Genomic DNA, 70,187 nt, shown 5'->3' with positions numbered 1-70,187 from the left:
GAACATATATTTAACAGGATACAGTATAACATAAAAGAACATGCATACAATAGAATGGTGCAGTAGATAGAAGAAGGGTCGTAGATGGTCATAGAATAGAAGGTCCAGTAGAATGTCAGAATAGAGAGGTCCAGTGAGTGGTGCTTTAGAATGGAAGAAGGATCCAGTAGAATGTTTATTTTTTTTGTTTATATCCTTGTTCCTTCAGTTGTATCAGCCTACATCTGATTTCAACCTCAGTGACCCAAACTGTCACATTATGAGGCCGACGTACAACAGTTTGCATGACCCAAACCTCAATGAATACTACCATCAGAAGGAAATGCATGAGAAGTTAAAGAAGCGAAACTTCATCACTAAAGAGGACAACGTAAGTTTGAAGTTAATATTATTGTTTCTGAACAGTGTAGTAGAAGACTGTAAGCTTTACCGATAGTTAACTCCAGGAGTATTATAGCAGGAAACATTTTGATTCTCTCTCTTCTCAAGGTTGTATGCTCATTAAAGGAGTATAACACATACAAACATTACCTGGATACGGTCAAGACTGACCATCATAAAACGCACAGCAAAAAGCTGGTATGTGGGCCGTATGACTGCGTTCTTAAATGTGAACTTCTGTGAAGATCACACGTGTTATTTTCACGAGAAAATGTGAAATGATCATTCATCACTCTAAAAACAATGTAACATGTATTTTATTAGGTAGATAAGTGTTTAAAATGTACACATTTTTTATTTATCCTATTTAAGAAGGAACAGATACTGAGAATGGTTCAGTTGCAAGAGGAAGGCCATATACCTAAGGACGTTACCCTGGAAGATATGATAGAGTACTTGCATCTTCAGTCAACCATTGGTTCCAGGTAGGCAAGAAGTGCATGAGGTAATAAAGTAGAGTTATATAGGCCTACTCTGTGTTGGCAATGTCATGACTCATCTGTTTAATGTATTGATAGGGACAGGGGACAGAAATATGGCCTGCAAACTGCGTTGTATGACCAAGAGAGAGAGTTTAAAGAGGATTGGGTTTCTAAGGAGCGATCCAGGCTGAAACTCATTGAAAAGGATGTGAGGCACGATTTGAACAAGGCCAAGTATATGAAAGAGGCCAAAGAAAAGCGCATCAAAAAGGTACAAATGTCACACTTTCATCATACTTCACAAAACTACCCACAATTATTTTCAAGTTTGAATAAATCATGAAAATTAAGAAATAATTTTACCTCAACTTTTGTGGATGCTAAGTTGCTATTTTTGGACTCAATGTTCTTCACAGAAAATGTGCATTATGGAACAAAAACAGGCTATTCAGTTGAGGATAATGGAAGAGGAATTGAAAAACCTCCAGGAGTTTGAGAGGTTGAGAGAGGCCTCTATCAAACCAAATAAGCTGCTGGAAGAAATATTTGAAAAACCAGGTAAGATTTAATTTGAATTCATCACACAGTTAAGCAATGTTTAAATGACTATGCCAAATGCAACCTACAAGGAGCAGTTGAATGTGTTGTGCTGTATATCATATCGTATTTTTTATTTAAAAAAAAAAATAATCTATTATAGCATCTGCTCAGCCTGCTCTCAAACCTGCTCACTCCAAAACTGTAAAGAAAACAGTTTCTCTGTCAGGTAAGAACAATTTCATTATGAAATATCTTTCAGAGTATGTTCATAGCCAGTGAATGCTAAATTAAATCACATTTTTAAAATGTGTGTGTGTTATTAATAGGGAAATCTAAGGAAAAGCCAGCCATGCTACAGAGGAGACCAAGCCTTGCACCACTCCAGAGGAGACCATGCCTGGATGGTCTGGCACCGCTGAAGGGTTTCCAAGAACCTGTTTTTAGGATCTTCAAAGCCATCAAGGGACAAAGCATCCCAGACAGAGCTCAGCTGAAATCTGTCATCCTCGACCACTTAGGCTCCAAGCTTGTCAGGAAGCAGCTGGCGGAGTCAATCAGGGATGAGGTCAAACTGACGATTCCAGGGTCTACACCAGCGGCACACTAAGGGCTCTGGTGCCAGAATCGCTTACGATGTGTTGAAGTGCGTCTCTCGAGCGGCAATCCTAGCAATGAACTGCCTGCAGACTCCGTGGGGGAAACACAATCAAACCCAATGCTCAAGCAGATGATCCAGAACCAGAGGAGCGGATGGCCAACGGAGAAGACATAAACACTATGTGACAACGTTGATCACTGACGTTCTGGAGGAAGTCCAGGAGGGTTTACGTAATGATCCGAGAGATCCCTACCCAATTCAGAGTTGTCTCTGCAAAGGGCACAGCCATTGATGTGGTAAGCAATGTTTTGGAAGACATTAGACATATTAAATGAGGAACATTGAAGAGCTTGCACTAGACTGTGATGCTGAAGAAGGCACCTCAGGTATAACAAACATTCCACCTGCATTGACTGCATTAAAAGGCAGACCCCGAGAACGCCAGAGATCTTGTTCAAAACTAGAAGGTGTCGCCTGTGACTTATTAGCACTGCATATGACAGCATCCTATTCGAGCTGGCTTTTCCTGAGCTTCACGCGGTGAAAGAGATGAAAAAGCTCCTTCCCTGACTCTGGAAATACTTCCCTCGGAGCCAGTGATCTCATCTTTATCCAACTCTCCCAGTTATGGAATGGTGTTTTCATCTGACACTTCAGAGGTTGCAGAAAACAACAGTAAGACAAGCAGCTCAGAGGCCTCCGCAGCTGCATCAACCTCGTCCCAGGAGACGGATACCACAACCACTGTAGAATGCAAAGAAGAAAGAGTAGAGAATGGTAACACCAGTGAAACAGACAACGTCCTTTCTGTCCCCTCAGTCAATACTGAAGAAGTTGTTTCAAAGCCTATTCTCTTGCACAAGGTGAAGAAAGAAAATGGAGCCACCAGAAGCGCTTCTCTTCCCAACCTGTATGGACTTGTTGTGGATGCAGTTATGGACCACTTCAGCACAGAACCCTTCAAAGACAATCTGGCCCAATCAGTGAAGAATGAGGTGAGACGCACCCTTTCTATGCCTGAATGTGGATTGTTGAACCTTCAAATTGATAATTACTTTGAGAGCAAAATGCTAGAGGATATGCTGAAGGAAGTATCCCGACAGTGCGGAGGAACAAGCTCTAGCACCGTGGCTGAAGAGGCTACAGATGACGAAGAGATCTACAGACTAGAATCTGCTGCAGCACAACTGATACAGAAAGTTTTCCAGGAGGTCAAGACAAATTTTGTTGTCAAGATCAAGAAGGGTTCTCCCAAGAGATGTCTATCCCCAGAAGTAAGTCAATATATTAATGTTGTATGTACTGTGTAATGTTGTATGCAACATTTATATGTGCTGTGTGATGCCATGACACTTTTCCTACAAGGGAGAAGTATAAGTATACTAAGCATTAGGAACACCTTCCTAATCTAATATTGAGTGGTGTGGAAAGCATCCCACAGGGATGGTGGCCCATGTTGACTCCAATGCTTCCCACAGTTGTGTCAAGTTGGCTGGATGTCCATTGGGTTGTGGACTATTCTTGGAACTGTTGAGCGTGAAAAACCTAGGAGCGTTGCAGTTCTTGACACAAGCTGGTGTGCCTGGCACCTACTACTATACCCCGTTCAAAGGCAATTCAATGTTTTGTCTTGCCCATTCACCATTTAAATGGCACACACATGGTCCCAGTGCTTAAAAATCCTTCTTTAACCTGTCTCCTCCCCTTCATCTACACTGATTTGAAGTGGAATTAACAGGTGATATCCATAAGGGATCATAGCTTTCACCTGGATTCACCTGGTCAGTCTATGTCATAGAAAGAGCAGGTGTTCTTAATGTATTTGTGTTGATGTTTTATCTGTGTTGATGGTGATCTGATTGATTGTTGATGTGATTGTTGATGGGGATGCTTCTATTTGCAACACCAAGATAAATTCCTAGTATCATTTGTTCAGTGGTGGAAAAAGTACCCAATTGTCATATTTGAGTAAAAGTGAAGATACCTTAATAGAAAATGACTCAAGTAAAAATGAAGTCACCCAGTAAGATACTACTTAAGTAAAAGTCTAAAAGTATTTGGTTTTAAATATATGTAAGAATCAAAAGTAAAAGTATAAATCATTTAAAATTCCTTATATTAAGCAAACCAGACAGCACCATTTTTTTGTAATTTTAAATTACAGATAGGCAGGAGCACACTCCAACACTTACAAATGAAGCATGTGTATTTAGTGAGTCTGCCAGGGATGTTCTCTTGATAAATGTGTGAATTGGACTATTTTCCTGTRCTGCTAAGCATTCAAAATGTAATGAGTACTTTTGGATGACAGGGAAAATGTATGGAGTAAAAAGTACTTTATTTTCATGAGGAATGTAGTGAAGTAGAAGTAAAAGTTGTCAAAAATATATAAATTGTGAAGTACAGATACCCAAATAAACTACTGAGTAGTACTTTAAAGTATTTTTACTTAAGTACTTTACACCCACTGCATTTGTTGCATGGCGATAATATATTCTGATTCTATCTCCAAAGGTAAGCCGGACAGCCATCAATGCTGTGAGCAGTCTTCTGGGTGACATGGAGACAACTGTGATGGCCAGTGTTCCATGTTCTTGTACTACTTCCAGAGCAGATATGGAAGGAATGCTCTCTGAGGCAACAGGCGAGCACCCAGCGAAATCAATGGCCTCTGCAAAAGTTTGAGTTGATTTGCTGATGATTTAGTGGAAGATGCCATCGATATGTGCAGTGAAATTATTGTAGACGACCAGCCACTAGCCCTACTACATGACGATCTCTGACAAGGTACATCAAATGTTGTTGTTCTGGACCAATTCAGAGCAGCCTGTCTGGATTTTGATGAACGCACACAAAATCACAGGTCCTTGCAGTAAAGATTGAAGACCATGAGGTAAAGCCAATTTTGATCCAAGACACAGCGCTCATATCTCCAGGTGAGAAGAATACGGATGAAAAAAGAGTCATTAGAGTAAGTTATGTCTTTAACTCATCCCCTAGAAGGAAAGCTCACCYGGCCACCAGAAGCACCTCTTTCCCTAACCTCTATGTCACCCTTGTGGATGGAGTTCTMGACCAAATTAMCACAGAACCTTTCAAAGAAACCCTGGCCCAATCTGTGAGGAATGAGGTAAGACATTCTGTCTCTTTGCCTCAATTTGGATCGGTGAACCTCAAAAGCGAGGACTGCTCAGAGAAAGAAATTATTGAGGATATGTTGAAAAGTGTATCCAGAAAACGCAGTAAAGACCAGGCCTGTCAGCTGACCGGGAAAGCCAGTGAGACCATGAATGCCAACGTAGATGCCATTTCACTTACCCCCAAACTACAGTGTACTGCCAAAGACCAAATCATCAAAGTTCTGGAGCAGGTCAACACTAAAATAATCAATATGATTAGACAAGATTCTCCCAACAGGACGATTTCCCCCAAGGCAAGCCAGACTGCCATCAATGCTGTCAGCAACATTTTGGGTGCTATGGGAACCTCTCTCAAGGCAAGCAACACACCATTTGTTCCTAATGTGGCTGGACTCCAGCCTGACCTAGATGATGTAGCATCTTACTCAACTGAAGCTTTTGAGGGATATCCAGGGATCTGGATGTCATCCCTGAAGATAAAATATATTGCCTCAGGCCTCATGGACACTGTCTGTGATGACCTACTGGATGAGGATGGTTTCCTCAGACGGAGCGCMGGTGCAATATCCTCACAGGAAGACCTTGATCTTCAGAAGGTAATTACTTCAAAACCAGCATCCCCAGTCAATTGCATGCCCGTCAAAGGATGCCTGTCAATGTCCTACCTTGATGCTTTGAAGAATCCTGAAGACATTGAAAATGCTACTCACCTCAGTAGAAGCATTGACTCTCTCTCCGTAATTGGTGTGCCCACTTCAACCTCAAAGGAAGTTTCATACGGCACAGAATTGAAACTGACACAGTTGCAAAAGGATGTCTCTGCATCATCCTCACTTTATGCCATGAGCAACTGTCGGAGCTCATTGGAGTTTCCCTCCAGTCGATCTGATATCCCTATTGACAAAGAGGCCCAAAGGATTTCCTCCACAGACGAAGAAGACAGTCTGTCCAAATCCCTCCTGACCTCTTCCAAATCAGTCTTCAATGTCTCTGGCCTCGTCCCTACTCCTCCAGAGGGAAAGCCAAAGGTGAGGCTGCCACGGCGCCCAGTGCTTCGCCTTAGGAAGGTTCCAGAGGAGCCCCCCAAAAAGATGCACATTTACACAGTTTGCAGGGATGCTTTTCATTTCCCAACTGAGACAATGCGATTGACCAGTCCATCATCATTCGAGGGAGAATTCTCAACTCCAGWGTCCCAGAGGCCAAGGTAATACTGTCTTTCTCATAGTCCTAATCTGAAAAGCTTTTTAACACCTAGCCCACTGTTGATATTTGAACAGCCTTGATTCTAAATGTTTTTATTTTTGTAGAGCTTTCGTAGAGCTTTGAGAACTCTGTTATGAAAAGCGCTGCACAAATTAAATGTATTTTTTATTCATTAAGAGCGGTGGACAGCTCAGACAAGGAGTCTATCTTTAATATAGACTCATCCAAAAGACTCGTCGCAGAGATAATGCTGTCTGTTCGGGAGGACYTTGTTGAGGCAAAGCAGAGKGAGTTGGCCGCACATCTGGCTGCGCTGTCGTCTGACAATGAGATGCTCAGCACTTTGGCTCAGAGTGGGACACCCCGCGCCGATTCATGAACTGCCTCCAACACCTCTCCTCACAGCGAGAGTGATAACTGACTTAGACATACATGGTAGAAGCATTTGCTTACATTATTTTGAATCACATTGAGCTATTAAAGAATGCATTTATTTTCTAAAAAAGACAAAAGCATTTATTTACAATGTGTAGTTTTTCTTAGATGTAAGTGTTAAGTTAGGAATATTAAATAGAAAATTAGGAGAGAGTAATTATATATCTTTGCTCTGAATGGTGACATTGTTTAAAGAACATGAGAACTTAATTCTCCTAACAAGAACCCTCTGTGGAAAGGGTTCTACATGGAACCCATAAGGGTTATCCTATGGGGACAGCCGCATAACCCCTTTGGAACCCTTTTTTCTAAGAGTGTAGGCCAGTGACACAAAATCTCAATTTAATCCATTTAGAATTCTGTAACACAACAAAATGTGGAAAAAGTCGAGGGGTGTGAATACTTTCTGGAGGCACTGTATGCATGAATTGCCTGGGTAAGGAAGATGCCCAAGAGGCACTCAAGGACCATGAGTCATGTGAGCACTGCAAACTGCTGACGAGGGCAGGTCTGAAGAGGACACTTAAACAAGCTTTGTTCTTGGTAGTCCCTCTCGCCTCCGAGCCAAGAGCAACAGCAGAGGCTCAGCTTCCTGCAACCGAGCCCAGTTGGTGCGATGCCATGGATAGCCTCGACTCAATCCCCTCACTGTCTGATGATGTAGTGTCAGGGGAAGCCGAGTTAGGGGATGAGGAGGATTAATCTCACAGATTTCCTCAAGATAGCTCAGGAGATGGTGGCCGACAACCCTGTTCTCCCGCCCTCTCAGGCCTGCAGGCCTGACGGCGCAGAGAGCAGTCGAGCTGCCCCTGCTTCATTGGCGTTTTGGCTCCTTTATGTCTGCAAGCGGGCCGCGGCACAACTCAGGACCTATTAAGGGGCCTATACAATGGGAAGAGACTCAAGTCCCATACAGCCCGATAAAATAACTGCTCCCCGCAGTACCAGCTTGCCTCAGGGAAGCTAAGAGCTTGTGGGATAAACCCCTCACTAGCAAGATTCTCACTAGCAAGACTCACTCCCTGGGAAGAAGTAGCACTTTACTGCCTCCGTTTTTTAGAAGACATACAAGGCATCAGCCAAAGCAATCAGAGCTCTCAATGTGACGTCTTTATTGTTGGCAAACTCTGGCCCTATACGCTTGGGAGGAGATCTATATGATTAAAGACCTGAACTTCCATGACACCCGTAGTGCCATTCAAGGCTGTGGTCGTACCATGAGAAAGGCGGTGGAAGGAGAAAGGGAGCTTTGGTTGAGCTTATCCAGCTTAACGGACAAAGAAAAATTGGACCTCCTGGATGCCCCAATGACACCCAAGGAGTTGTTCAGGTCCACTGTCGCTGCCATGTGGCAAAGGTGTGACATGCGCCCAGTGGTGGAAAAAGTTCCCAATTGTCATACTTGAGTAACAGTACATATACCTTAATAGAGAGTTACTCAAGTAAAAGTGAAAGTCACCCAGTAAAATACTACTTGAGTAAAAGTCTAAAAGTATTTGGTTGTAAATATACTTAAGTATCAAAACTAAATGGAATTGGTCAAATATATTTAAGAACCAAAAGTAAAAGTAAAAATATAAAATATTTAAAATTCCTTATATTAAGCAAAGCAGATGGCACAATTTTCTTGTTTTTAATATGTACGGATAGCCAGGGGTACACTCCAATGCTCAGACATCATTTACAAATAATGCATTTGTATTTAGTGAGTCTGCCAGACCAGAGGCAGTAGGGATGACCATGTGTTCTCTTGATAACAGAGTGAATTGGAACATTTTCCTGTCCTGTTAATTAAGTACTCAACATGTAATGAGTACTTTTGGGTGTCAGGGAAAATGTACTGAGTAAAAAGTACATTATTATTACTTAAGTACTTTACACCAATTCATGCGCCAGAAAGAAGGTGAAGCCTTCAACTTCTGCCTGCCCCGCAGACCCGTTGGTTCCTGCATCTCTCCCCAGACTCACAGCTGGGAGGGGGCAACAACGCAGCAATCTGCCAAGACTCAGGCTCCTGAACCAGGCCAAACCTGTAGGGAAGCAGTCTCACGCTGCAGCTGAAGCAAGGATCCGACCCTCTAACCCTCTTAAGGGAGGTAAGAAGCAGTGTTGTGTTCGAGACCACCGATTCAAGACCAAGACCGGAGCAAATCGAGTCCAAGTCAAGACCGGGGGACAAGGGTTCCAGAGACTGAGTCAAGACCGAGACCAGAAAAATGCGAGTCCAATTCAAGACCATGATTGTACTTTTTTCAAAACACCACCATAATAACAGTTCAAACTGTCTAATATGTCTGTGTTCATATTTCAGAACAAGAAATGAATTCTTTAGACATTCAGAATAGTGAAAAAATGAATACTGAGGGAAAATAAAGCCAATTTACTAATTATTACTAACCAAAACACAGTGGGGAACAATGGGCCTTCCACACCTTCAGAGAAGTGCTAAGAATTTATTAAATAATTATTTTAACAATATAATCATATTAATCTCATCCGTTTTTTGTTGGAAAGGAAAGGGTTAACACTGAAGAGAGAAAAAAGATCCAATCAGGATTTTTCTTTGCTGGTCTCTGGTGAGATACATCTAGCTAGTTAAGTCAGCCCTTGGCTAGGCCATCAGAAGCTAGATAAAGGCATCTGCCATTCAACTGTACTAGGGCAACATTTTGGAGAGACAGTGGAATCAACCAATCACAGTTTGATTTAATGGATGGGACCGTTTTTACAAAAACTTTTGGAAACTTCTGCCTTCTTGAAGGCCAACAGGTCACTGAGCAATAGCGATCAGTAGTTTTCCCACGGCCTAGCTAGCTAGATTTTGTTGTGGGCTAGTTTGCAGCAGCAGGTGTTATCAAAAAGAATGTTGTTGCTAATTTGTTAGCTTCTCCCTTTTCAAGAATAACTTTCAACAAGAAGTTAAGTTTCAAATGATCATCATCTGGTGAGTGGAACTGTGTTTTTTATTGCAGTGCGCTTGCTGTTGTTAGCCATCTCTTTGAAAATAACTTGTTTGTGAAACATTGTTGCATTTAAATTGGAACTGACAGCATTTTAGCAACATGAAATCATATTAAATTCTTATGTTTATGTAACAGTATAGCTTCCGTCCCTCTCCTCGCCCCTACCTGGGCTCGAACCAGGGACTCTGCACATATCAACAACAGCCACCCTCGAAGCATCGTTACCCATCGCGCCACAAAAGCCGCGGCCTTTGCAGAGCAAGGGGAACAACTACTTCAAGGTCTCAGAGCTAGTGACGTCACCGATTGAAATGCTATTAACGCGCACCACCGTTAACTAGCTAGCCATTTCACAACGGTTACATTTAGGAATTACGTATACTAAGGCATTTGTAAAAATTCTATAGCAATATAGAGTGGGAAAGTGGCCGTGCGTTTGGACAATTATTAGACACTGCAGTAAATAAAATCAAATAAAATGATATGTCTTGTCCAGTAACGGAGTCTACACAGACTGGTGCGCTATAGCCAATCAGTGCTACAGTAGGCCTTTATACAAACAAGCCATTTGTCACACATGCCTGCCATTATTCACTTTGAACTGGACTGTGTGTTTACAGGCAGTTGCAACAACAACTTTAAATCATTAGCACGCATTCACCAAAAGCCACAAAATACACCTGAAAGTATTTCTGCAAATATGTGAAAACCACGAGAGTCCTCTTACATTTGGGAACTTTACAGTCCTATTGATCAAACCATCATGAAAAGGTTGGCTCTTTCTCCCTCAGTTATGCACATCAACAACAACAAGATCAACAATTAATGCTAGCCAGAGCAAGATGAGCTAAATTCTAACGAAGGAACCCTCTCAAACTTTTTCAGTTAGTTGGCCGTCAAAATTGCACTGATAAACGAAACCTCCTCGTCCTTCTGCTGCTTGCCTGCCAATGCATGCTTGTCAAAATCAAGCACCCAAGCTAACTGGCTAAAGTTGGATAGTTTGCTAGCTAGCTACTTCCAGACGCAAATGAGAGAACACCTCACTCTGACCATTTTACTCGCCGTAGCAGAGCTGGTTAGGCTGTTTACATGTTATCTAGAGCATTCTTGACTAACTATTACTTTTTTTGCCTACGTTTCCTAACATCGGTCATATTCAGCGGGTGTTACGTGTTCATAAATTCATCAGCTATTTGCGCTCTGGCACACAGACGAGAGTGCTCTGAAATCGGAGTAGATAGCATATGTCTTGCGTTCGCAAATTTACTCTGGCTAACTGATAACAGCCGTTTAAGTTCTTGCTAGCTAACCAAATAACACCTGCATCTCTAGCTGTGTGTAGCCACCGAAAAACGATATGAGGGGAAAAAGTCCGTCACTCACCCACTCCTCCAATGGCATGACATGACATCCTCCTAGCATTGTATTGACATTCCCAGCTTTAGTTACGTTCATCCGTTTTTGTCAAGAATATTGAGTCATTGAAATCGATTGCTCACAAGAGAAGCATGCTTGAGAATAACCAGGAAGGTGAGGTTCTCACCTCATTCACCACTCTACCTGTCTGGCTCCAAATTATGTTTTTTTTCAGAGAGTAGGTGATCCTAGAAAATCCTCACGTGAGTTATCTCATTCATAACATCAGAGAACCGGGGTTACGCAAATAACCTTGAAGGGGAACTCCACCTGCTGATTTGGCCTAGTTTTTTGGCTTGCTCCTCAAGAAATGCTGGCAGCCATGACAGCAGCCAAACGTGAGTTGGCTTGGGTGTGGTTGGATTTGGGTGTTTCTTGGGTATGTCCTTGCAACACAAAGACACACCCATCTGTCAGAAACTTGCCTGCAGCTGTTTTCCCCCCCTCAATCACAACAAACAAACCCCCTGCAGGTTGAGTTCAATAACTACAGGCAGATGTATGGTGAGATGCCGAAGGAAGCTTTAAATAGGTCAGCAGTCTACAGAGTAATATGAGAGGAATGCTTCAGTCTGGTTTTAGACCCCATCATAGCACTGAGACTGCACTTGTGAAGGTGGTAAATGACCTTTTAATGGCGTCAGACCGAGGCTCTGCATCTGTCCTCGTGCTCCTAGACCTGAGTGCTGCTTTTGATACAATTGTCATGACATTGCCCTCTTTGGGTACAGCGAGCACCATCCCCCTCTCTCTGTCTCCTACACTCAGGCTGATGCGACCTCAGGTCGTAAATTCCTGGAGGATATTATCTCCTCATGGCCACAGTATATAGAGAGAGTGAGTTTTCATAGAGAGAACAAAGGAATTTCTTCCACCTCACAGAACTTGAGGTCCGAACAACATTTATGTTCTGGAGAAGGTATAAAAGATCAGTGAAGAATCCAGTTACGAACTGGTCCGTTTGGTACAATTTTGTGAAACTCATGAGAGACAATACGGCCACATTACCATAACGCTGTTTATACAATAGCCTCAGATATGAGGCTTACATCTAATTGTTGTATAAGATGAATGAGTGAGGATGATACTGTTTGTAAAATTGTGTAATGTGATTTTGGACTGTTTAATGAAGGAAACTCCAATTCCCTTGGGAGTTTAACTAAATCAGAGGACCGCCCATGAGCAGTTATGCTATAACGACATGAATGAATGTTACTCTGAACTATCCATTCTAACCACGACAGAGAGAGAGAGAGGGCGGACAGACTCTCCAACAGAAACAAACTTTTCAACAGAGATCCCGACGACACACTGAGCGTAAATATATTGATTGATTGCAATTGTTCCCGAATGAGTGAGCGTTCATGTGCAAAGGATTAGCATTTAAATTGTTATAATTATCACTCTGTCAAAGAAGCCGCCATACCGGTTTAGCCCACTAGGGCACATCCCCCTATCATTTCTTTGTAAACATATCTATTTTGTTTGTTTGTGTGATGCATTTCTGTGAATTACTTAGTTAGTAAATAAATGATTTTAAGACAATTTATGTATGGATGACTCATAGTGAAGACTGGGTTCGTGCAGATAACCAACAATTTACGACGTTTGGAATGAGACTGACGTGAGGTAAATAATAATTCATTAATTCGAAGACTAATTGATCAGATATTAAACATCTGGAAGTTATATTAGGAAAAATATAACTTTGTAATCTGAATATTTTCCTTGGTGCCCCGACTTCCTACTTAATTACAGTTACATGATTAATCAGTTTATAATAATTACAGAGAATTTAAAAAAAAAGATAAGTCTTCAGTTTTAATGATGCCAAAGATACGACACCATCGATCACCACATTCTTTTGGAGAGATTGGAAACCCAAATTGGTCTACACGGACAAGTTCTGGCCTGGTTTAGATCTTATCTGTCGGAAAGATATCAGTTTGTCTCTGTGAATGGTTTGTCCTCTAACAAATCAACTGTAAATTTCGGTGTTCCTCAAGGTTCCATTTTAGGACCACTATTGTTTTCACTATATATTTTATCTCTTGGGGATGTCATTCGAAAACATAATGTTAACTTTCACTGCTATGCGTATGACACACAGCTGTACATTTCAATGAAACATGGTGAAGCCCCAAAATTGCCCTCGCTGGAAGCCTGTGTTTCAGACATAAGGAAGTGGATGGCTGCAAACTTTCTACTTTTAAACTCGGACAAAACAGAGATGCTTGTTCTAGGTCCCAAGAAACAAATAGATCTTCTGTAGAAACTGACAATTAATCTTGATGGTTGTACAGTCGTCTCAAATAAAACTGTGAAGGACCTCGGCGTTACTCTGGACCCTGATCTCTCTTTTGACGAACATATCAAGACTGTTTCAAGGACAGCTTTTTTCCATTTACGTAACATTGCAAAAATCAGAAATTTTCTGTACAAAGATTATGCAGAAAAATTAATCCATGCTTTTGTTACTTCTATGTTAGACTACTGCAATGCTCTACTTTCCGGCAACCCGGATACAGCACTAAATAAACTTCAGTTAGTGCTAAATATGGCTGCTAGAATCCTGACTAGAACCAAAAAATTTGATCATATTACTCCAGTGCTAGCCTCCCTACACTTGCTTCCTGTTAAGGCAAGGGCTGATTTCAAGGTTTTACTGCTAACCTACAAAGCATTACATGGGCTTGCTCCTACCTATCTTTCCGATTTGGTCCTGCCGTACATACCTACACGTACGCTACGGTCACAAGACGCAGGCCTCCTAATTGTCCCTAGAAGTTTCTAAGCAAAACCAGCTGGAGGCAGGGCTTTCACCTATACTGCTCCATTTTTATTGGAATGGTCTGCCTACCCATGTGAGAGACGCAGACTCGGTCTCAACCTTTAAGTCTTTATTGAAGACTCACTCTTCAGTAGGTCCTATGATTGAGGGTAGTCTGGCCCGGGAGTGTGAAGGTGAATGGAAAGGCACTGGAGCAACGAACCGCCCTTGCTGTCTCTGCCTGGCCGGTTCCCCTCGCTCCACTGGGATTCTCTGCCTCTAACCCTATTACAGGGCTGAGTACTGGCTTACTGGTGCTCTTCCATCCGTCCTAGGAGGGGTGTGTCACTTGATGGGTTGAGTCACTGACGTGGTCTTCCTGTCTGGGTTGCGCCCCCCCTGGGTTGTACCGTGGCGGAGATATTTTGGGGCTATACTCGGCCTTGTCTCGGGATGTAAGGTGGTGGTTGAAAATATCCCTCTAGTGTGTGGGGCTGTGCTTTGGCAAAGTGGGTGGGTTATATCCTGCCTGTTTGCCTGTCCGGGTTATCATCGGATGGGGCCACAGTGTCTCCTGACCCCTCTGTCTCAGCCTCCAGTATTTATGCTGCAGTTGTTTGTTTGGGGCTAGGGTCAGTCTGTTATATCTGGAGTATTTCTCCTGTCTTATCGATGTCTGTGTGAATTTAAGTATGCTCTCTCTAATTCTCTCTTTCTTTCTTTCTCTCTCTCGGAGGACCTGGCCCTTGACCATGCCGCAGGACTACCTGGCATGATGACTCCTTGTTGTCCCAGTCCACTGGCCGTGCTGCTGCTCCAGTTTCAACTGTTCTGCCTGCGGCTATGAAACCCTGACCTGTTCACTGGACGTGCTACGTTCCAGACCTGCTGTTTCAACTCCTAGAGACACAGGAGCGGTAGAGATATCTTAATAATCGGCTAATGAAAGCAACTGACATTTACTACTGAGGCTGATTGTTGCACCCTTGACAACTACTTTGATTATTATTATTTGACCATGCTGGTCATTTATGAACATTTGAACATTGCCCATGTTCTGTTATAATCTCCACCCGGCACAGCCAGAAGAGGACTGGCCACCCCTCATAGCCTGGTTCCACTCTAGGTTTCTTCCTAGGTTTTGGCCTTTCTATGGAGTTTTTCCTAGCCACCGTGCTTCTACACCTGCATTGCTTGCTGTTTGGGGTTTTAGGCTGGGTTTCTGTACAGCACTTTGAGATATCAGCTGATGTAAGAAGGGCTATATAAATACATTTGATTTGACTTTACTGATGTAGACTGACTGGCTCCAGATTCGATTGAGGGTGGTGACGCTGTTATACTATGCAACCAACTGTTTCGCTATGGCCCTGGGTTGGTTTGGTGTTGTTGCTGCTAGTTAGTACAATGTTGTCGTCAGACATGAGTTAGCTAGTATCACCATAGCTGCAGCCAATATGTATTTGTACCCTAGACATGGGTTGCACCTTGGAGGCTAATGTGACTGTTTCATCTATATTACATTAACTTACGGTGGCATGGAAGTACAATGACATTGGTAAAGTCCACAAATAATTAGTAAGAAACAATTTTGCAATATGTCATTAAATTGAACAAAACTGGTACTCAACACATCCACAATATGAAACTGAAGGTGATTGCTAATAATACAGTACAGCAGAAATGGACCGTATTTGCGACATCCTTTCCATAGGCCGTTTTCAAAGGGATTTTTCTTTTTTTTATGGGCAGTCGCTCTTTAAGTTTTCCCAGCCAAGCCGCATTTTGTATAGCAACAATGTGACACCACACAACTCAACCCCATGTATAGACACCTGCATATAGCCATAGCCATCATGTTCATTCTCACTATCAGGAAATGTCATGTTGTTTAACAAGTTTTGTAATGTCACCTTAATCAAAATGATCACAAATTCCAAACACTGCATCTTTTGTCATATTGTAATTCATTTATTGGATATAAAATCTTGAAAACAAAAAACAGATAAGTCTTAGCATCCAATTCCATTAAAGGATTTTAAGCCCGTCTCTTTTTACAGCCAATTTTAAATTAATAGCGGGTGCAACATTAGGTAACAGCTGTGTAGTGCCTCAGTAACCAGGTTTCCATCCACCTTTTTATGAGAGTAAAGTACATGTCAGATAAAAAATGTCACGACAGGCCTGATGGAAACTTTTTGTGTAGGTAAAATTAACTATGTGAGAAATGGCGATGGAAAGGCCTTTATATGCAAATATTTATATAATACCATCACATCAATGTAAACTCGGAGTCACACAATGATATGTTGTGTGATCCTCCCACTACGACTCGGGAAAGCATGCAGTTTATTAGGCTACAGATTTTTTTTGAAATGGATGAACTTCAGGGGGTAATAAAAGTGCAAGGTGATGAGCTTGATGCTCCTTTCCAATAAATATTGAGGTTCTTATTCTGGTGACATGATAATTGATGCTTGGCTGCAACGATATGGAATAATTTACTCGTTATTGTTATTGATATGACATTGACATTCTCTACGGATTCCTTTGTAAGTGATGAAATAAATAGATCTTTGTATTTAAAGGTATTTTCGTGTTATTATTGTAGTATGGAAGCTGGGTTGGGTAGTTTACTTTCTAAAGGTAATCCGGTACAGTTACTAATTACCTGCCCAAAAGGGTAATCAGTAATATAACTTTAGGATTACCCAAACTCAGTAACGTAATCTGATTACTTTCAGTTACTTTTGGATTACTTTCCCTTTAAGAGGCATTAGAATGGTGTTTCATTATAGCGGTCTCTGACTTGTGGTCAGACTCGCTCAGGTGGAACAATCTTAAACTTACAGTGCCTTCGGAAAGTATTCAGACCCCTTGACTTTTTCCCCATTTTGTTAGGTTACAGCCTTATTCCAAAATTGATTCAATAGTTTTTTTCCCTCTTCAATCTACACACAATACCACATAACGCCAAAGCAAAAACATTAAAAAAAAAAAATTGTGCAAATGTATAATATTTGTAACTGAAATATCACATTTACATAAGTATCCAGACCCTTTACTCAGTACTTTGTTGGAGCACCTTTGGCAGTGATTACAGCCTCAAGTCTTCTTGGGTATGACGCTACAAGCTTGGCACACTGGCCCAGCCAGAGTCCGGGCTCTGGCTGGGCCACTCAAGGACATTCAGAGACTTGTCCCAGCTGTTTGCTTAGGGTTGTTGTCCTGTTGGAAGGTGAACCTTCGCCCCAGTCTGAGGTCCTAAGCACTCTGGTGCAGGTTTTCATAAAGGATCTCTCTGTAATTTGCTCCGTTCATCTTTGCCTCGATCCTGACTAGTCCCTTAGTCCCTACCACTGAAAGACATCCCCACAGCATGATGCTGCCACCACCATGCTTCACCGTAGGGATGGTGCCAGCTTTCCTCCAGGCGTGATGCTTGGCATTCAGGCCAAAGAGTTGAATCTTGGTTTCATCAGACCAGAGAATCTTGTTTCTCATGGTCTGAGAGTCTTTAGGTGCATTTTGGCAAACTTCAAGTGGGCTGTCATGTGCCTTTCACTGAGGAGTGGCTTTGTCTGGCCACTCTACCATAAAGGCCTGATTCGTGGAGTGCTGCAGAGATGGTTGTCCTTCTGGAAGGTTCTTCCATCTCCACAGAGGAATACTAGAGCTCTGTCAGAGTGACCATCGGGTTCTTGGTCACCTCCCCGACAGGGCAGAGAGGGGGTGGTACAACCCTGAATCAAATGTATTTATAATGCCCTTTTTACATCAGCAGATGTCACAAAGTGCTTATACAGAAACCCAGCTTAGGTAGAAGTATGATGGCTAGGAAAAACTCCCTAGAAAGGCAGGAACCTAGGAAGAAACCTAGAGGAGAACCAGGCTCTGAGGGGTGGCCAGTCCTCTTCTGGCTGTGCCGGGTGGAGATTATAAGAGTACATGGCCATTACGGTCAGATTGTTCTTCAAGATGTTCAAACATTCATAGATGACCAGCAGGGTCAAATAATAATCACAGTGGTTATGAAGGGTGCAACAGGTCAGCACCTCAGGAGTAAATGTCAGTTGGCTTTTCATAGCCGAGCATTGAGAGGTCGAGACAGCAAGTGCAGTAGATAGAGAGAGAGAGAGAGGGCGAGAAAGGGTCGAACAGCAGGTCCAGGATAAGGTAGCAGGTCCGGTGAACAGGTCAGGGTTCCATAACTGCAAGCAGAAACTGGACATTGTTTGACAAGGTAGCACATCCGGTGATTGATTACCTTTAGGTTTTTATTTTCCACTCCCTATCCCTACATAAATAGGGTAAAGGAAACATTCTCTTTTTTATGTGCATAACTGACTATTTTATCATATATTCAATTAAAACAAATGCTCATATCTTTGAGTTACTGTACTTACTTTCTTTTTGCATATAAGCAATGTAAAGAGGCTGTGCATTCTACGGGGAAACCCCTAAAAAATCTTGTGTTATTGTAATATTGTATATTATATTTATTGTATTTCATATTGCATTGTCGTCTAACTCAAAGTTGCATGAAAAAGAATCAAATCAAATAACTCAGGTGACTGATAGAGGTGACAAAAATCGTATATGATTGTCAGAATCCTATAGGATTCTATTGGAAAAATCACTATTCCTATAGGATTTTTTGACTAGGGTCATATAATTGTATTGTTATATAGAGGCAATTCCATTTCGGATGCTTCCCAATCTACTTAAAAGGCTACTGAGAGATTCTGGCATTTAAGCCCTTGTTCTAATATCCAGAATCAGATGAACTTATGGATACCATTTTTATGTCTCTGCGAGCTCTATGAAGGATTTTGGCGGTAGTTTTCATGTGCTAATGCTAACTAGCATTAGCACAATGACTGGAAGTCTACAGATACGGTAGCAATACTACTGGAATCCACAAGTTCATCTTTCTCTGGGTCAGTAGAACAAGGGCTTGAATGCCAGAATCTCGCAGTATCCCTTTAAATACTATCGGGAATTCATCTTGCCTTGGTCTGCAAATGCGATTAAAGATGTGCATTAGCCTTTTATAAAGGCCATATGAGCAGCTGCCAGGAGTGTTGTTAGTAAAAGCATTCAAGTTTCATTAAAAACTGTATTTTGCTGTGTCGTGTAGGTAGTAAGCCATGCATGATACAAATATACTGAGCTGTCCATGGTGCTGAAGTTAGAGATCAATGTACCGGTAATGCAGAAGCCTACTGATCGCCAGCAGGCCACATCAACTCGTAGCACGTGGCCATGGGTACGTGCAGGGCCTTCAGAAAGTATTCACACCCTATTACTTTTCCCACATTTTGTTGTATTACAGATTCATTTAGAATGGATTAAATTGAGATGTTGTGTCACTGGCCTACATACAATACCCCATAATGTTGAAGTGGAATTATGTTTTTAGACATTTTACAAATGAATAAAACATTTAAAGCTGAAATGTCAATAAGCATTCAACCCCTTTGTCATGGCAACCGTACATAACTTCAGGAGTCAAAATGTGCTTAACAAGTCACATAGTAAGTTGTATGGACTCACTGTGTGCAATAATAGTGTTCAACATGATTTTTGAATGACTACTTAATCGCCAAGAAACAGAAAAGAGCTAAGCACAGGCAAAATCCTAGAGGAAAACATAGTTCAGTCTGCTTTCCAACAGACACTAGGAAACAAATTCACCTTTCAGCAGGACAATAACCTAAAAAAACAAGGACCAATATACACTGGACATTGAATGTTCCTGAGTGGCGTAGTTACAGTTTTGACTTAAATTGGCTTGAAAATCTATGGCAAGACTCGAAAATGGCTGTTTAGCCATGATCAACAATCAACTTGACAGAGCGTGAAGAATTTTTTAAAGAATAATGTAAAACATATTGTACAATCCAGGTGTACTCTAAGAGACTTACCCAGAAAGACTCACAGTTGCCATAGTGAAGACATCAACACTAGGAAATAACACATATGGAATCATGTAGTAACCAAAAAAGTGTTAAACAAATCAAAATATATTTTGAGAGTAAAACATAAAGAAAAACCCTTGAAAGAGTAGGTGTGTCCAAACTTTTGACTGGTACTGTATATGGCTGACTTGCTTAAATAAACATGGTTTCTACTGACTCCTTGTGGATTTGTGTACAGTAACTCGTTAAGAACCGCATTCTCCTTCAATAATTATGAATGCCGACATGAGTTTTGACACATAGCTCTAAATATATGCAAGTGCAAGCCAACAAGCTGCTATGAGGTAGGCCTTCCTTCAGCACTTTCAAAATGGATACCGACAGAAATTCAGGTAGATGTTAGGTCAGATAAATTCAGCAAGATGTTGACGCCTTAACTTTACTCTTCTTTAAGTCACCACACACACAGAGAGAGAGAGAGAGATGCGGTTAGCCTACCATTTGAAGTATTTTATTAGGCCTATTGTGGTCTAAAAAAAAAGGAAAACACAATCATGAGGATCCACTTTTATAGACAATATACCGACGCACAGACAGCGCATTGCGCAAACAAAACAACCCTCCAAATATCAACTGGAATCACATGGGTCTATTACTGAACTTTTTGTTGAAAACAAAATATTTGAATGGGAAGAGACTGTCACTGGCAAACATGGTTACAAACCCAACAACATTATATAGTATCCCCTCCTAGCGGAGAAAAGCACATGAGCTAATTATAATACACAAAGTAAGCAAAACATAATGAATATTCCAACATTGCTTAAAATTATTAGATACTAATGAGATAGACCTATATAAGAAATATAACAATTGAGACGTACAAACTATGGCATAAGGGAACGATGAGCGGATAAGAGGCAAGCCGTAATTTCGATTAAGACATTAATGATGAGCAAGCCAAGACGGATGTAGTTGATATGCCTATTTGTTCACCACTTTTGAAATGGTCAGCGACAGCATTCAGAACATCAGCCATTCTTACAGTATTTTCCCTGTATAGCTAAGTCAGAACTGTAGGATAAATAACGGGGGCATATAAGGAGACAATGAAAGCTCTTACAATATTCGATGATGACATTTCTCTAAAACAGGCTAATCAGTCCACCAAGTCAGAACACTAGGCTAAATTCTGAGAGGGAAAGGGTGTGACTTAGGGTGACACACATGGGCTACTAACAGCTTACTACACAACATACAGGTGGCACGGCAGTCCTTCTTGTGGGCAAACTTTGTCATGAAACTTTGTCATCAAAGTCTGGCATTCTCTGGATTTATGGTGCTTTCAAGACAACTGGGAACGCTGAAAAAAACGAGGTTGAATCACGACGTTAGTGACCTTCAGGTCGGAAAGTCGGAGCTCTAGAAAGAGGCCCGAGTTCCCGACTTGGAATTCCGAGTCGAATGGCTCGTAAAAGCTACTTTCAAAAGCTACGTTCAAAAGCTACTGGCTGAAATTATACTGTAGCATCACTTTTTTTTTTATTACTGAAACAGAATAAAAAATCATATAAAATTCAGTAAGTAGTATAATAGTTCAAATCTGCATACTGTATAAGTTGCAGCACATGATGTACCATAAAAACGTTAACCTGTTATGCATTGAATCATAATCCATCAAACCTTCTGGACAGTTTTCACAGTCAGCTGAAAGTCCAGATCAGGTTGCTGCGCACCAATGATGTCATAGAGCTAAAAGAGAGAATATTTGACGTAATCTTAAACTCATCTGATCCATATCTTATTCCAACAGAAATAATATTATTATAATAAATAACTAATATTCAGTGGAACTATATATAAACTATATACATACTGTACATTGCTACCAGGGAAATACACTGAACAAAAATATAAACGCAACCTGTACAGTGTTGGTCCCATGCTTCATGAGCTGAAATAAAAGATCCCAGAAATTTTCCAAACTCACAAAATGCTTATTTTTCTTACATTTTGTGCACAAATATGTTTACATCCCTYTTAGTGAGCATTTCTCCTTTGCCAAGATAATTCATCCACCTGACTGGTTTGGCATATTACAAAGCTGATTAAACAGCATGATCATTACACAGGTGCACCTTGTGCTGGGGACAATAAAAGGCCACTCTCAAATGGGCAGTTTTGTCACACAACGCCACAGAAGTCTCAAGTTTTGAGGGAGTGTGTAAATGGCGTGCTTATTGCAAGAATGTCCACCAGAGATGTTTCCAGAGAATTTAATGTTAATTTCTCTAGCATAAGCTGCCTCCAATGTCATTTTAGAGAATTTGGCAGTACATCCAACCAACCTCACAACCGCAGACCACGTGTATGGCGTCCTGTTGGCGAGCGGTTTGCTGATATCAACATAGTGAACAGAGTGCCCCATGGGGGCGGTGGGGTTATGGTGAGGGCAGGCATAAGCTACAGACAACGAACACAATTGCATTTTATAGATGGCAATTTGAATGCACAAAAATACCATGATGAGATCCTGTGGCCTATTGTGAGGTCCATTTTTTTTTTTAAAGGTATCTGTGACCAACAGATGCATATCTGTATTCCCAGTCATGTGAAATCCAGAGATTAGGGCCTAATGAATTTATTTCAATTGACAGATTTCCTCATATGAACTGTAACAGTAAAATCAATGACATTTTTGCATGTTGCGTTTATATTTTTGTTCAGCAGATGCATCACTGTTAGGGTTGAGTTTTTTTTATTTAAATCAAGCAGACCACCATGATTGCATAAGGAAACATTACCTGACTCAAGACTGGATCAACTGTAGTCTCATTTATCTCCTGATAAGAAGTGACAGCTGTTCGAAGAATTGCAAATCCTATTCGGGTAAGAGTATTAGATTCATTCAGTATATAAAGACAATTATTAAAGTATCATAATTAAATGTATGTACTTCATGCTTATATACCCACCACTTGTTGCTGCTTCAGTACCAAAAGGTGGGTCCACATATGGAGTTGAAGGAGCTGGAGGTGTTGTTACCTGTATTGTGCTGTTCACTTGTCCCATTGAAGGTGTTGGAGCTGATGGGGAAAATATTGACGTGAAATTGTATCTCATTAGCCTGAATTCCAGACCTGTTTTATGCTAACGTTTCACTCCTTGTACTCAGTGTCATTATGGAAAACATTACAAAAATTACAAGGAGTGGAATGTTAGCCCTAACAGACTGGTACCCAGTCTAGTATCTCATATCTACTGTATGACCACAACCAGCAATAAAAAAAAAAGGTTTTCCACAGTAGTCATCACACTTCTCTACTTTCTTCTATAATTTTAAATACCACACACAAAATGATCCAGATTCAATGATCTGATCTATTTTTTATTTTACCTTTATTTAACTAGGCAAGTTTTTTGGTACCCTTCTCCAGATCTGTGCCTCGGCACAATCCTGTCTTGGAGCTCTAAGGACAAGTCCTTCGACCTCATGGCTTGGTTTTTGCTCTGACATGCACTGTCAATTGTGGGACCTTTTTATAGAGACAGTTGTGTGCCTTGCCAAATTATTATTATATATTTTTTTTAACTAGGCAGGTCAGTTAAGATTTTTACCTTGTCAGCTCGGGGATTCAATCTTGTAACCTTTCGGTTACTAGTCCAACACTCTAACCACTAGGCTACCTGCCGTCCCATTGCATTGTTCTATTATTTTCCACCCATAATAAATAAGTTAGACTTACTCATGATGCTGACTACTCATGACTGGAAGACACACTGACTATTCCATGTCTTCACTGATGTCTGGGTTTGGTCATACTTTAGCAATCATTGTCCTCTGGACTAAAGGTCTCACACACCTTATTTTGATCATAAACACGAAAAAAAATATTAAATGGATAACTTACCAAAGGTTTGCCCTGCAGACAATGCAAAACATCCACCACAAAATAATAGGAACAGCATTATTTTGTTTCAGATGACAGAACACAGACTGTGCTCTGGTGTGACAAGATTCAGTTCAGCGAGTCCGTCTGACAATCTTTGTGAGGCACGAGGAAGTGGTTGCCTCTTTTCTTTGTGGAAGAGGCGTTTTGAAGGCGTTTTGCCAGCCTTTTGAACAATGCCCAGGTTTTCAAAGAAATCATTTGTGGCACAAGTGAATTGAGCCAAAAGGTCAGGCAGCCTCTTCTTGAACCCATTTGAATAGCTATGAGGAAGTTGTTTCATATATTAGACACACCGTTTTATTTTTTGGGCATTTTACCGCCTTTTTCTCCCCAATTTCGATCTCATCGCTGCAACTCCCCAAAAGGGCTCGGGAGGCGAAGGTTGAGTCATGCGTCCTCCGAAACATGACCCGCCAAACCGCGCTTCTTAACACCCGCCCGCTCAAACCGGAAGCCAGCCGCACCAATGTGTCAGAGGAAACACCGTCCAACTGACGACAGAGGTCAGCCTGCAGGCGCCCGGCCCACACAAGGAGTTGCTAGAGACCTTGATGAGACAAGTAAATCCCCCCCAGCCAAACCATTCCCCTAACCCAGATAATGCTGGGCCAATTGCGCGCCGCCCTATGGGACTCCCGATCATGGCTGGTTGTGATACAGCCCGGGATCGAACCCAGGTCTGTAGTGACGCCTCTAGCATTGCGATGCAGTGCCTTACACCACTGCACCATTCGGGAGCCCCTTAACCCATTTTATATCAAGACCTCAAACAGTATGTACAGGGAGACAGGACGGACAGATGATTGTCCTCGCAGTGGCAGACCACGTGTAACAACCCCTGCACAGGATCGGTACATCTGAACATCACACCTGTGGGACAGGTACAGGATTGGCAACAACTGCCCGAGTTACACCAGGAACGCACAATCCCTCCATCAGTGCTCAGACTGTCCGCAATAGGCTGCGATAGGCTGGACTGAGGGCTTGTAAGCCTGTTGTAAGGCAGGTCCTCACCAGACATCACCGGCAACAACATCACCTATGGGCACAAACCCACCGTCGCTGGACCAGACAGGACTGGCAAAAAGTGCTCTTCACTGACGAGTCGCGGTTTTGTCTCACCAGGGGGAATGGTCGGATTCGCGTTTATCATCGCAGGAATGAGCGTTACACCGAGGCCTGTACCCTGGAGCAGGATCGATTTGGAGGTGGAGGGTCCGTCATGGTCTGGGGCGGTGTGTCACAGCATCATCGGACTGAGCTTGTTGTCATTGCAGGCTCATCCTCATGTGGTACCCTTCCTGCAGGCTCATCCTGACATGACTCTCCAGCATGACAATGCCACCAGCCATACTGCTCGTTCTGTGCGTGATTTCCTGCAAGACAGGAATGTCAGTGTTCTGCCATGGCCAGCGAAGAGCCCAAATCTCAATCCCATTGAGCAGGTCTGGGTCCTGTTGGATCGGAGGGTGAGGGCTAGGGCCATTCCCCACCAGAAATGTCCGGGAACTTGAAGGTGCCTTGGTGGAAGAGTGGGGTAACATCTCACAGCAAGAACTGGCAAATCTGGTGCAGTCCATGAGGAGGTGGCCACACCAGATACTGGCTGTTACTTTTGATTTTGACCCCCCTTTGTTCAGGGACACATTATTCAATTTGTGTCACATGTCTGTGGAACATGTTCAGTTTGTCTCAGTTGTTGAATCTTATGTTCATACAAATATTTACACATGTTAAGTTTGCTGAAAATAAACACCGTTGACAGTGAGAGGACGTTCTTTTTTTTGCTGAGTTTACATAGCATAGTCAAAAGTCAAAATTGGCTATATCGTAAAAATGTATGAAAACTAAAAAGTTTTTCTTTGTCTTAATTTAAGGTTAGAGTTAGTAATAAGGTTGTTTAAAATCAGATGTTAATAAAACAAATTGTAGAAATATATTAAATATACACCCAGTTCATGAAAATGGTTCTCTCCTACAGATGTGGCTGTGGCTTGCTATATTAATCAGGCAGACAGGCATTGAGGTTTTCAGTATCTCAGAAACGGACCACCTCCTGGGCTTTTCACCCACAACACAGTCTAGGGTTTACAGAGAATGATGCGACCAAGAAAAAACATCCAGTTAGCGGCAGTCCTGTGGGTGAAAACATCTCGTTGACAGTAGCAGTGCGTGGGTAAAATCACTGTGGAACCATATTACAACCTTTGTTTGGTCTATAACCTGTTAATTCATATGCCTTGCGACTGTGATATATAGGCCTAAAGGCCGAGACAATAAGAAGACACGGTGGCAGAATAAATTCAACCACACCTTTGTTGTTTCACAAAACCGGATAGCAACCTCTTTCCAATGAAGTCCACAAAGCATATTGAATGTACAGTAACAGACGGTTACATGACCTACAGCATGATCAAGCAAATAATGTTTCCAACATTTCCCAACCACTAAACAACTACTGATTTAGAACCACAGAGTTACAGCTAGTCGCAAAGAAAACAGGAGCTGCCTCCACTATTCCAGCATCATCAAATCACCTCTACTTAGTCCAATACAGTGACAATTAAAAGATATAAAAAACAATATAGTCCAATCAACGTAAGCTAAATATGATCTGGCTGTCCATGGTTCTATGTGCGCTCCTGCAAGTAGAAAAACATGTTGACTCATTTTTACTTGTAGAGAAGCGCCAATGCCATCCTCCTCTCTTTCATGTTGATGAAACGGTCTATCACTCTGTCATACAGTACAAGGTTTTATATTTTGTTGTCCTAGGCTAAAATGCTTGCTCGCTAACCTAACTTCCATTCATGGGCAACGTTAGCTAGTTAACATTAGCCTTCTACATCTAGCTACATATTGAACTTCCATCCTCAGGCCAGGGGCACAACAATGTATGAATTAATGGTTGGATCAGAATTGCATTATAATCATTGTCCAGTAGAGAATTAAGTAAAACCACAAGTCCAAATACCTATCTCCATCCATGGCTAATTTAGGGAAGGGACCATTTTAGCTAGCTGGCTAGCTAGCCACCAGAGGACAACATCACAACGAGATGTAACAATTCTGTTTTATGTCATATATGCTCTAAATGGATTTGATAGGAGTGACGCCAAATCCAAGCTGGCTTCCCTTAACACTTTTTTTAGGTGAGCCAGGACCATTCACGGTTGAGCTTGCTCAGTTTAGCTCAAGGCTGATTGGCACATTTGTATACTTTTTTTTATCAAGGGAGGCCAGATGCTCGCTGGCTTCCCTTTCCTTCAATGTTACGGGCGGCAACAATGCCGTACTCGGTTGGACCAGACAGCATCAGATAGATGGCCTACACGTAGAGATAGTGGGGCGCTATTTCGCTCGCTCGGATGCTTTCTCCTGTGAGATACATTCAGCCTCGTTGATGAGAGGTCGAAGGAGAATGGCAAGAATCATGCAAGCTAACAGGTGGACCACAATCAGGTAAATAATTGCACAGTACAAGTGGTGTGCAGAACGGTATCTCAGAACGCACTTGTCGGTCATTGTCATGTATGGGCTATTGCCGCAGACTACCACATCTGGTTCTACTCCTATCAGCTAAGAACAAAAGCGGCTCCTGTGGGCACGCGATCACCAACACTTGAGTGGAAAAACATCACCTAGTCCGACTAATCCCTGACCGTTGCGTCATGCTGATGGCAGAACCAGGATTTGGCGTAAAGAGCAGAGTCCATGGCCGCATCCTACCTGGTGTCAACGGAATATAATCACTCATTTGTAGAACGCAAATTGACAGCAAGAAGCCCAAACAGATGTAATATTTGACTAAAACAATTTCAAACCTTTCTTACATTTCTTTGTATACGATCACATCTCGCTCTACGAGTGGGAATATTTTGGAACAGAAAAATATATATAACCCCGCCCCCCCCCAAATTGGAAGAATGGTTGGAAGAAGTTCATATGAAATGAATATGACACTTTCGGGTATAAACTTTTGCATAGAAAAATGACAGACAAGTGTGCATCATCAACACACAAAGAGCCTTGGACACATTAAAGAGATACCAAATTGAAACATTTTATTACCTTATACATGTGTATTGAAAAGCATTATGCTTAAAACCAAAAAAAATATTACAATCAATGTTTTTGTACTGGTCAGTCACACAAATGTCTCATAAAACAAAATTCATAGCAGGAATGCACACAAAGTATTAAAATTCTATTTCATATTTAAAGAATGACATTCCCTCACGGACCCTTGTATTTAGAATACGATACAATTGTATTTGTCTTTTCGGGGTGTTGGTTTGCTTCACGCGAACCTTGACCGCGTCAACTAAACACTGGGACAGGAACTGTAAGGTCCAGGATGGCGACTCCTCTCCAGGAGGCTAGAGTCGACACAAAAAAGCCCCATACTAAAGATAAAAGCCCAAACCACCACAAGACGACCGACGAGGAGACATGCCTTTTATATAGTCTTTGTGTAAAACATCTCAGTCCTGAGGGTTGGAAAAGGCAACATAGATCTCAGCTCAGTGCAGTCCCCTGTGCTCCGTTTCACCGCCTTGGTTGTGTTTTTTGTATAAACAAACGTATGGACGTTCCGAGTTTGGGAACCTAGACTGCTGTGCTTTTGGTACCGATGTGCGGCCGCGCAAACTCCACAAAATCATCAATGAGGACTGGCCACGCTCCTTGGAGGGAAGAGACATAAATGACAGAAAAACAATGAAATGTCTCTATTAGACCCATGAGGTAGAACATTGACTAGTCAATATTCTCACAAATGTTTCATGCTTAAAATGAAACTTGCTTTATCTTCAAAATGGAAGCACAAAAGATGCTGGGTTAAGAAAGAAAACATAACCTTTAATATCTAGTGGTTATTGGAAGAGGCAACAAGTGGGCCATATTGTTCTATTCACAACTGATTCCATTGTCATGCACCTGACCTGAGGCAATGGATAGCTATAGTTAAGTAAAAAAAACACAAACCTTCCTCGTCATAATTGGACATGTCATCAGTTATCATTGTGCTGAAGTCTAACAAGAGGTTCCAGGTGTCCTTAGGGATTGATCGTTTATGGTGCTCCTGCAGGGGAAGTAGAGGAAAACATCTAAATGAGCATCAAGAGAAACAACTAACCTCCATTTATCGTCCTACATGTTTATTGAAGCCTTCAACTGAAGCAAACCCAACATTCAATTTCCCCTCTGGGGACCAATAAAGTGTATTCAATTAAGTGAAAATAAATAACTTACCACTAAAAATGTATTCCACAGGTCCAGGAATTTGAATCTTCCAGCCAGTACTAAATTCCAATACGCAATTGCCATTTCTAAGTCTAGAAAATGCACAACAATGAGCACATGTCTGAGAGAAATCCAAGTCCAAGGAGCAGAGTAGACTATGAAAATAGATCAGGAAAGTCAAAATTGATTGCTTACCCAAACCTTTCTGGCCAGGATTCTTTGCAAAGTTAAATGTAAATTGGTAAAAGTCCTTAAATTTCCCTTGGTCCTTTAACTCTTGCTCCATTTTTGGTAGTTGGGCTTTTAGTTTCTCTATACTGTCACACCTGAGGAGAATAAAATAAGCTTTAGCACCAATTACAAGTTTAAGTGTTAGCCTACCTGATGTGGAGAAAGAGCTTAGCCTACATTCTGTTACACAACTAAATGGCTGATAGTGATGATGGATTACAATTTCCTCTATAGTTACATGATGAAACCAGGTAACACAAAAACATGTCACTTAGAGTCAGTCAAATTGGACACAGAAATAAAGTGAAACCTATCTCTTGCAAAGCCAGTCCTCACCCTTGTTCTACCATCCCGTCCATGAACTCCTGTCTGGAGAACTCGCACTGTGTTGCTGCCCGGAACTTCCAGGCAATGAGGAGCACACTAATACTGGCCGGGTCCAGGCCCAAGTCGTCACAGAACTGCTGGATGCCATCTATACCGATCTTGTTGTCATCTTGTGGGTCTAAGTAAAGGATAAAGCGGGTGTGTTCAATTAATACTTTTGTCACTGTGACCAACAGCAGTTTTTATTTTTACAGTCAGTAATACTGCTGTTGTTTTTACTGTCTTAAAACCTTGACAACCTTGAGTTATGACACTTACCTCTGTATCTGTTGTAGAGCTGTTCTAACTTTTTCTTGTCTAATGCTCCTTTTAGATTCGAATGGTAGAGGTCTGGATTTTGAAAAAAGTTGTCTGTGGCGACATCTAGTTTCCAGTCATTCTGTGACAGACAGGTCAATGCAGTCTTCTCATTCGATTGTGTGAAGATCATGAACTGTCGAACTTTATCCTTCTGTGAGGACTTCAGCTTGTTCTGTGTAAAGAGACATTTTCAGGACAAAGAATATGGAGTACGCAGGTTAAAAAGGCACAACCTGTAGCTTTCATTCTGACAATGCTTTGTCAAAACTAAAAACCATTCATTTTAACTCCTGTGCATTTTCCAAATGACACCCTGAAGTATAGCTCTACTCAGGCTCAGAATTGTGAGAACTTTCAAAACTGTATAGCCTTAGGTAGCAATGCCATTACTGGCAGCAGTCTGCAAACCTAACAGTACATGCATCCATTGCACACTTCTTCTGATGGTATCTTGTCAATAAGCACAACCTTGAATGCATGTTATAATAGCTTGCTTATAGCCATGGGGGTCCTTTTGAAATGTTATTTAGTTGTGTAATGACTTTCCTCTAGGTATCTACTCAACATAACGTAAAACTGCTTAGTCGACTATACATGCGAGGTTTGGGTGCAGAAAATTGTTACCATGACATACAGAGCACAACAATTAAGTTATTGTACCATTCACACATTCTAATCCAGTATGCACTACTTAGCCAAGGCGTTTATAGGCAAAACAAACAGGCCTACTCAAAGCTATGATACGCGACGGCGCATACATGTTCATTTCAACGACAAGCTAGCGGAGATTGGCCGGGTTCTTTAGCAAAGTTAGATTGCTAAATTGACTGTCTAGTATCTGTTGTTGGCTATAGCGGTCTGACAACCTAGCTATGCTGCATTATTGACACGCTAGCTAGCCTGGTTGTTCAATGACAATGAACCGAAATCCAGCCGAGTTGCTAAAAAACTAGCTAGCTAACAGTAACAGCTAGCTAACGTTAGCAGTGTTTAGGATGAAAAACAAAGGTAACAGATAACCGTTTACGCAAGTTTGTTTAAATTCAGTGTTAATATGATAAACTAAGGAGGGGATAACTACAAATAGACACCAAAACGAAATAAACAGAACATATTCCTCACCATGTTTGTAATTGCCCGACTCCCGTTTTCCCACCGCTGTGAAGCAGGCAAGAATAACTAGCTAAACTCTTCCGGGTCACGGATTTTTGCAATCTTTCAGAATAATGGTGTGTTCGTAAATTCACTTTGGAATGCCTGAGTGAGATCTGGGCGTTCATATATTCAGAGGTTTCGCTCTCGGAGCGTACACTGGACCCTCTGGCCGAGGAGTAGGGGTGATCCGAGCGTTCTGACCTCACAACGGCAGTCAAGCACCCAAGCTAAAGTTGGCTAGCTAGCTAGAAACTTACAGACACAAATGAGAGAACTCACTCTGACCATTTTACTCGATTTAGCATAATTAACGCGCATGTAACTGTGCTGCTGGCAACAGTTTAATGACGGTTTTTTCCCGCGACGTTTTGTTACACCGGTCATATTGAGCGTTCGTAACATCAGTTTTTCTGCGCTCTGGCACACTCAGACGAGAGCGCTCTGAAATCGGAGTAGATAGCCAGAGGGAATTTACGAACGCACCCTAAGAAATATATATATTTTTTAGAAAGAGTCCCGTCCTGTTAACTTTGTAAATTAATTATTATGGAAAATGGGGACCTTTGTCGATATATTTTACAATAGTTATCATACAAATAATGATTTTTTTAAATTCTATAAAATGTTTGTTTTTTTCAAGACTAAATTATCAACACATGTTTTGTGTGTGCAATCTTATAATTTATTGGACTGTACACAATTTTCTGTACGTTGTGTCGCAGTGAAATGGTGGACCATTCTACTCGGGAGTGTTTCTACACTCCTAATCATTGTGGACAGTGGAAACCCGTCATTCAAGTCAGCTTTTGCAGTAACGATTTTTTCGCGGCACAAATCATTCTTCATTGACAGCATGGCCAATGTTGAATGTTTATCATTTAAACTAGGAAAAGAGAACCTTAATCTTAGACCTGGGACAACACAGCCACTCCAGTGAATAGCAGGCTAATGATTGGAGAGCCCCACCTGTTTTGAGCTCCACATTTTTAGCAATTTTTTTGGGGGGGGGGCTTGCCTGTTTTGCATGCTATTTTGGCATTAATACGTGTCACATATCAGTTTGCAACAATGTAAAAAAAAAATATATATATATCACTGAGTTAATAAAGCCGCATACAAACATGGTCTCTTTTTTGTTTTATTGAGTAAGGCAGCTCCAAAATGCAGGTGTTTCAGCCTAGCTCAGTGCTTTCTGTGGTGGTGGGGCAAGCCAGCAGAAAATACGAAGCGTTGCGCTGTGATTGGCTCAGTGTTTTGTCACTCATGGGAACACTACGTCACCGCCAAGTCTAAGGGTAGAGCTCGAAAATTCAAGCCCCTTGGGTGCTGCCATAGAGTTACATTAGAAGCCCTCAAGACCAGGTACTACAGACAGATCTACCTATCAATTTAGCATTTTGTTGGTATTTTGGTCCATTAACATTCGTATTTTCAAAAGGTAAAATGAACAATTTCCAAAACTTTAGGAAAATTGATATGTCTTTAGTTTGTCATACTACCATCATATACATTTTAATGACTTTTAACCACTTTAAAATGGAAATGCAGTACCTTCAGAAAGTATTCATCTTTTCCACATATTATTGTGTTACAGCCTGAATTTTAAAATGTATTAAATTTAGATTTTTTGTCACTGGCCTACACACAATACCCCATAATATCAAAGTGGAATTATATTTACAAATGAATAAAAAATGAAAAGCTGTAATGTCTTGAGTCAATAAGTATTCAAACCCCTTGTTATGGCAAGCCTAAATCAGTTCAGGAATAACAATTTGCTTAACAATTCACACTCTGTGTGCAATAATAGTGTTTATCATGATTTTTGAATGACTACCTCATCTCTGTACCCCACACATACGATTATCTGAAAGGTCCCTGAGTCGAGCAGTACATTTCAAACACAGATTCAACCACAAAGACCAGGGAGTTTTTCCAATGCCTTGCAAAGAAGGGCACCTATTGGTAGATGGGTAAAAAAAGCTGACATTGAATATCCCTTTGAGCATGGTGAAGTTATTAATTACACTTTGGATGATGTATCAATACACCTAGTCATTACAAAGATACAGGCGTCCTTCCTAACTCATTTGCCAAAGAGGAAGGAAACCACTCAGGGATTTCACCATGAGCCCAATGGTGACTTTAAAACAGATACAGAGTTTAATGGCTGTGATAGGAGAAAACTGAGGCTGGATCAACAAAATCATAGTTACTCCACAATACTAACCTAATTGACAGAGTGAGAAGGAAGTCTGTACAGAATAAAAATATTTCAAAACATACATTATGTTTGCACCAAGGCAATAAAGTAATACTGGGGAAAAAATGTGGCAGAGCAATTCGTTTTTTGTCCTGAATACAAAGTGTTATATTTCAGGCATATCCAATACAACACATTACTGAGTATCACTCTGTCACGACTTCCACCGAAGGTGGCTCCTCTCCCTGTTCGGGAGGTGCTCAGCGGTTGTCGTCGCCGGCATACTAGCTACCACCGATCCATTTTCCTTTTTCATTTGTGTCTGTCTGTTTCTTATACCTGTTTTCTATTGAGTTAATTTCTGTGGGTTTATTAACCTCGTTGCCTGCTGTTATTTTGTGCGGGATTATTTCTGTGTTTGTTTGGTGCGTGTGCTAGATTGCGCCACAGGCTATTCTAACGGTCGTCTGTGCCATTGTGATTTATTTAGGAGTAGATCGTTTTTTTTCCTCCTGTTGTCACTTCGAATTCCTGTTTTGTTGGGCGCCTTCGTTGGGTTTGTTTCCTGACCAGTTTTGTTTTGGACTTTTGGACTACTATTTGGACCTCAGTGCTCTCCTGTTCCTGACTCTTGCACCTACCTCGTCCTAGTGAGGCACCTTACACAATCTCCATATTTTCAAGCATAGTGGTGGCTGCATCATGTTATGGGTGTGCTTGTAATCACTAAGGACTGGGGAGTGTTTTAGAATATAAAGGAAACAGTATGAAGCTAAGAACAGGAAAAATCTTAGAGGAAAACCTGGTGCAGTCTGCTTTCCACCAGACACTGGGAGATGAATTTGCCTTTCAGCAGGACAATAACCTATAACACAAGGCCAAATCTACACTGGAGTTGCTTACCAAGAAGACAGTGAATGTTCCTGAGTGGCCGAGTTACAGTTAAATCTACAGTCGTGGCCAAAAGTTTTGAGAATGACACAAATATTAATTTTCACAAAGTCTGCTGCCTCAGTTTGTATGATGGCAATTTGCATATACTCCAGAATGTTATGAAGAGTGATCAGATGAATTTGCCATGCAAATGAACTGAATCCCCCAAAAAACATTTCCACTGCATTTCAGCCCTGCCACAAAAGGACCAGCTGACATCATGTCAGTGATTCTCTCATTAACACAGGTGTGAGTGTTGATAAGGACAAGCCTGGAGATCACTCTGTCATGCTGATTGAGTTCGAATAACAGACTGGAAGCCTCAAAAGGAGGGTGGTGCTTGGAATCATTGTACTTCCTCTGTCATCCATGGTTACCCGCAAGGAAACATGTGCCGTCATCATTGCTTTGCACAAAAAGGGCTTCACAGGCAAGGATATTGCTGCCAGTAAGATTGCACCTAAATCAACCATTTATCGGATCATCAAGAACTTCAAGGAGAGCGGTTAAATTGTTGTGAAGAAGGCTTTAGGGCGCCCAAGAAAGTCCAGCAAGCGCCAGGACCGTCTCCTTAAGGTGATTCAGCTGCGGGATCGGGGCACCACCAGTACAGAGCTTTCTCAGGAATGGCAGCAGGCAGGTGTGAGTGCATCTGCACGCACAGTGAGGCGAAGACTTTTGGAGGATGGCCTGGTGTCAAGAAGGGCAGCAAAGAAGCCACTTCTCTCCAGGAAAAACATCAGGGACAGACTGATATTCTGCAAAAGGTACAGGGATGGGACTGCTGAGGACTGGGGTAAAGTCATTTTCTCTGATGAATCCCCTTTCCGATTGTTTGGGGCATCCGGAAAAAAGCTTCCTGTGTCATGCCAACAGTAAAGCATCCTGAGACCATTCATGTGTGGGGTTGCTTCTCAGCCAAGGGAGTGGGCTCACTCACAATTTTGCCTAAGAACACAGCCATGAATAAAGAATGGTACCAACACATCCTCCGAGAGCAACTTCTCCCAACCATCCAGGAACCGTTTGGTGACGAACAATGCCTTTTCCAGCATGATGGAGCACCTTGCCATAAGGCAAAAGTGATAACTAAGTGGCTCGGGGAACAAAACATTGATATTTTGGGTCCATGGCCAGGAAACTCCCCAGACCTTAATCCCACTGAGAACTTGTGGTCAATCCTCAAGAGGCAGGTGGACAAACAAAAAGCCACAAATTCTGACAAACTCCAAGTATTAATTATGCAAGAATGGACTGCCATCAGTCAGGATGTGGCCCAGAAGTTAATTGACTGCATGCCAGGGAGGATTGCAGAGGTCTTGAAAAAGAAGTGTCAACACTGCAAATATTGACTCTTTTCATCAACTTCATGTAATTGTCAATAAAAGCCTTTGACACTTATGAAATGCTTGTAATTATACTTCAGTATTCCATAGTAACATCTGACAAAAATATCTAAAGACTTTGTGGAAATTAATATCATTAATTAGTGTCATTCTCAAAACGTTTGGCCACGACCGTACTTGAAAATCTATGGCAATACCTTAAAATGGTTGTCTAGCAATGATCAACAACCAATTTGACAGAGCTTGAAGAATTCTGAAAATAATAAATGGGCAAATGTTGCACAATCCAGGTGTGGAAAGCTCTTAGAGACTTTACCCAGAAAGACTCACAGCTATAATCACTGCCAAAGGTGCTTCTACAAAGTTTTGACTCATGGGTGTGAAAACATATGTTAAATTAGATATTTCTGTATTTCATTTTACAATACATTTCTAACATTTCAAAAATTGTGTATGTTTAGAATCAATTTAATCCATTTTTAATTCAGTCTGTAACACAACAAAATGTGGAATAAGTCAAGGGGGATGAATACTAGGCACTGCACATCAATCACTTCAAAGCTCACTACATTAAATTAAACATAATTTAAAAGGCCATTTCATAGAGTGTTACAAACTGCACTAGGCCTATATTTAATAAATTACTTTGAAGAGATGGTGATTGGGTCTAAATAGGCGTTTGTTGTTTGGTAGTCTAAATTTAGTGTCTTTGTCTTTAACTGCCATTTCCCCGAAAGTCAGACTCTTCCCACACGCCAAATCCTTTTTCTCAGCTCCAGAAGCACCTGCATTCACCAAATTTTGTGTGGTTATCCTTAGCGGGAATTGTTGATATGTTGTCCATTTTTTATTCTAGATAACATTTTCTTTGGAAAAAATCTTTAGTGTTTTACAGATAGAAAGATTAAAAAAGTATTTATCCACAATCTGCTCCGGACAAGTCTGGTCCTGGAGTGTCTTAACAGAATTAAACCAAAAATGTATGTGTGCAATATGTAAATAGGCACATATTTAATGACATATTGCCTAATTTGCATATTTTTATACAATATTTCAGAAATATTTGAGTACAATAAAGTGTTATATTTGTGTCTACATTCAACGGGTAAAATATTAAGGAGGGTGAGGGATTACGAGGGTGTGTTGCCTGGCCTTAAATCAAATCAATCAAAATGTATTTGTCCCATGCTCCGAATACAATACCGTCCTCTGTTCTCTCTCCTCCGTCCTTTCTCCTCCATGACCCAGAAACCGATAAGTGGTCGAGGAGTGTGTCAATTCGTTAGTAGGCAAACAGACGTGTCTTCCCCTCCTCGATAACCACCTTTCATGTTTATCCACTACCGCCTAGAGTTTTGAAATCTGCCACACCCCCTTTGAATCAGCTTTTGTTTTGTCATAAGAAAAAAATATATAAAATGTTTCTACTAACCTACACACAACAGAAATATAAACTAAACATGTTAAATGTTTGTCCCATGTTTCATCAGCTGAGATCCCAGAAATGTTCCATATGCACAAAAAACATATTTATCTTACATTTTATATCTCTGTTAGTGAGCATTTCTCCTTTGCCAAGATAATCGATCCACCTGACAGGTGTATCAAGAAGCTGATTAAACAGCATGGTCATTACACAGGTGCACTTTGTGCTGGCGACAATAAAAGGCCACTCTAAAATGGGCTCCCGAGTGGCGCAGCGGTCTAAGGCACTGCATCTCAGTGCAAGAGGTGTCACTACAGTCCTTGGTTTGAATCCAGGCTGTATCACATCTGGCTGTGATTGGGAGTCCCATAGGGCGGCGCACAATTGGCCCAGCGTCGCCCGGGTTTGGCCGGGGTAGGCCGTGATTGTAAATAAGAATTTGTTCTTAACTGACTTGCCTAGTTAAATGAAGGTTAAATAAAAAATAATAATAATAAATTCAAAAAAGTGCAGTTTTGTCACACAACACAATGTCACAGATGTCTCAAGTTTTGAGGGAGCGTGCAATTGTCATGCTGACTCCTCGAATGTCCACCAGAGCTGTTGCCAGAGAATTTAATGTTTTGTTTTTTTACCATAAGCTGCCTTCAGAGGTGTTTTAGAGGATTTGGCAGTATGTCCAGCCGGCCTCACAACCACAGACCACGTGTATGGCGTTGTGTGGGCAAACGGTTTGCTGATGTCAACATTGTGAACAGACTGCCCCATGGTGGCAGTGGGGTAATGGTATGGTCAGGCATAATCTACGGACAACAAACATAATTTGAATGCACAGAGATACCATGACGAGATCCTGAGGCCCATTGTCTTGCCATTCATCCGCCGCCATCACCTTATGTTTCAGCATGATAATGCACAGCCCCATGTCGCAAGGATCTGTACACAATTCCTGGAAGCTGAAAATGTCCCAGTTCTTCCATGGCCTGCATACTCACCAGACATATCACCCATCGAGCATCCATAGATTAGGTCCTAATTTATTTAAATTAACTGATTTCCTTATATAAACTATAACTCAGTAGAATCTTTGAAATTGTTGCATTTTGCGTTCATATTTTTGTTCAGTGTATATTCTAAGAACATGGCAAACATGTTCTGTGTATGTTTGATGGAACGTTGATGGAATATTCTCCTAACCCTCAGAAAATGGTACACATGAATGTTCTTAAAACACCCATAAAACCCATCTAGAACGTTTGTTGTATATTCGGAGAACATTGCAACCATGTTCTGCAAGACATTAAGGGAATGTTCTCCTAACATTAACACCAAAACATATATATATTTTTAAAGTAGGATAGGATAAAGTAATCCTTCTCACCCCCCCCCCCCCCCCTTAAAAGATTTAGATGCACTATTGTAAAGTGGCTGTTCCACTGGATGTCATAAGGTGAATGCACCAATTTGTAAGTCGCTCTGGATAAGAGCGTCTGCTAAATGACTTAAATGTAAATGTAAAGTTCTCAGGATTTTGCTAACATAGATAGAATGTTCCCCTAACTAATGGAAAAAATTTACACTCAAACAGATGAACATTACAAAAACGTTCTATCTCCCTAGAATTGTGAGCTGGGTTTGCACCTGCAGGTTTTACACAAGTGAAATACTGTATTTAGCTATCAAAGGCAAGACTTTGTAGTTGGGGTTTTAGTTGTGAGATTGATAATGACATACATTTCTGGGAGGCAATTCATTGAATTGAATGCTTTACTTTACACAACAACAAAAACATGTATACATTTTTTTTCATGGGCCTGGGCTGGGAAGGTTATAAATCTAGTTAGAAAATAATCCAAAACATTCCAAATGTATGAGTGGTAAAACAGGACGTTACTATACATGAGAAATGAGGAACAGAGGAGACTGTGTGAGGTTAGAAATTATTTCATAAAGTTGATATGTTGTCTTCGCAAAGGTGCATGCACCATTTTGAGTAAATTTTCCATAGAATTTAGCATGCCATAAATTTTGACATGATGAGAACGCCGTAGTAATCCAAACACATGCAATTTATGCTGCAATATCCTTCCGCTATAAAATATAGTCTACATATTTTGTTGTTTTCGCTTTGTAGAACGCTGCTTCACAGTATTAACACATAAAACATAAATATTAGTCTATTAAAAATATTGTCTTTGTGTGGAGAATGTCTTGTCTGTCCCGAAAAATGACCAGATTGACACTTTACATAGCAGTGAAAATAGTCCGGCCATATAAAATCGCTTGTCCTCCTCGCTGTAGATCTTTTCCAGTCGCATGTTGAAGTTTGAACTGATCATGTCTAGCGATTCTCCTGATTACAACAGGTAAAGCCTTTGTTTCCTGGCGTCACATTAAAATGACATGCATTTTCCATTCATCTTGTAGCTATTCGTTAGAAACTAGCTAGCTAGGTGGTTTACAACGCCGGACACCATTGGCATTAGCTTGTTAGCTAAATGTTAGTTAACGTTAGCTAGCCACGTTAGTGCTCTGTCAAGATGGTAGTTCACGTCCGCCTCATGTTTAGCTGATGCAAAGAATATGCAGAAAAATATAGAATGTTATTATCTAGACACAATTTTGACATGCCTACAGTCAGTAAATGTGATGTTTACCACTAAAACCAGCTAGATAACGTCAGATGGTGTCATCCACGGCCTAGTTCCAGCCTCGGTTGACCTAAGTTTCAGCCAGACTAGAGTAATCAATGTATGGCTTTGATTCCAGCTAGTTTGGCTAAATTATCTATGTAGTTGACTGACGTTAGCTAGTCAGCTTGCAAACATTGCCACGCACTGAGTTGGCCGCAGGAATAGAAGGGGGGGGGGGGGGGGGACTGTTTGTTAAGCCTACGAAATTCAATAAGATCATCAGCCCCAACGAATATTAGTTAGCTAACGTTACATAACTTTTGCCCCATCGGGATGTTGACACGTGCGAGACAAACCAACCAAGTCGGTGACGTTGGGACACCACAGGTTTTACTCAATAAGCAACACTAGCTAAATGTAATTTAGATTTTTATGACTTGGTGTGGGATGATGGCATACCATCTTTCGAAACTGACCCTGGCATTTCAACTTTGTATTTTACTCATCACACTTTCATGTTAAACTTGGCTGATGTGGATTTTCCTGTAATTTATTCACCAACCCTCTCCCAATAACCATATTCAGGTTAATCTGAATGTTTTGGTTGCTCCGTTTGTCTGACTCTGCCCCTTATTTTCACCTATAGCTCAAGAGATCGTGAGCATGACGCAGGGCCAGAGGGGATGGAGCCTGATGGTGTCATCGAGGTACGCTTTCAACTCACTCCTTGCTAAATCCAAATGAGTTTGGTTAAAATAAATGCTGGATCTCAGATTATTGGTGTCATCTGTCCATGACTGCATTGGTCTGAAAGTTGACCTGACTCCTTGCACGTCACTTGTTATAAAGGGGATTTCAGTTCCCTTCTGTAACAAGGGTTGAGTGAAATGATGGCATTTCATCTTTCGGGACAGACCTGATAATGGTGACTACTTTTTATACTGATCACTCAACCTCAAGCATAGGTCTGCAGTTGACTCACTGTAATCAACTACTTTTGTCGTCTTTATAATTTGTACACTGTAAGCTAAATACTAATGTCATTGTGCAGAGCAACTGGAATGAGATTACAGACAACTTTGATGACATGGCCCTGAAGGAGACACTCCTTAGGGGTATTTATGCGTATGGTTTTGAGAAGCCATCGGCCATTCAACAGAGGGCAATCATTCCTTGTATCAAAGGTATGTAAATCAAGGGTTTGTTTATACCAATTAATGAAAGTTAAACCACTTATTTGTTGAAATGATGGCATACCATCTTCTGGGACTGCAGTGGGAAACTACTTTTTAGTCATACTGATCACTCAAGTGAATGAGGGCTTAATTTGCATTCTGATCATGAAACCCCTTTGCTCTCACCCCCACCCAGGCTACGATGTCATTGCCCAAGCCCAGTCAGGCACTGGCAAGACTGCCACGTTTGCCATCTCTATTTTGCAGCAGCTGGACATGGAGCAGAAAGAGACACAGGCTTTGGTACTAGCCCCCACCAGGGAGCTGGCTCAGCAGGTATGCTGTACCTGAGGTCAGGATAAACTTAAGTGTGTATCAGACCAAGGCGGCATATTAAGTCTCAAACAAAGGTATTTATATTTTCCCCACTTCCTTCCTTCATGCAAAATCAACAAATTGGACTAAAGGAGGTGACGGATCTCTTAGGATCGGTGTAGTCTCTGTCCATGGCTGCATTGCTCTGAAAGTTGACCTGACTCCTTGCACACCACTTGTTATGGGGGGTTTCAGTTCCCTTCTGTAACGAGGGTTGAGTGAAATGATGGCATTTCATCTTTCGGGACAGACCTGATAATGGTGACAAATTTTTATACTGATCACTCAAGAAACCCTCAAGTCAATATAATGCATTGACGCCAAGAGTAAATCACCATTAAACATTTTGACTCGTTTCAGATCCAGAAGGTGATTCTGGCTCTGGGAGACTACATGGGGGCGGCCTGCCACGCCTGCATTGGGGGCACCAACGTCCGCAACGAGATGCAGAAGCTGACGGCCGAGGCCCCCCACATAGTGGTTGGGACTCCAGGCCGGGTGTTTGACATGCTTAACAGGAGATACCTGTGTAAGTACTCATCAGTGTAAGTATCTGCCATCTGACCACCTCATTTCTCTCGTCCATTGATATTCTTTAGAGGCCTTCCTAGCTTGTTGATCACAATACATGTGCTAAATTGCAGTCTTGTCTACTATATTATAGCACCAAAATGCATCAAGATGTTTGTCCTGGACGAAGCTGATGAGATGCTGAGTCGCGGTTTTAAGGATCAGATCTATGAGATCTTTCAGAAACTGAGCACAAACATTCAAGTAGGTCTCTTCATATACACACACGGAACACATATATATTTATATACATACACACACGTGTAAAGTGTTGGTTTCATGAGCTGAAATGAAATATCCCAGAAAATGACCATACTAAAAGCTTATGTCTCAAATTTGGTGCACAAATTTGTTTACGTCCCTGTTAGTGAGCATTTCTCCTTGGCCAAGATGATCCATCCATCTGACAGGTGCGGCATATCAAGAAGCTGATTAACAGGGATGCAAACTAGTCAACTTTAAGCGAAATTTACCGTTTTGAATCCAAAATAGGTAACCTACGTGATCTGTGTAGATCAGATGAAAAAAGGCTCAGCCAATTGTTCACGTAACCGAATCCAACACATGACTGAAGAGACAACCAACTTGCTATGTTACAGCATCAGCGTGCGCTCTGGAAAGACGGCGGCGAGTGGAAAGGCAGTTTGCCAGTTAGAGCAGCGCGTCCCCTGAATGATAACGTAGAGGTAGGTGAGAAGCCTGACCACGGGGGTGGGAAGGTGGTGAAGTGTACTGCATGAGCTGTAACTGGAAAACACTGGCATTTGGAAAGTTTGAGGTGAGGGAACAAGTGTGGAACAAGAATTGTTAGCTTTGTTAAGTAGCTTGCTAGCTGGATTGAATTCTCCATTAGCTAGCCAGAGAAATGTTGAGCAACTTAGCTGATCAAATAATTGAGTTTATGATGTGAAAATTAGCTGGCTAATAGTCAGACCGTTAGCTAATGTCAGTAATCTAACCAATTCGCTATAGTATTAAGTGGTATATGACTCCTTGCCGTTCCTCAAGTTGTTAGTTGCTTACTGGGCCCTGGAAATCTGTGAAATGTTAGTTTATCTATGAACTAATGTTTCCTTCTACGTTATGTGGTTAATTTTCAGAATGAAGAATTAGGTCAGAAATGAGGCGTTAGTTGCTAAACAAGTCGATTCAGGAATCAAGTGTAGCTGGAGCCGGGCTTAAGCTGGATGCCACTAAAGGTGAAAGGAACACCACACACTTTCCCTTTTGTTCACTTTTTCAATACAGTGGATAAAAAGGGGTATGCCAACAAAGGGTCTCATGTTCTGCTGGAACATTGTAGAACCGATTTCCACAGGCAAAGTGTACAATGTAATAATGTGCAGTGTAGCCCAAAGAGCTTGCTTTTGTTGTTGAACTTGACAGTAACACGTGTGAGTAAGGGGGATTATTAAATTTTTATTCGGTGAACGTTATGCATACATGTAGCCTTGTGCACTTGATTGACATTTCCTGTAGTTGCCACTATATAATAGAGCAAAAATAGAATGCCTATTTCTGACTGTCTCGGGTGATACCGCAGGAAGAATTTCTACTCCGTCTCAGGGAAGCTCATCTGCATGGTCGTCCTCACTAGGGTCTTGCAGTTTGGCGTCGTAACCGACTTCAGTGGGGAAATGCTCACCTGCGATGGCCACTGGCACGCTGGAGAAGTGTGCTCTTCACAGATGATTGTTTCAACAGTACAGAGCACACTGTATGCTGTCGTGTGGGCAAGTTGTTTGCTGAAGTTAACATTGTGACGCGTGGCCCATGGGTGGGGTTATATTATGGGCAGGAATAAGCTGTGAGTACATTGGCATTTTATCAATGGAAATTTGAAAGCAGAGACAGTGACGTGATCCTGAGGCCCATTGTCGTGCCATTTAATCCGCTGCCATAACCTCATGTTTCAGCACGATAATGCACGGCCCCATGCCGGAAGGATCTGTACAGAATTCCTGGAAGCTGAACATTTCCCAGTTCCATGGTCTGCATACTCACCAGACATGTCACCCATCGATAATATTAGGGATGCTCTGGATTGACGTTATTCAGCAACTTCCCACAGCCATTTAAGAGGAGTGGTAAACATTCCACAGGCAACAATCAACAGCCTGATCAACTCTATGCGAAGATGTGTTGCGCTGTATGAGGCAAATGGCAGTAATCTATGAATTTCGCAACTGGGCAGGGGCGGAGCCATAGGCCCACCCGCTTATTAGCCTTGCCCAGCCTCTTAGACGCCAAGCCCAGTCAATCAGAATTGGTTTTTCCCCACAAGGGCGTTTAGTACAGACAGATACTCCTCAGTTTCATCAGCTGTCCGGGTGGCTGGTCTCAGACGATCCCACAGGTGACTAAGCTGGATGTGGAGTACCTGGGCTGGCGCGGTTACACGTGGCCTGCGGTTGTGAGGCCGTTTGGCTGTACTGCCAAATTCTCAAACTGTTCGAGGTGCCTTAAATTAACATTATCTACCATAATCTCAGACAACAGCTCTGGTGAACATTCCTGCAGTTTGCATGCCAATTGCACACTCCCTCAACTTGAGACATCTGTGGCATTGTCAACTGCACCTTTTATTGTACCCAGCACAAGGTGCATCTGTGTAATGAGTATGCTGTTTAATCAGCTTCTTGAAATGCTACACGTGGATGGGTTATCTTGGCAAAGAAATGCCCACTAAAAGGGATGTAAACAAATATATACACAATTTTTGGTTTGGATTATTTCTGGTGTCTTACTCAGCTCATGAAACATGGGACCAACACTTTACATTTGCATTTTAAAAATATTTTTGTATAGTAACTCAGTAAAATGTTGTGCAAGTATACACAACTATTTTGCATTCTTTGCTGAAGAGCATAGGAGCTGAACCTGTGACTTTATATTCACAAGGCAATCATATGAGGTTGTTTTCCCCTAGTCACCCCACTTCCACATAAAGAAACTGGTTAGCTTGGTTTCTGCAATAATGCGTGGAAGGACAGCACTTTGTGCTGTACTGGAAATGCGTCGTGGTCTAGCCTCGTTCTTAATATTCGTTAAGGTCCATCTCGAGGCCCAGTGCAACAATGAATCAGCAACTTCGGATGACATGTGCATTTCTCTAGTTCACAGGGCAACAAGTGTTTCTCCGGTATCTCCACAGGTGGTCCTCCTCTCTGCTACCATGCCTGCGGATGTCCTGGAGGTGACCAAGAAGTTCATGCGAGAGCCAATTCGCATCCTGGTGAAGAAGGAGGAGCTTACCCTGGAGGGTATCAAGCAGTTCTACATCAATGTAGAGCGCGAGGTGGGTTGTGTTCACCAACGCCATGGCTCCACATTTATTCAGTTGCAAATATTGAGTTCCTGTAGTCCAACCAAGTATATAGAATTTCCCTTTTTTAAAGCACCCTGCTAAAATTGTGGGGGTGAAGCCTCTGGGCTTGACCCTTGCGGGCATGTGAGCGTGGGTACACCAAGGAAGAAAAGTGAAGGCGGTGTCGTAAATGAGACTCGGGTGGACAGCTTACTGTCTGGTGTCTTATGTCTCAAGATTCTGTGCTACAATCTAATGTTCCATTTAGAAATAATTTGTCATAAGGCTAGCCAGGCCTGCTCAGTAAAATGACTTGTACCCTTCCTGTTTCTTCCAGGAGTGGAAGTTGGACACGCTGTGTGACCTGTACGAGACTCTGACAATCACTCAGGCAGTCATCTTCCTCAACACCAGGAGGAAGGTTGACTGGCTGACAGAAAAGATGCACGCAAGGGACTTCACCGTCTCTGCTCTTGTAAGACCACTAGAAGCATTGCTACGAGAATTATAATGGAGCTCAAATGCTGTCGTATTGAGCAGTTGTATTATAAAGTTCAGGTTGAATGAACATGTTTTAAACTCTTTTATTTATTTTTTTAGCATGGAGACATGGATCAGAAGGAAAGGGATGTGATCATGAGGGAGTTCAGGTCTGGCTCCAGCAGAGTGCTCATCACTACTGACTTACTGGTGAGGCTAGAATATCACTGATCTGTCATTAGTGATGATTTAACATGGGTACATGTTGCGTTATCCCAAAAATGCAACCCTAATGGTTTTTCTCTGCGATGGCCCTTTTATGGCTTAGCACTAACACCTTTTGGGAGATGAAAGGTCTGTTCTCCACCACGGGTTTCTCTCGCTGTAGGAATCTGTTACTTAATGTCAGACTACATTTAAAATCTAATGTGCTTTTGATTTTCATGTCGGCGCCTCAACTTTGCTTCCTTTTAACTCGTTTTTGTGTTATTCCAGGCTCGAGGAATTGATGTGCAGCAGGTTTCCCTTGTCATAAACTATGACCTTCCTACAAACCGAGAGAATTATATTCACCGGTATGTAGTCTGAAATAGATGACTTGTGGTATGACTGAGTCTTTAATGTAATTGCAAAGTTTGCTCCTGGACCTGACATTTGTTCCCCCTCATTTCTACAGAATTGGTCGCGGTGGCCGTTTTGGCCGAAAAGGCGTGGCTATTAACTTTGTGACCGAAGAGGACAAGCGTATCCTTCGGGATATCGAGACGTTTTACAATACGACAGTTGATGAGATGCCTTTGAACGTGGCTGACCTGATTTGAACCAGTGGTTTGAGAATTTAATTTTTAGCGTGGTGCTAGCGGTCGTACACTTGCATTGTGCTTACATTATTGTTCGAGGTAAACTTCTCTCAATGCTATGCCTGACTCAGACTTTGGATATTTGTAGGATAAGGCGACATCGATGGTCTCTCGTGGACAGTTGTAGATTCTAACCTTTTTAGAGTTTGTTGGTCAGAGCTACAAAAGCCTTGGCGGCAGGTAACATGGTTCTCATCAGTTTATTTCAGTGTTCAACTAAGGTTTGTGTAGTAGATGTGCTTCACCGTTTAGTGATCTTCTTGTGGACAAAACGGTATAAGTGCTGTATTAAGTCTGCCAATTATGTTACGCTAACATATGTTCTGTGTAATTGCAATTCTGCACTATTTGTTATAGATTTGACCCTCTATATTTTATGCAATGTGTTAATTTAAGTGTACTCTATTTTATCACTTTGTCCAAGTCCTTGGTTTTCCCATATTTTGCTCACATGCAGTATACCTCTTAGTTTCCCAGAACTCAAAGTTTTGAGTGTGTAGCTATTTTCCCTGAAACTATGAATGTATTAATAAAACCAAACTTGCTGTACTAAATTGTATAATGTGTTGTAATTGATTAATGTTTAAATAGTTGGTGAATTACCTACTTCTCAAACCTCTCCCTGGGGACCTGGGCATTTATCTATACCAGCGCTACCGCACCGGATTTTTAGCTTGTCAACTGATATCCAGCCTTTAGATATAATCAGGTGCGCTATTTCAGGGCTACAATCAGGGAGGCTTGAGTGTTGTCAGTTTCCCCTAGCAAACAGCTGATTTTAAAAGTGGAGCAGACAGCTTTTGGCAAATTTCCTGTTCCAATAAATCCTGGAAGGATGAGATTCGGTTGACTGTTTTATGTGTGGAGTAGAGGACCTTGTGCATTTCAGTAAACAAAAACAACTCAATGTTTATATCCTTGGCGACGCTCGTTGACGTCCGCAAGCAGTGTGGGTGCAATAATTGAATAACTGATTTCTACATTTATTTTGCAGCGCACGCGAGTGGTGTAGTCAGGGTATTATAGGAATGCACTCACCGGACAAGCACACACACTGTCGTGAATGCAAGCTCCGATCACTTCTGACACCAATGTAATGAAACAAGCAGGGAGCAGGTCTCGAACCCTCGACCTTCTAGCCCGAAGTCCAGTGCGCTATCGACTGCGCCCCAAAAGCATGCTCGTGCGGCAGTCGCTATCCGTGCTTATAAACCCAGGGTCGTTACAATAGGATGCTTTATATAGCATTAACATAATATACATATTTGTCCAGCCGTTGATGCTTGCAGATGTGCATAATATACCGCGACCCTAAACAAAAAAGTACAGTATTCACTCCAAATAATAACAAAAACGGTACACACGAAAGCAGCGCAGTTGAAGTTGAATTCACCAATGCGAGTGCATCAGGCTGTAATTTCACAAAGTAAAAGACTAAACTTTTGACTAATTTAGACTCGCGTGTGTGTTCAGGGTGAACAGGGCTCCGGGCAGCAGAGCGGAAATGGAGGAAAACTCGCCTCCCTGCGGACCTGGCATCCTTTCACTCCCTCTACATTCTCCTCTTCTGTCTCTGCTGCTAAAGCCACTTTCTACCACTCTAAATTCCAAGCATCTGCCTCTAACCCTAGGAAGCTCTTTGCCACCTTCTCCTCCCTCCTGAATCCTCCTCCCCCCCCTCTCCCTCTGCGGATGACTTCGTCAACCATTTTGAAAAGAGGTCGACGACATCCGATCCTCGTTTGCTAAGTCAAACGACACCGCTGGTTCTGCTCACACTGCCCTACCTGTGCTTTGACCTCTTTCTCCCCTCTCTCTCCAGATGAAATCTCGCGTCTTGTACGGCCGGCCGCCCAACAACCTGCCCGCTTGACCCTATCCCTCTTCTCCAGACCATTCCGGAGACCTTCTCCCTACTCACCTCGCTCATCAACTCATCCTTGACCGCTGGCTACGTCCCTTCCGCCTTCAAGAGACGAGAGTTGCCCCCCTTCTGAAAAAACCTACACTCGATCCCTCTGATGTCAACAACTACAGACCAGTATCCCTTTCTTTTCTCTCCAAAACTCTTGAACGTGCCGTCCTTGGCCAGCTCTCCTGCTATCTCTCTCAGAATGACCTTCTTGATCCAAATCAGTCAGGTTTCAAGACTAGTCATTCAACTGAGACTGCTCTTCTCTGTGTCACGGAGGCGCTCCGCACTGCTAAAGTAACTCTCCTTCCTCTGCCTCATCCTTCTAGACCTATCGGCTGCCTTTGATACTGTGAACCACAGATCCTCCTCTCCACCCTCTCCGAGTTGGGCATCTCCGGCGCGGCCCACGCTTGGATTGCGTCCTACTGACAGGTCGCTCCTACCAGGTGGTGGCGAGAACTGTCTCCGCACCACGTGCTCTCACCACTGGTGTCCCCCAGGCTCTGTTCTAGCCCTCTCCTATTCTCGCTAATACCAAGTCACTGGCTCTGTCATATCCTCACATGGTCTCTCCTATCATTGCTATGCAGACGACACACAATTAATCTTCTCCTTTCCCCTTCTGATAACCAGGTGGCGAATCGCATCTCTGCATGTCTGGCAGACATACAGTGTGGATGACGGATCACCCCTCAAGCGAACCTCGGCAAGACGGAGCTGCTCTTCCTCCCGGGGAAGGACTGCCCGTTCCATGATCTGCCATCACGCTTGACAACTCCGTTGTGTCCTCCTCCCAGAGCGCTAAGAACCTTGGCGTGATCCTGGACAACACCCTGTCGTTCTCAACCAACATCAAGGCGGTGACCCGTTCCTGTAGGTTCATGCTCTACAACATTCGCAGTACGACCCTGCTCACACAGGAAGCGGCGCAGGTCCTAATCCAGGCACTTGTCATCTCCCGTCTGGATTACTAGCACTCGCTGTTGGCTGGGCTCCCTGCCTGTGCGATTAAACCCCTACAACTCATCCAGAACGCCGCAGCCCGTCTGGTGTTCAACCTTCCCAAGTTCTCTCACGCTCACCGCTCCTCCGCTCTCTCCACTGGTTCCAGTTGAAGCTCGCATCCGCTACAAGACCATGGTGCTTGCCTACGGAGCTGTGAGGGGAACGGCACCTCCGTACCTTCAGGCTCTATCAGCCCTACACCAACAAGGGCACTGCGTTCATCCCACCTCTGGCCTACTCGCCTCCCTACCTCTGAGGAAGTCAGCTCCCGCTCAGCCCAGTCAAAACTGTCGCTGCTCTGGCACCCCAATGGTGGAACAAACTCCCCCACGACGCCAGGTCAGCGGAATCAATCACACCTTCCGGAGACACCTGAAACCCCACCTCTTTAAGGAATACCTAGGATAGGATAAAGTAATCCTTCTAACCCCCCCCCCCTTAGAGTTAGTGCACTATTGTAAAGTGGTTGTTCCACTGGACATCATAAGGTGAATGACCAACTTGTAAGTCGCTCTGGATAAGAGCTCTGCTAAATGACTTAAATGTAAATGTTCTAATTTGACCGCGGGCCTTGTTTGACACGTGCGCTGCCTATAGACACGTTAGGACTGACTTGTGACCATTGCCCTTGCTAGTTTGATTGTACTCCACTAGCAGCCAATAAATGTCAATAATTGTATTGACATTCCCAACCTTAGTTAAAATGTTTTTCATGTTCACGTCAGATCAGCATCTTCTGCTGTGCCATACAGGACTGAGGCCTTTCTCCGTAGCTCAATATTGCCACCTAGCGGATCAAAGCCAGCATATATTGTGGAGACAATTTGTGTGTCCTATTACACCATGGGTGTCAAACTCTGGCCCGCTCGCCAAATTTGGCCCGTGGGGTAATTATATTGGCCCGCGAGACAATACCAAATTACTACTAGAGTGGCCCGCCGGTATTATACAGCGCATTCACCGCTAATACTACGAATCCCATAATGCTCTGCTGTTGTTTTCGCGCGCCAATCAGGACAGGACCCAGAAACGCCTCTCCTCTGTGACTAGTCATAGCAAAAGACGCTACAACTGTCACGCGCTATCCCTTCCCAAAAAGGCGAAAAGAAAGGCAGAAAACAGGAGCTTTCTGGACAAGTGGGAGGCAGAATATCTGTTTACATATGTAAAAGACAAACTGTTTGTCTTGTTTGTGGAGTCAACGTGGCTGTAAGTAAGGAGTACAACATTAGACGACACTATGAACACCATGACAAATACAAGGACATGGACATGCATCAAAGAGCCAGAAAGTAGAGAGATGAAAAGAATTTGGTTTCACAACAGAATATGTTCAAAAAAGCCACATCACAAAGTGAGGCTGCTGTAAAGGCTAGTTATATAGTGGCAGCAGAGATCGCAAAATCAGCCCCGGCCTTTAATGAGGGAGAGTTCGTGAAAAAGTGCATGATGAAAGTTTGTGACCTCGTATGCCCAGAGAAAAAGCAAGCATTTTCAAACGTGAGCCTGAGCAGGAACACAGTAGCTGATCGCACATGTGATCTTGCCACCAATCTGTATGACCAGCTGATGGAAAAGGAAAAGATTCGTTGCGTTCTCCCTCGCTGTGGATGAGAGCTGCGACGCATCTGAAAATGTTTATTTTGGTATTTAAATCAGAAGGCTGCAAATAGAAAAGAGGCATACGATTTTTATTAAATTTTATTTATTTAATAAATGAATGCCATTGATGTGTTTTTCATTTGAAATTCGATTTTGCATGTCTCCACTATTAAATTATATATTGTATGGTAATAAGCGATGCTTGTTCCATATCAATGTTAAAGCAAAACTTGTTTGGGTCCATATTAAAAGGTTCATTTTTCAATGTGCCCGTCGACTTTGTTCAGGTTTTACATTTTGGCCCACTGGGTATTTGACACCCCTGTATTACACCAATCAAGGACAACCAGTGAGTATTAGGATATTGTTGCAGAAGGATGCTAGTGGAGTTGCCAGCTAATGATTTCCAAAATTGTCGCTTGGTGAACAAATGGGTTCTCTTATGATTTGACTAAGTGACTAGTAGTCAATGGATAACTATTGAGTATTTGCAGATTTACAGGTGCCATACTTTAGTAGCATTACAAATGGGAGCATAGACACATCTGTATGTCACAACACAGAAACGGCCTACATGGACTGTTTACTCAGAGATTATGGATATACTCGGACTGGTCTCAAATCTGGGACATACTCGAATTCAGGACACTCAAGTTAGTATGATGTTACTTTAGGTATGGTTATATAAGACAGAAGGTTCATTAAGGCAAAAACAAAAGAAGGGTGGTTGATCGGGCGTATAACGTGAACATCTAGCAATCCAAAAGTTGCATGTTCGAATGTCGTCACTGACAATTTGAGCTATTTAGCAACTTTGAAACTACTTGGCATGTTAGCTAACCCTCACCCTAATCATTTTAGCTAATCTTTAACCTAAATCCTAACCTTAACCCCTAGCCTAGCTGACGTTAGCCACAACAAATTGGCATTCGTAGCATACACCTCTTGCAAATTAGTAACATATTGTACGAATTGCAATTCGTAACATATCACACGAAATAGATGATGGTATAGGTCTGAGGCAGGCAGGCAGGTTAGTTATAATTATAGTCTGCCTCAGGGGCACTGAGCAGCTCAGTGAATGCGTAATTGGCTATGATATGTGCATTTAATTTTAGCCCATCAACTCTTTTCTTTGACTCCCACGTTCACAGAAGTCAATGCAATTATACTGTCAGGGTCGCTTCGGGAGGGAGGAGAAAAATCTATTAACTCATATTGGATATTCAGATGACTTCAGAGTGTCTGATCCTGCTTGGCCCGGTTTTCCTGCAGTGAAGCCAGTCTTCCAATGGACTGGAGGACTGGAAAGAAACATGGAAATACAAGTTGATTATTGTAAAGCTACAATCTTAAAGCGATAACCAACTAAAAGGATTATGTTTGGGTAGTTTTGTCATTCTGAACAGGACGTTACAATAGCAACCCAAGGGCAAAATGAAAGTTAAAGCTAAATATGCAGTATAGTGGCTATGAATCGTTGGAGGTAGGTTATTGGACCCTGTTTTGGGCTCCTCTTTTAACCATTTGAGTGAATTATTCTCTGTGGCGTTGCCTTGGAAACAGGCCCGCTGTTTGGAGAGTGGCTAATCTCAAAGATATCCCTACGCACCTCTTTCAGCACGAGTCGTGGGCCATCAGGCATAGAAAACACACAAATTAGGAAAAAGGCCCAAGAGAAAATGGATGCGAGGGATATACACTATATATACAAAAGTATGTGGACACCCCTTCAAATTAGTGGATTTGGCTATTTCAGCCACACTCATTTCTGACAGGTGTATAAAATCAAGCACACGGCCATGCAATCTTTTTAGACAAACATTGGCAGGAGAATAGCCCGTACTGAAGAGCTCAGTGACTTTCAACGTGCCACCTTTCCAACAAGTCAGTTTCTAGCCCTGCTAGAACGGCCCTGTCAACTGTAAGTGCTGTTATTGTGAAGTGAAAACATCTAGGAGCAACAACGACTCAGCCCCGAAGTGGTAGGTCACACAAGCTCACAGAACTGGACCGCCAAGTGCTGAAGCGAGCAGTGCGTAAAAATCGTCTGTCCTCGGTTGCAACACTCACTACTGAGTTCCAAACGGCCTCTGGAAGCAATGTCGGCACATGTACAATTTTTACGCACTCGGCGGTCCCGTTCTGTGAGCTTGTGTGGCATAACACACGATGACCGGGGCAGCTCTAGCAGGGCAGAAAGGATGAACTGACTTGTTGGAAAGATGGCATCCTATGACTGTGCCACTTTGGAAGTCACTGAGCTCTTCAGTAAGGCCATTCTCCTGCCAATGTTTGTTCCTGGAGATTGCATGGCTGTGTGATCGATTTTTATACACCTGTCAGCAACGGGTGTGGCTGAAATAGCCGAATCCACTAATTTGAAGGGGTGTGCAAATACTTTTGTAAATATAGTGTATATAAGGGTTACATTTTTATTTATTTATTATTTTTGTACAACTCAACCACTTATCTTACTCAAGCCACATATCAGAAATGCACTCACTCAAAACGATTGTCAATTGTTATTGTGGAGACCGAAAAAGCCCAGTTTTAATGAATTACATCAACAGCAATAGAGCTCCAGTTTTTAGGCTACTGTCACTGAGGACCTGAAATTGTCCCTTCACACAACAGCGCCTCTTCAACCTCAGCAGGCTGAAGAAATTTGGCTTGGCCCCTAAGACTCTCACGAACTTCTACATATGCACCATTGAGAGTATTCTGTCGGGGTGTACCACTGCCTGGTATGGCAACTGCATCGCCCGCAACCGCAGGGCTCCCCAGAGGGTGGTTAGCCAAACGCACCATCGGGGGCACACTGCCTGCCCTCCAGGACATCGACAGCACCCGGTGTCAAAGGAAGGCCAAAGGAAGACCAAGAGGATCATCAAGGACCTCAACCACCCGAGCCACCCCGTTTCCATCTAGAAGGCGGAGACAGTACAGATGCATCAAAGCTGGGACCGAGAGACTGATAAACAGCTTGTGTCTCCAGGCCCTCTGACTGTTAAACAGTCATCACTAGCCGGCCTATGCCCGGTACCTTGCCCTGAGCCTTAGACACTGTCACTAGCCGGCTGCCACCCGGTACTCTACCCTGCACCTTAGAGACTGCTGCCCTATGTACATAAAGTCATTGAACATTGCTCACTTTAGTAATGTTTACATACTGTGTTACCCACTTTATGTGTATATACTATATTCTAGTCATGGCTCATCCTATATAACTACTGATGTACACAAGTTTTCTATACACACACCATTCACATACAGTACATATACATTGAGTGTACAAAACATTAAGAACGCCTGCTCTTTCCATGACATAGACTGACCAGGTGAGTCCAGGTGAAAGCTATGATCCCTGATTGATGTCAATCAGTGTAGATGAAGGGCAGGAGACAGGTTAACAGAGGATTTTTAAGCCTTGTGACAATTTAAACATGTAATGTGTGCCATCGAGAGGCTGAATGGCCAAGACAAAATATTTAAGTGCATTTGAACAGGGTATGGTAGTAAGTGCCAGGCGCATCGGTTTGTGTCAAGAACTGCAATGCTGCTGGGTTTTTCACGCTCATCAGTTTCCCGTGTGTATCAAGAATGGTCCACCACCCAAAGGACATCCAGCCAACTTGACACAGCTGTGGGAAGCATTGGAATCAACATGGGCCAGCATCCCTGTGGAACACTTTCAACACTTTGTAGAGCCCAAGCCCCGACAAATTGAGGCTATTCTGCTATTCCTAATGCTTGGTATACTCAGTGTATATTTATTTATATTCTGGACTCTGATATTGCTCGTTCTGATATGTCTTAATTTGGTGTTATTTTTTAAACTTTTGGATTGTATGTGTATTGTTATTGTATTGCTAGATATTGCTGCACTGTTGGAGCTAAAAACATAAGCATTTCGCTGCACCTGCGATAAGATCTGCCAAACTGTGTACGCGACCAATAAACATTGATTTGATTTGACATCCTCGAAAAACTCCCACTGCCTGAAACAAAAGTGAAATTATGTCAGACAGAATGTCCACAGGAACACAACCCAGAGCTGTGTGATGAGGCTTGTGTGTCACTCTCATCTCACCCACTCCCCCACCCACTCTCCTCTGCTCAACATGCGGTGCTATGGAGAACTGAAAACCCATGAAAGGGGTTGGAGCTGTTCTGTTTTTCCCAAGGTGAATTAGTTACGAAATTAGTCTATACAGGGCCGTCTCTAGCCTAAGCAAGATTTGGTTGTGGCCCCACCATGCGGGTCATTTTCTTTAGTGGCCCCCCTCTTGACGGCGGAGATACGTTTTCTGCAGTTCTATACATTTTCCATGGGGTGGAGAAAAATGTTAGCTATTTTATTACAAATGTCATGCAATTCTACTAACTTTGCTATGGGGCAGAGAGACATTTTGCAGTTTTAAAGCAAATTTCCTGCAATTCTACCCATTTTGCCATGACATGCCATGTTAATGATATCTGAATGAGAGTGACTAATGGTACAGACACACTGAAAAATCGGACTGCCGATAGGTACTTATGAGGCCGTTACTTCTCTTGATAGAACAAAAGACGTCCCTGCTGTGTACCGACCTGTTACCGACGAACCTGCTGTTTCTACCGTAGAAAAACAATGCTTGTTAGTGGCTGAGAATTTGACTTTGAACCAATTAGAAAGCACGAACCTCCACGCGGGGAGCCGACAGATGGTTAGTGTCAACAATAGCTTACTACAAATTCTAGCTAGCTAGCAACAACATTAGCCACAGAAGGGACAAGCAAAACAAACTGCTCCCACCTTGTGGCGTGGAGTATTTAAACGAAGCAAATCAGAGGTAAAACTTTTCTGTATGAGGAACAATAAGTTAACTGCCGACACTCTGGGCAGAAGTGCTAAGTACCCATCAGCAGTCAGATTTCTCAGTGTGTCTGACCCTTAACAAAATCAATGGGGGCCCCCTGGAGGTCATGGCCCCTGGGCACGTGCCCTGTGTGCACGGTCGGTATTCGGCCATGATTACTGCAGGTTTAGATAACTGGCAAGACTAATTTACCAATCAAAAAATTGGTAGCTGACATGGCTAATTGAGTGACTGTCAGTGACTGACAAAATAAGAGAAAAACTGCTGATGAACAACCAAATTTCAATTTCAACAGTAAGTTGAGACCCAGTCTGAGTCCCCCCCCCCAAAAAAAGAACTACAAATAGTTTATGCCTGGAGCTGGCCCTGAGTCTGTATCACATTTCAGTCTACCTGGAAGCCCATTGTTTGTTTCCTGTTGACTTTGCGACAGGTTGAACAGGCTGCCTATATGCTTTGGGTCGGGTTTCCAAATGAAATACAAAGAAATTGCTTGAAAGCAGCTGTATATTTCACCTGCATCCTCATGTAATTTACAGAACAATTCATTAATAATAAGCGATCAGCTGACATGCATAATACTTTTAATCTGCAGGTGGAATTTTGCACCTCGTAACATAAACACTTTTGGCACTCGCACATGATAGCCTATACAGTGTGTGTCAGTGTCACTATTCACCATTAATAACTCACACATAGGCTACACATTAATGTACTGCTACACCCCAGACAGCTTACACCTTACGACTGCAGAGTTTGTAAGACTTCATTAACCTCAGTTTCAAATGATTGCTTGCAGTTTCATACTGCCGGCCAACCATACGGACTGTTAAGTTATAATAAAGTTATAAACAGTCTCTTCTCGTTAACCTTAGCTAACCTTACCGGGAAACGACAGACAATGAGCCAATTGTGTTCATGCGCAGTTAGTTTTAAACCGCATAATCAACAGAATTCAAGGCCAGGGAAAAATTCTCTCAATCAGTTTAATGGAAGGAGATGGGGGAGTGGGAGAAGAAATTCACTTAGAATCCCATGTTTCAACATTATGTCTGAACAGTATCTCCTTGGGAAGCATCTGTTGTTCATCACATTTAGTCTCTGCCCTCCCAGAGAGGTGGGACTATTCAATACATCGTAAAGCTAGCAAGAACTGGACCACTGCCGGCCATATAGATAGACGGTCACTGTAAAACCATATAGATAGACGGTTAATGTAAAACCCACATTTACAGCAATAGATATGACTCATGCGTTTCTCCCTCCATCAACACCCTCCTTCCCTCCTCCACCCCTCTTCCCTCCTCAGTCTTTTCAAATAATGGGAGTGATGAAAGCAAAATGATCCCGCACTCCGTTTTGGACCCAACACAGTAAGTATGTTTACAGTACTACAACAAGGCTGCCTTGCAGGGGTAGGTGTTGAAGTAGGGTCTGCACAGAAGGGTGAGTTTCACTGCCGTGCAGTACAACCTCCCAAAAAGTCCCGATGTGACCCTTTTGACCTCCGGGTTTGTGGCGGCTTTCCATAGTTCATAAATGTCGGCCACATGGCCGTGCGATGTCATCATCTTGTCGTAGATGCACAAGTGGTAGGGCGCCTTGCCTTCGCCTGAGAAGTACACATGTTCCTGTGGCGACACGCCCATGGCATTGGCACAGATGCCCATGAAGACATCGTCAATGTACAGCGAGGCATTGAGCGTCAATGAGGCCTCGTAGATTTTGTCCGCCACGTCTCTTGAGACGACGTAACCAGCCCCCGCCGTGTAGTCCGGGTATGACGCCCAAGGGTACATCTCTTGCGGGACGTAGTACTTGCTTTCCTTCTGGCGGATCGGTGGCGCGCCTCTGTGCACGTGACCGATCCAGAAGTCCGTCACGCCCTTCCTGTCCATGTCCTGCAGGTAGAGCACCAGGTTGGGCATGTGCACGAAGATGTCGTTGTCAGCCGTCATGAGGAAGCGGGCATGTGGGCAGTAGAAATGAGCCCAGCGGAACTGTAGCAGAAGCTTGAGGGTGAGGTTGTGGAACGTGTCCACAAAGTCCTGCTGGACCAAGTCGCCATGCCTGCGGTCCTCATCGACAAGGTTGTCCTGGATGCCTCCGCTCCTCCTCCTCCACGTCTGGGCAGTCTCATGCTGCTTGGGAAGGCCCAGCACAAACATCACCTTCACCGTCACCCCCAGGTCTTGGCGAATGTAGGTCTCGTTGCCCCACGTCGACCGTATGGCTCGCCGTCTCTCGAAGTTCTCCGGGGAGGACTTGATGAGCAGAAGCAGTAAAATGTCCTTCTCTCCTGAGCACTTGTACGGGTGGTTGAGTAGGTAGCGGTGGTTACTGAACATGTGGGCCTCCTGTCGTGGGATGGTGAAGCTCTTGTTAATGAAAGTGTAGCTGTTGACCAGGTAGCGGTAAGAGTAGGAGTTGATGTGGCTCACTACACCACTGTCCAGCTGCTCCCAGCATACCATCACCACCGACAGCACCAGACACGTGGTCATCAACTGCACGCACTGGCACTTGCGGATCCGCCGGAAATTCACAAACATCCTGGAAAAAGGATTCTGGAACCTTCCGGTGTTCTTCCTCTGTCAGGTCAGAGTGGTGATGGCAACAGTGGTATGCGTGTCTTTGTGTGTGAAAGAGCAGCTGCAAAGGTGGTTGTTCCTGTGACTCTTCGCAGAGCAGTGTGTGTGTTCCATCCTAGTTTTCCCACCTGGAGCAGGAGGCATGGGTGTTTCGGGGAGATTCGCAGGAGGACCTCCCGGAAAGCATCTCCTCTGTCTGGCGAGTCACTCACACTCCTGTTGTTATTGATGCCCACACAGCCGTCCTCATAGTGGCTCAGACTCATCCAGCATCCCCAGGTTGCCGACAATCGCTCTGAAATGGAACAGAGAATGCACGTTTTACTCTGTGTTGACAATTAAGTGCAGTAAAATTTTCCTTAGAGTAAGCCAGACAAACAGATCAATCAACGAGTCTGAAACGGAATATTACAGTTATGACGGGGTCTGGTTGTTCTTAAACATTTGGTAACATTTTCCATTAGGCTGTTCTGCTGTGTATTTACTCTGTAATTAATCTAGAAACTACACTGTTTCAACTTCTCAATACAATGTTAGTTAATGCAACGTTATCACTAGAGTAATAACAAAATTACTACACAGGTACAAGAGCAACTTAATCTAAAGACTTAACATTTTTTATGTAAAGTGTTAGCTATCAAACAGTTGCTATATTTACTCATAGTTAGCATAGCTTTTGCTTCTATAACATAAGGTTACTTGCATAACCCCGGTTCGCTGATATTATGAGTGAGACATCTCAGTAGAGAGATTCCCCAGAATCTTATAAGAGTCTTGAAGAACCAATCATACACGTCTGTCGGAGACCGTCAGGTCGAGTGGCAAATGAGGGAGCCCCTCCCCTCACACTAAAGAGCCACTCGCCTGGTTTGTGATCATTCTCGAGCATGCCGAACTTCCTCACACTCTTGCAAGTAGGGGGATGTGGTGAGATGTCTCACTCATAATATCAGAGAACCGGGATTACGCAAGTAACCTTAAGTTCTCTTTCAATTATTTGTTTTGACATCTCACTAGAGGGATATGGCCCACTCCCGTATCGCACATGCTCTCCGAAGCCAGGTAGTTCCAACGTATCAACACTCAGAGGTCCCGACACTGAGGACAGTATGCGCCAATGAAGGTGCAGTGACATCTAGTCGGTAGAACCTCATAAAAGTATGAGGGAATGCCCAACAAGCCGCTTGGCAAATCTTCTGTAAGGAGATGCCCTTGATCAGTGCCCAAGAGGTAGTTATACCTCTGGTGGAGTGAGCCCTTGGGCCCTCCAGAGGCTGTAACCCCTTGCTAGTATAGGCCAATATAATAGCTTCCACAATACAATGTGACAATCGTTGATGAGAAAGGGGCCTCCCCTTGCAGAAAGGTGCCCAGGACACAAAGTGTCGGTCGCTCTTGGGCAAAGCTCTTGTCCTATCCAAGTATATGTGCAACTCGCATACTGGACACAAACTGCGTAGCCCGCTCCTCTTCCATAGAAGGGAAAGGCGGGGAGTGGAACGCCACAAGCTCCAAGGCGAGACAATTGAAATTGGCACTAACATAAGGCATGGTTGGGTAACAAGGTAATCTTCGAAAAGCCCCAGGCAAACTGTAGACACTAATGGTGAACTGACAGTGCATGTACTGGTCTTAAAGGAGATATTTAATCTCCACCATTTCCAGTGACTCAGAAGGCTGCTGTGAAATAGCCCCAAGCACAATAGAAAAATCCCATGACGGGACTAAAGGCTTGGGAACTGGACGTAACAGGAAACGACATAACGGGGTCTCTTGTCGAAGCCTATATGACAGGCCAAGACAGCAGCTAGAGAGAGACCTTACAACCCCTGTTGGTCTAAGCCATGGGTGTCAAACTCTGGCCCGCTCGCCAAATTTGGCCCGTGGGGTAATTATATTTGGCCCGCGAGACAATACCAAATTACTACTAGAGCTGGCCCGCCGGTATTATACAGCGCATTCACCGCTAATACTACGAATCCCATAATGCTCTGCTGTTGTTTTCGCGCGCCAATCAGGACAGGACCCAGAAACGCCCTCTCCTCTGTGACAGTAGTCATAGCAACATAGACGCTACAACTGTCAGCGCGCTATCCCTTCCCAAAAATGGCGAAAAGAAAGGCAGAAAACAGGAGCTTTCTGGACAAGTGGGAGGCAGAATATCTGTTTACATATGTAAAAGACAAACCTGTTTGTCTTGTTTGTGGAGTCAACGTGGCTGTAAGTAAGGAGTACAACATTAGACGACACTATGAAACACCATGACAAATACAAGGACATGGACATGACTCAAAGGAGCCAGAAAGTAGAGGAGATGAAAAGAAGTTTGGTTTCACAACAGAATATGTTCAAAAAAGCCACATCACAAAGTGAGGCTGCTGTAAAGGCTAGTTATATAGTGGCAGCAGAGATCGCAAAATCAGCCCGGCCCTTTAATGAGGGAGAGTTCGTGAAAAAGTGCATGATGAAAGTTTGTGACCTCGTATGCCCAGAGAAAAAGCAAGCATTTTCAAACGTGAGCCTGAGCAGGAACACAGTAGCTGATCGCACATGTGATCTTGCCACCAATCTGTATGACCAGCTGATGGAAAAGGGAAAAGATTTCGTTGCGTTCTCCCTCGCTGTGGATGAGAGCTGCGACGCATCTGGAAAATGTTTATTTTGGTATTTAAATCAGAAGGCTGCAAATAGAAAAGAGGCATACYATTTTTATTTAAATTTTATTTATTTAATAAATGAATGCCATTGATGTGTTTTTTCATTTGAAATTCGATTTTGCATGTCTCCACTATTAAATMATATATTGTATGGTAATAAGCGATGCTTGTTCCATATTCAATGTTAAAGCAAAACTTGTTTGGGTCCATATTAAAAGGTTCATTTGTTCAATGTTGGCCCGCGACTTTGTTCAGGTTTTACATTTTGGCCCACTGGGTATTTGANCAAAACTTGTTTGGGTCCATATTAAAAGGTTCATTTGTTCAATGTTGGCCCGCGACTTTGTTCAGGTTTTACATTTTGGCCCACTGGGTATTTGAGTTTGACACCCCTGGTCTAAGCCCTTACATCGCAATATCTAAAATGCATAATTTAGCCATTTGATTTCGAATTTTAGGACCCCTGTAGGTATAATATATATATATATATTGAATTTGGCCTTTACTGCTATAGCCCATAGAAATGCATTGAATAACACATTTGTAAATAGCAAAACAGACAGTCAAAAAATAAATCATTAGGAACAAGGTTTTGAAGCGTTTGAAATTTAGAACCATGTTTGATCACATTATTCAGGGCACATTTTAACCCCTACGCACTTTTTGTCATTTTTACAGCCCGGTACTGGGTTACCTTCAGAAGACCCCTGGAGCATGTGCAAAACAGCCGACACCTTCGTGTTCGTGAGATATTGCTGAGATATTAGTTTGTAGCTCCAACGGTTCGTTCTGGACAGTTGGTTTTGCGAGAAGACCTCTTAAAAATGAGGACGTCCGCGACAGAGTTTAGACGACTGCCGCAAAGCTTGTGGATGTCGTAGAGCCAAACAATCGACACTGTTGCGTTCGTGAGAGTCACATTTTTTTAAAGTGGTGACTTATTCGTTTTACGTACAATTTCATGATGATTTTCCTTGTCCAGATCTTCTCGTGTAGAAAAAGGCAGCTTTCACAAGACCGATCTTATGGAATAGACACAAACTTTATATCTACGAATGCTTGGCCGTATCTTTCCCAGATCTGTTTCACCACTTGGGGGAGAAGTCTCCAGTCCCCTAGATTGGGATTCCCTCTGGAAAATAAGTCCGCACCTATGTTCGGTACGACATGAGCCGCTCGTAGGGACGGTAAGTGTGCGCTGCTTCACAGGATAATCCTGACGGATAGTCTGTTTAAACACAGGGAGCGAGTGCCACTCTGGCGGTTGATGTAAGCCACTACAGTCGCATTGGCCGTTCTGATCAAGACGTGACAATTCCAAAGGGAGGGTTGAAAGTGTTGTGGAGTCTAAACAATTTTTATTGCATTTCCCTCGTGAACTGTGCCCCAGCCCTTGAGTGATGCATCTGTCTTCACCGCTATCTTCCCCAGGGGAGTGCCAGGAACAAAGATCAAGTTTTTTTTCCAGTGACAGAGAGCCGAGAGACATGTGGAAGTTACCTTTATCTGGCAATTGAGCTGAAGCCTTGTACACAGATTTGGGAAGTCTCTCATCCTCAGTAGATCCAAGAGGTACTACTGAGATGGTGGATGCCATCAACCCCAGCACTTGGAGGCAAATCTTGAAAACACGTTGTGGAACAGGGAGAGGCACTGTCAAAGGGACATGATGCGGTCTTCCAAGAGAGAATCCAGCATTAAGCCTAGTTATTCTATTCTCTGTGATAGCACCAAACAGCTATTTTTCTGAATGATCTGGAACCCTAGCTCGGAGAGGTGGGTTACAAGGGAAGTTGTGTCTTGTTCCGCTTGTCCCCGTGTTGGGTAGCAAGGCAGGTAATTGTCTATGTAGGTGGAGACTCAGACCCTTGTTTCTCCTCTACACACTTTCTGAACGTTCAGGAAGTTAGTGCTAGCCTCAGAAACCTGTAGGTTCACCGAGGTAAACCAGTCGCCTGGACGAATAGAGACAGCACGTTGAACGCACACATGTAGAATCTTAATTTGATCACTCTTTTTTTAATGTATTATAATTTATTTTTGTACCCCTTTTTCATCCCAATTTTTGTGGTATCCAATTGGTAGTTACAGTCCTGTCCCAACCCACAACGCCCGCTTAATCTGGAAGCCAGCTGCACCAATGTGTCAGAGGAAACACTGTACACCTGGCGACCATGTTGCTGAGAATTTTCCTGTACATCAGGAAATTCAAACTTTAGAAGCCTTTTTAAACTCAGGCTTTAAAAAGGCTCCTAAAGTTTGTAATTTCCACTAACTAAAAATGTATCAACTCCTACAAAAAACATTTCCATTAATTTTAATCCACAGAATATTTTCCTGCTGAGCAAACTGGCTCAAATTAAGATCGTACCTCTGTAAGCAGGCGGAATGTGAATTTCGTCAAATAGCTGTCGAGGACACATAGGTCCAGAATGGAGCAAAACCCTCCCCATTTCTTGGGAAGCAGGAAGTACCGGGAAGTAGAAGCCGAGGTGGCTCTCTGCTACTGCTATCGCCCTGATAGGCCCTTTGCTTAATGTTGAGGACAGAGGGCGCTGTTTTCACTTTGGGGGAAAATCGTGCCCAATTTAAACGGCCTCGTACTCAATTCTTGCTCGTACAATATGCATATTATTATTACTATTGGATAGAAAACACTCTCTAGTTTCTAAAACCGTTTGAATTATATCTGTGAGTAAAACAGAACTCGTTTGGCAGCAAACATCCTGACCAGGAAGTGGAAAGTCTGAAAACGATGCTCTGTTCTAGGGCCCGCCTATAAATGGGCATGATACGTATTAGTATACATGCACGTCATACACCTTCCACTAGATGTCAAGAGGCAGTGAGAGAAGAAATGGGGTGTTTATCTTGGTCTGAGGTGGAATAAATCCTCTTGGAATGACGTGTCACCCATTTCCTGTTTTCTGGAAAGCGCGATGATGGACCTGGAATTGCCTTCTGGAAAGCTGTCGTTATAGGCGACTACTATCTCCGGCTTTGATCTTATTTGATACATGTCACAATATCATCGTCAAGTATGTTTTTTCAATATAGTTTTATTAGATTATTGAAATTTATTCGGGACGTTAGGCGTGTTGCGTTGGGTGCTTTTGTTCAGGAAGGAGAGCTTCGCGCCACTTGGCGAGTGTGCTTGCTAATTCAAGAGGGACAAAGGACGTTCTAAAACCAAACAACGATTGTTCCCGACAAAGGACCTCTTGTACAACATTCTGATGGAAGCTCATCAAAAGTAGGACCCATTTTATGATGCTATTTCATATATCTGTCGAACTGTGTACTATAAGTTTTGCGCCCAGGTTTTGGGCACTATCTCGCCATAACGTAAGCCTTATGTCGTAATGAAGTTATTTTTAGAATTCTAACACTGCGATTGCATTAAGAACTAGTGTATCTATCATTTCCTATACAACATGTATTTTCTTGTAATGTTTATGAATAGTTATTTGGTCAGAATAGGTGAGAGTCTAATAGAAATATCCGCACATTCTGGGGAAAAGATGCTACGTTAGCACAATGTATAACCACTGATTTCAGCTCTAAATATGCTCATTTTCGAGCAAAACATAAGTGTATGTATAACCTGATGTTATAGGACTGTCATCTGATGAAGGTTTATGAAGGTTAGTGAAAATTAATATCTTTTGCTGGTTTATTCGCTGACGCTAACGTGCCTATTGCTATCGCTAACGTGCCTTGATGAATGAATGCGGTTGTGTGGTAGGCTATTGTAGTAAGCTAATATAATGCTATATTGTGTTTTCGCTGTAAAACACTTAAAAAATCGGAAATATTGGCTGGATTCACAAGATGTTTGTCTTTAATTTGCTGTACACCATGTATTTTTCAGAAATGTTTTATGATGAGTATTTAGGTATTTCACGTTGGTCTCTATAATTACTCTGGCTGCTTCGGTGCTATTTCTGATGGTAGCTGTGATTGTAGCTACAATGTAAAACTGATTTATACCTCAAATATGCACATTTTTCGAAAAAAACATAGATTTATTGTGTAACATGTTATAGGACTGTCATCTGATGAAGTTGTTTCTTGGTTAGTTTGGTTGGTTCTTGGTTAGTTTGGTTGGTTTCGTGCATGCTACCTGTGCTGTGAAAAATGTTGTCCTTTTTTGTATTTGGTGGTGAGCTAACATAAATATATGTGGTGTTTTCGCTGTAAAACATTTTAAAAATCGGACATGTTGACTGGATTCACAAGATGTGTATCTTTCATTTGCTGTATTGGACTTGTTAATGTGTGAAAGTTAAATATTTCTCAAAAATATTTTTTGAATTTCGCGCTCTGCCTTTTCAGTGGAATGTGGGAGGAGTTCCGCTAGCGGAACGCTGGGGCTAGACAGGTTAATAAAGAGAAGATGTCCTGCTTTATTATGTGTGCCGAGTCGCCAGTCGATACTGATTCCAAAATTCAGTTGAAAACTAGTGGTCTCAGAGAGAATTGCAGTCTGCACCCCTTCGTAACTGTGGATCAGACTCAGACGCAGGGCTGGACTTCACATGCACACCAGTTCCCTGCCAGAGCGCCGATGGAGCGAGTCCTTTTCATTGTATTTTTGCTTTGTGTGCTTAGCATCTCGCCTGGATACAGCAGAGTTTTTTGTTTAAAAGAGCAGTGTTGACACACTGGAACAAGGGAAAGTGCTTGGTGGCAACTGACAATTAGTCTTCCTGCCCAGCTGTAGAACTAGAGCCGGGGGAGCGCCATGGCACGGAGGGCACTCGGGGGTATAGTGAATTCCCTCCGTCTTTCTTGAGAGCTAACGCATGAGTATGTGTCTCTGCACAAAGGGAAGGATTTTAGGAGCAGAGATGTCTCTCCCTCTTAGGGGAGATGCCCCTTCGCAGCAGGGGAATCAAATGGGAGGGACCTCGATGCGGCTGCAGCGAAATGCCGTTTTCCCCACTGTCGGCCCTTATCTGGAGATCCCGCTGTGTCGCGGTGAGCTTCCCGCGGAACGCCCTGGTTTCAGTGAATTTGCCCTCTCCCTGAAGTGAAGCCTTGGCTTGTGGCTACCCGGCATACCCCTTCACGATTCGGCAGATGTTTAAGGCTTCTGCCGCATGGCAGCGACAGCCGGACCATGCGGCAGAAGCGTCAAGGAAATCTGCTTTCTGCTTCTCCAACAGGCTGGACAGATTGAGCCACAAGGCTTTCTCCCATGGTACGCTGCCTGTTTACAGACATCAATGAGAGAATACAGTGTATATGTCATCCGCCATCGATGCCCCTCTAAGGGCGGAAGAGGGCCTAGCGGCTTTTGCCTCCTCGTCCTCTTCCTCCTCCGCTGCCTGGAAGAGGTTGGTCATACCCTCGCCAAGCCCTGGAAAAGTGAGTGAAGGTCCTCAGGGTAGCCATACATGATGTCGGCCCATGAGGGCTGGGTCTTCCTGCTCAAGTTAAGAGTGGGAGACGAACCACATTGGGCTGCTATGTGCACTCTATGGCGGTGGGTGTTAGAAAATGGATGCATGGCCGGAGGTCGTGGAACGCTGCTTCCACGTGAGATGTCGAAACTAATAATTGAAAGAGAACCTTTGGCGGATGGCAATGCTTTTTTAGCTAATCAGAGTAATTGAGTGTCATAATGATAAATTGTGGGGCCTTTTGGTCATACAGGCACACAGAGGCATGTTTCACTGGCCAATGTCCAAGCCGCTGTGTATGTTGAGGTAATAAATATTACCTGCCAGGGCTTTGAAGGATTATTAATCACTGGAGTGGTTAATATGCAGAGTGATAGTTCACACAAATTACAAAATGACACATTGGTCTCCTTACCCTGTAAGCAGTCTATGTACAAGGTATGACAGCAATCCATGCTTTGGTTTAGTTTCCCTGGCAGTGGCTGTCACTGTTACCAAATGCTAAAAGTCATGGGACTGATATTAGCATTTTCTGAGCATGATGTTCAAATCATCTATAAGTGACTTTGGTGAGCTTCACAATCAATTTTAGATACTTTCAGAAGATTTGGACATGATGTGCGTAAAAATACAAATATCGGTCCCATGTAATATATACAGTATACTATATCATATACAGTATACTATATATCACAGGAGGTTGGTGGCATCTTATTTGTGGAGGACGGGCTCATGGTAATGGCTGGAGCGGAATCGGTGGAATGGCATCAAATATATCAAACACATGGGCTGCGGTCCAAACACTTAAAGACACACCCTCGTCCACTTACCCTCGGGCCTTATGCCCTTGGGGGAATCCCCGTCGCCATCTTGGAGGGTGGTCCAAATGATTAGCCAAGCAAGGGAAGTTTGCAACGTAAGTCCCTCAGCCCTCATTTTTCAGCTTTGCGAGTATACAGTAATGTTCACTCTGGGGCCTGGAACTCCCCATAATTCAATTCGCGACAATTATACATCCACTAAGAAAAGTCAGCAAAAACTTAAAATCAGCATACAAGTGTAAGTAAAAACGAATGCAAATAAGTTAGAAATTGTGCTACTAATGCACATGGCGGCACAAACACGTCTGGTAAAAAAGTAAATGTTTTTGTTTGGTTAGCTTTTGGAAATTGTAGAATAAAACATTTTCCTTCTTCAGAAGTTCCAGCTAGGCAGGCTAACATTAGCTAGCTAATTAATTTGCTAGCTATCATACAGTAGGTGTAAATTAATAATTATATATAAGTAGACATGCAATCATAATTGACTGTAGCGCATATACAGCAACCACAAGCTACCGGTGGCGGAAAACACAATCATCGCGGGATGAACGAGTGACAAATTTCAGCCCGAGAATGGTCAATTTAAAAATCATTCCTTCCTCCCTCGCCCTGCAAGTGTATACGCATCAGACGTCATGATACGTCATCAGAAGTGTCCACTTAATTTGAGGGCTGAGGGCATAGGGTGTGTCTTTTAAGTGTTTGGACCGCAGCCATGGTTTGATATGTTTAATATTTCCACTAGTTTTGTTCTGGCCATTACTATGAATCGTACACCCCTCAGCAGCCTCCTATGCTATTTTTATACCTGTTTGAAATCTATAGGCTTGTCATTCAAACTGAAGCAGTTTCATACCATAAAAAGAAGTACTTCTGTTTTGTTCCTCTTCTCTGACTTCCTGCTGTGTGTTTGTGTAACATTAGCTGAGAAGTCAAACGTGTGGCCGGTGAATGATAAAAGCCAGCACAGCCAAATGTGGCGTTGGGGGTTCTCCCATAATGGAGAGGTTTAAGATGTGGACCCACCAAAACCGCTGAGAGCCGTGGAAAGTGTACGGCACACAATGGAGGGCATCAGAATAGCTCTGGGAGCACAATGAGAGCGTGGATGAGAATAGGCTGTTCCGCCCGTTTGGCCTGGGTGAAAACCAGGGGGGATCATGGATGGGCTTGGGAATCCAGGCAAACCACCGGGCTGTCGCGCCCCGAGAGCTTTTTAAACATCATTAGCCTGCCTCTTCCTAATGGGGTCACTCACTCAGAATCTCTCTCTTTCTATCCTTCTCTCTTCATAGTTCTCTCTCTCTCTCTGCCTGAGAAATATGTCAGCCTTCTAATAAATGTGAGATGAGGCAATGTGGATTTGTCGAACCTCAAAAAAACGTTCAGAAACCCTCACGTATTAATGAGAATGTTGACTGTTTGTGTGTTACAGTAAAGTCCATGCCTGGATGAGTCAGTGTTTAGATGTAATGAACTGTTTAGACAGTGTTTCGAGTGTTTAGACAATGGCTCAAGAAAACGTTTTTGTGTTCTTTCACTACCACCTTTGTGAACTTTGATATGTTTAACCAGCTTTTTGAATGAGAAAGGTGTCTGCAAATGTTCTAGTTGAGCTAAATCTGGAGTTTATCGGAATGGAAGTTCAAGCACACCACTCCACTCACAACAGCTTACCGTAGAAAGGCCAACTCCCTAGAAAGGCCAAAACCTAGGAAGAAACCTAGAGAGGAACCAGGCTATGAGGGGTGGCCAGTCCTCTTCTGGCTGTGCCGGGAATAGCAGTCAATGTTGTGTTACTACGATGTATTGTGCTCCATGTAATTGTGTTTGTACTGGTGTCTTTGACATAAGACATATTGAGTATACTGCCCAGGGACTTAGGTACTCTGTTAAAAAGATAAGGTTTTTTATTGGTTTTCCTGAAGATGGTGTCATGGCCTAACAATCTAACAAAGACAAAGGTGTGCCTCACCTCAAGTCTCATTAGTGACGTCTGCCAGTAAAACTTGTTCAACAGGTTTTGTTTGGCAGCTGTCGGAAGTCAAACATGATTTCCCTCATAGGTGTGTGTGGTTTGTAATCTGTGGTATGTCCTTACCTTTACTTAAGCTACTTCCTTTCTACCAATGTTTAACCTTTCAAGTAAATGCAACACTTTGATTTGTTGCGCAGATAGATCCTCTTCACTCAAACATGTTATTCAGGAAATATCAGTATTGCCTTGGTTTTGATGTTAAAGGTCCAATGCGGATGTTTTTTATCTCAATATCAAATCATTTCTCAATAACAAGGAAGTGCCTTTCTGTGATTGTTTTAAATTAAAATGGTTAGAAAGAAACAGCTTCTTAGCAAAGACCAATTTCTCAGTCAAGAATTTAGCTAGGACTGTCTGTGAGTGGTCTGAGTGGGGAATACTGAAAACTAGCTGTTATTGGCAGAGAGGTCTTTCTTATTGGTCTATTAACTACTTTACAGGCAGGCCAAAGGTCCATCCCACCAAAACAGGCAGACATTTCAGGCGATCTTTTTAAACAGCTCTTACGCTAAAAGGGCATTATCATAATTTTCACAGTATTATTCCAACCTCACATTGCGGAAATAGAGTGTACAAAACATTAGGAACATAGGTGAATACAGGTAAAAGCTATGATCCCTTATTTATTTCACCTGTTAAATCCACTTCAATCAGTGTAGATGAAGGGGAGGAGACCGGTTAAAGGAGGATTTTTTAAGTCTTGAGACATGGATTGTGTATATGTGCCATTCAGAGAGTGAATGGGAAGATAAAAGATTTAAGTGCCTTTGAACGGAGTATGGCAGACAGGTGCACCGGTTTGAGTGTGTCAAACTGCAATGCTGCTGGGTCTTTCACGCTCAACAGTTTCCTGTGTGT

At 42.7% G+C, this 70,187-nt stretch overlaps 6 protein-coding genes, 1 long non-coding RNA gene and 4 other non-coding genes across 13 annotated transcripts in view; 8 read left to right on the top strand and 3 right to left on the bottom strand.

Annotated features, from left to right (window-relative positions):
- Positions 1 to 2,010, top strand: part of LOC111956318 (DNA ligase 1-like) — a 2,266-nt gene extending 256 nt beyond the window's left edge. Inside the window, exons 2-8 of the mRNA XM_023976771.3 lie at positions 209 to 370; positions 490 to 579; positions 754 to 866; positions 960 to 1,134; positions 1,280 to 1,421; positions 1,564 to 1,629; positions 1,730 to 2,010. Of these exons, the coding sequence (XP_023832539.1) occupies positions 260 to 370; positions 490 to 579; positions 754 to 866; positions 960 to 1,134; positions 1,280 to 1,421; positions 1,564 to 1,629; positions 1,730 to 2,010 (978 nt within the window). The 5' untranslated portion in view covers positions 209 to 259. The remainder of the gene's footprint in view (positions 1 to 208; positions 371 to 489; positions 580 to 753; positions 867 to 959; positions 1,135 to 1,279; positions 1,422 to 1,563; positions 1,630 to 1,729) is intronic.
- A 536-nt stretch (positions 2,011 to 2,546) lies between these two features.
- On the top strand, positions 2,547 to 4,757 carry LOC139023486 (uncharacterized). The gene is made up of 2 exons (XM_070436718.1): positions 2,547 to 3,275; positions 4,516 to 4,757. The coding sequence occupies exons 1-2, from the start codon at positions 2,634 to 2,636 to the stop codon at positions 4,684 to 4,686; spliced, it is 813 nt and encodes a 270-aa protein (XP_070292819.1). The 5' UTR covers positions 2,547 to 2,633; the 3' UTR covers positions 4,687 to 4,757.
- A 352-nt stretch (positions 4,758 to 5,109) lies between these two features.
- LOC111956310 (uncharacterized) lies at positions 5,110 to 6,815 on the top strand. Its single transcript, XM_023976763.3, has 2 exons — positions 5,110 to 6,348; positions 6,525 to 6,815. The coding sequence occupies exons 1-2, from the start codon at positions 5,216 to 5,218 to the stop codon at positions 6,724 to 6,726; spliced, it is 1,335 nt and encodes a 444-aa protein (XP_023832531.3). The 5' UTR covers positions 5,110 to 5,215; the 3' UTR covers positions 6,727 to 6,815.
- Positions 6,816 to 20,407: 13,592 nt separating this feature from the next.
- On the bottom strand, positions 20,408 to 24,269 carry LOC111957122 (uncharacterized). Of its 2 annotated transcripts, none has more exons than XR_002876338.2 (5): positions 23,767 to 24,269; positions 22,831 to 22,941; positions 22,660 to 22,736; positions 21,508 to 21,607; positions 20,408 to 21,218 (listed from the first exon to the last, which is right to left on the bottom strand). It is a non-coding gene; the product is annotated as an uncharacterized lncRNA (long non-coding RNA). The 2 variants fall into 2 exon arrangements; XR_002876339.2 differs by having other exon boundaries at positions 21,539 to 21,607; positions 23,767 to 24,264.
- Positions 24,270 to 27,851: 3,582 nt separating this feature from the next.
- dcun1d1 (DCN1, defective in cullin neddylation 1, domain containing 1 (S. cerevisiae)) lies at positions 27,852 to 31,393 on the bottom strand. The gene is made up of 7 exons (XM_023977959.2): positions 31,093 to 31,393; positions 29,929 to 30,142; positions 29,620 to 29,788; positions 29,248 to 29,378; positions 29,062 to 29,144; positions 28,795 to 28,891; positions 27,852 to 28,493 (listed from the first exon to the last, which is right to left on the bottom strand). The coding sequence occupies exons 1-7, from the start codon at positions 31,093 to 31,095 to the stop codon at positions 28,417 to 28,419; spliced, it is 774 nt and encodes a 257-aa protein (XP_023833727.1). The 5' UTR covers positions 31,096 to 31,393; the 3' UTR covers positions 27,852 to 28,416.
- A 7,898-nt stretch (positions 31,394 to 39,291) lies between these two features.
- On the top strand, positions 39,292 to 46,987 carry eif4a2 (eukaryotic translation initiation factor 4A2). 2 transcript variants are annotated; one of them, XM_023977453.2, is made up of 12 exons: positions 39,292 to 39,399; positions 40,313 to 40,373; positions 40,718 to 40,850; positions 41,038 to 41,177; positions 41,577 to 41,745; positions 41,881 to 41,990; positions 42,386 to 42,472; positions 44,941 to 45,084; positions 45,431 to 45,568; positions 45,694 to 45,783; positions 46,069 to 46,148; positions 46,250 to 46,987. In XM_023977453.2, exons 1-12 carry the CDS (start codon positions 39,350 to 39,352, stop codon positions 46,392 to 46,394), a joined length of 1,347 nt encoding a protein of 448 aa, XP_023833221.1. In that variant the 5' UTR covers positions 39,292 to 39,349; the 3' UTR covers positions 46,395 to 46,987. The 2 variants fall into 2 exon arrangements, with proteins under 2 accessions (XP_023833221.1, XP_023833222.1); XM_023977454.2 differs by lacking the exon at positions 42,386 to 42,472.
- LOC111957334 (small nucleolar RNA SNORD2) lies at positions 40,107 to 40,177 on the top strand. The gene has a single exon (XR_002876376.1). It is a non-coding gene; the product is annotated as a small nucleolar RNA SNORD2 (small nucleolar RNA).
- On the top strand, positions 40,547 to 40,617 carry LOC111957333 (small nucleolar RNA SNORD2). The gene has a single exon (XR_002876375.1). It is a non-coding gene; the product is annotated as a small nucleolar RNA SNORD2 (small nucleolar RNA).
- LOC111957332 (small nucleolar RNA SNORD2) lies at positions 41,433 to 41,503 on the top strand. The gene has a single exon (XR_002876374.1). It is a non-coding gene; the product is annotated as a small nucleolar RNA SNORD2 (small nucleolar RNA).
- On the top strand, positions 45,172 to 45,346 carry LOC111957331 (small nucleolar RNA SNORA81). Its single transcript, XR_002876373.1, has one exon. It is a non-coding gene; the product is annotated as a small nucleolar RNA SNORA81 (small nucleolar RNA).
- Positions 46,988 to 56,784: 9,797 nt separating the features above from the next.
- LOC111957280 (lactosylceramide 1,3-N-acetyl-beta-D-glucosaminyltransferase A) overlaps positions 56,785 to 70,187 on the bottom strand; it is a 14,423-nt gene continuing 1,020 nt past the window's right edge. Inside the window, exon 2 of the mRNA XM_023978069.2 lies at positions 56,785 to 58,703. Within this exon, the coding sequence (XP_023833837.1) occupies positions 57,209 to 58,369 (1,161 nt within the window). The 5' untranslated portion in view covers positions 58,370 to 58,703 and the 3' untranslated portion in view covers positions 56,785 to 57,208. The remainder of the gene's footprint in view (positions 58,704 to 70,187) is intronic.

The sequence above is a fragment of the Salvelinus sp. IW2-2015 genome, linkage group LG32 (assembly GCF_002910315.2).
Source record: "Salvelinus sp. IW2-2015 linkage group LG32, ASM291031v2, whole genome shotgun sequence".
Classification (NCBI taxonomy): Eukaryota; Metazoa; Chordata; class Actinopteri; order Salmoniformes; family Salmonidae; genus Salvelinus; species Salvelinus sp. IW2-2015.
Note: the sequence above shows the minus strand (reverse complement) of the source record. Positions and strands in the feature narration are given on the sequence as shown.

What these genes read in the sequence shown, in the direction of transcription:
- LOC139023486 (XM_070436718.1), top strand. Translation starts at nt 2,634, where the DNA reads ATGGTGTTTTCATCTGACACTTCAGAGGTTGCAGAAAACAACAGTAAG. An exon ending in AGAGATGTCTATCCCCAGAA is followed by an intron (nt 3,276 to 4,515) that starts GTAAGTCAATAT and finishes CTATCTCCAAAG; the next exon opens with GTAAGCCGGACAGCCATCAA.
- dcun1d1 (XM_023977959.2), bottom strand. An exon ending in GCTCTACAACAGATACAGAG is followed by an intron (nt 29,789 to 29,928) that starts GTAAGTGTCATA and finishes TCCTTTACTTAG; the next exon opens with ACCCACAAGATGACAACAAG. An exon ending in TGTGGAATACATTTTTAGTG is followed by an intron (nt 28,892 to 29,061) that starts GTAAGTTATTTA and finishes CTTCCCCTGCAG; the next exon opens with GAGCACCATAAACGATCAAT.
- eif4a2 (XM_023977453.2), top strand. Translation starts at nt 39,350, where the DNA reads ATGTTGAAGTTTGAACTGATCATGTCTAGCGATTCTCCTGATTACAAC. An exon ending in GCTTAACAGGAGATACCTGT is followed by an intron (nt 41,746 to 41,880) that starts GTAAGTACTCAT and finishes ACTATATTATAG; the next exon opens with CACCAAAATGCATCAAGATG. An exon ending in CGAGAGAATTATATTCACCG is followed by an intron (nt 46,149 to 46,249) that starts GTATGTAGTCTG and finishes TCATTTCTACAG; the next exon opens with AATTGGTCGCGGTGGCCGTT.